A 72089-nucleotide genomic window follows, 5' to 3' on the forward strand; every position below is an offset into this window, starting at 1 on the left:
GGCTCAGTCTTTCGGAGGTACTTATAGGGGTAGGTGTGCGTGTGTGCGTTCATAGGGGTGAGTGTATGCGCGTGTATATTAGCGCTTGCGTCCGTATTACGTTAAAAAATATATATTCCAAATGTGACACGCTAGATAGCTCATCTCACATGAAATTTAACTGTTTCTGCTGTCAAACTTCCACCTGCCGCACTATAAAATTATTCGGAAAACTGATAATTTTCACCAGCCAATCACATCTGCTTTGTTCATATCATTAGTTTATGGATGGCCTACAATGACGAGCGGCAGACCGCGACGGGCAAGGCAGCCGGGAAGTTTCCGCCGCTACGCTCCGGCCTCGGACCCTCCCCATCTCCATCTACATTGCCCATACGGACCAAACTCCACCTCCATTAAACAAAACAATGGCGCATGCCCGAGGCCAAGGCGGCCAGCATATAGAACAAGTCCGCCTTGTTGTTTACACCGGCCATGTGGCACGCCTCCACGCCGCGCCGGCCGTCCTTGGCTCCTACATAACGCCCCTCCACTGCTCTCACTCCCTTTGATGTCTTCTTCCCCCACCACAAGCTCCACCAACAACTCGCCATTGCCGCTGCACTAGCCTGCTGCTAGCTGGTAGCTCTATCTACGGCAGCAAGCGAGGAGAGCGCGTGAAGGGGTCGAGATGGACCGGCTGGTGATCCCGGAGCCGACGAACGAGGTGGTGGTGCGGGTGGAGCCGGGGCGGCCGGCCAGGGGGGAGCTCACGCTGCGCAACGCCATGCACACCATGCCCGTCGCCTTCCGCCTGCAGCCGGCCGTCAGGGGCCGCTTCGCCGTGCGCCCGCACACTGGGATCCTGGCGCCGCTCGCCGCGGTCACCGTTGAGGTGCTCTACATGGCCTCCGAGGCGCCCGACGGGCCCGGCGGGGGAGGCAGCCGCGGGGAGGACGCCTTCCTGCTGCACAGCGTGGTGGCGCCCGGCGCCTCTGTCAGGGAGCCCGTCTCCGCGCTCGACTCGGTGAACCCTGAGTGGTTCTCCGCGAGGAAGAAGCAGGTGTTTGTCGACAGCGGCATCCGGGCGTCCTTCGTGGGCGCCGAGGTCGCGGCGCGCCTCGTCGCCACCGGGGCCGTGGAGGCGCTCAGGGAGGTGCTCGACCGCAGCGACCCCGCGTGGCGCGCCGCGGACGCCGCCGACGAGTCCGGGAGCACGCTGCTCGACCTCGCGGTGGGCCTCGGCCGCGCGGACATCGTGCAGGTGCTCCTCGAGTACGGCGCCGACGCCGACAAGCCCAGCCGCGGACGGACACCCCTCGAGATCGCAGCGGCGTCCGGCGAGTGCCTCATCGCGGAGCTCCTCCTCGCCAACGGAGCCAAGCACGCCGGCTCCGACGCGCTCCACGTGGCCGCCGCGGCGGGACACGACGATGTCTTGAAGCTGCTTCTTGGAAAGCCCGCGCCTGCTTCTCCCGGCTCCTCCTCCTCAGCTTCCTTCTCCGGTTCCTTCACGTCCATCGACGCGGCAGGGAGGGAGGGCAAGACCCCACTGCGGCTGGCGGCGGAGGGTGGCCGGCGGGAAGCGGTGAAGGCGCTCCTGGCGGCCGGCGCGAGGGCCGACGCGAGGTGCGGCACGGATGGCGGCACCGCCCTCCACGCCGCGGCGAGGCGGGGCGACGAGGCCGTGGCCCGCCTGATCCTGGCGCACGGCGTGGCCGGCACGGCCTCGGTGCGCGACGCGAAAGGGAAGACGGCCTACGAGACCGCGGCCGAGGAGGGCCACACCGGGCGGATCATGGACTTCCTAGGGCTCGGCGAGGCGATCCTGGCGGCCGCGCGCAAGGGCGAGGCCCGGGCCGTCCGTCGGGCCGCGGACGGCGGCGCGTCCGTGGAAGGGCGGGACGCGCACGGGTGGACGCCGCTGATGCGCGCCGCGTTCAAGGGGCGCGCCGACGCGGTTCGCGACCTCATCGAGCGGGGCGTCGACTTGGAGGCGTGCGACGCCGAGGGCTACACGGCGCTGCACTGCGCCGCCGAGGCGGGGCGCTCGGACGTGGTGGACATCCTCCTAAAGGCCGGGGCCAACGCCAGGGCAGCGACGACGAAGGGGAGGACGGCCGCAGCCTCCGCGGCGGTCACGGGCAAGGCCAAGGTGGTGCGGCTGCTGGAGAAGGCCGGCGGGGTCGGGCGGAAGGGCGCCGGTGAGAAGGCGGCGCCGGCGGTGGCCAAGGGCGGGAGCATGGACAGGCGACGGAGGGGGAGGAAGGGAAGCAGTGGCGCCATACGGTTCGGTGGCGGGAAGGAGGGGTACGAAGCCGCCACGGTCACCGTCGGGTGGTCCCACTAGCGGTTGGTAAACTTTGGGGGTTTTGGTTGAAAAAATGAAATGGCCCGTCGAGAGAAAATGCATGGGAGGTTTTTTAATTTGTTTTCAAGGCACCGATGTGTTTTTACCGTGGTACTCTAGTGTAATGTATACACTTTGTATAAATGGAATTGTTCAAAGGTTTCATTGCTCGCATGTTGCAATAAGATGATGCTTGTCTTTAGTTGTACTATGGATCATGTTTTGAACTCTGGTTTCTCTTTGGATCATGTTTTTCCTACTTTCTTCTCTGCTAATGGAGACAATTTGTACATACAACTTGGATAATATTTGATTCTCAAAATTGACAATTTACGAGATATGTAAGTGCATCTAGACCTCAAGATCGATTTAGGTACTCACGACGAACAATCAAGAAACTAATGTGATTGCTAACTGTCAATCAGGGCTCCTGGCCCATATAATACCCCCCACTGAATTATCAAGCTAGTTGGTAACATTGTCAAGCTTGACATTACACATGTATCTAATTGCTTCCATTCTGGAATTTTGATTGTTCATAGGTTGAACTATGGTGTGATAGCATTCTTACCTAATTTTTTTGGAGCTGATAAGATTCAACAATATGGACCCACTTTTTTTAGATGCATTTGTAAGTGGATTACTAAAACTCTGAACCTTAGACTTGATCCCTATGCTGACAAGCTTTTTACTATTGATGAAGTGTTTTTTAATCAAAAACATGAACATCATGGATGGTTTTTTGTCCTTGCATGAAAATTTGTACCACACACGTGTGAAAGAACAAGTTGAGACCATTTTGAAATTGGATTTTGAAAAAGCCCACGACAAAGTGAACTAGGATTTCCTCTTGAGTTGTCATAAAGCTAGATGTTTGTGTGACAAATGATGTGATTAGTTACCAGAGGTGGAGCGGCGGGGGCGGCAGCAGGGTGCAGAAGACGTGGTGTGCCATGTGCTCTGGGAAGAGTAGTTTCTTTTTAGCCGAGGGAAGGGCATTTTTTTACATCAAAGTACTCTTTATTGCAAGGTGGTCACCATATTATCTTTTACGAGAGTTTGTTTCATTATATTTTTTTCATTTTGATCATAGGACTGGGAATCCCAATTATCAGCCTCTCTCTTGCAATGACAAGCGAATAAACACCCATCATGAGAGTAACCCGCTTAGCATGGAAGATATTGACCGCCCCCTGTCGCTCCATGTGTGGTACGGGCACACAAAACAAATGATTATTTGAATGTTTAGAGGTGGCGCATGCAAATTTACTTGGAATGGCAGGGTAATACCACATTTTCTTGGACTGTCTTGCCTATGCATCTAAGAAAATGGCACGACAATGACAAAAAATGCGCCACCTCTCCATGAAACCTTCCGTATAGGACAGCACAATGTCTTGATCAGAATTCTTGCATTTGTCATATTAACTAACCACCCTCCAACCAAACGGACAAACAAATCGAAATGGCCTGCCGTTTACTTATCGCTCCGGACTAATTACCAAATAATTACTCGACACATTGCTAGCCTCACCGGCTTTTAATTAGTTTAAAATAACAGTCGGTCCTTGTGGAAATTATGATGATCCGGTGCTGTAAATTGCTTTGGTTGCATCCTCCCTCATTGCTGCATTTACAAGGCAGGTGGATTTGTTTTATGGGCCCTTCTTCAAGTGCCAACCAGGAGCTTGGATTTTACAATGGGGAGGAAGAAGTCATGTTTATCTGGCCATCCTTGCCCTGATCTTAATTTTTGCAAGGTAAGTAGAATGTTTTGTGCTTGTCACCGTTTAGACACATCACTTATCTTACTGGGATAGCACACTGTCTGGCATTCCGTTTGCTAGTAAGTAGTAATGGTTTTTGCTCTTCCTTCTGAGCCTAATCAGGGGCCAGAGTTACTGTACCAATGAATTGGTCCACACATCATTTTCAGGTCAGTAGTATCTTTCTTTCTTTGTGGAGAAAGTTATCTGATGGCTTAACCAATTGCAGAGGACTGGGTAAGCAGATAAGTTTGGCTTTGTCCATAAAGAGAACCATCCGAGTTTGGCCTCAATAGATTGAGCATTTGGGCGTTTGCAAAGGGAATGGGCATCTCAAGCAAGATACCAAGAGCTCAGTTTGTACGTTAGGAAGAATGATATATAGAACTAGTAGCCATCCATGACAAGTTGATTGTGTGTGGTGATAATAAACTCTATCACGCGATTCTCTTGCGAGGTTAAAGATTTCTCCATAGCAGATAAGAACTCGGCACGTCATCAGTGTTATCAGCATCGCATGATGCAGAGGCCGGGGTGTTCTCCCTTTCTTTTTTAAACAAACAAACAAACAAACCAGTGTTGCCAACATTCCTGATCAAGTGCAAGTTGCAGTGCAGCCAATGCTTGCTGCATTTACTGCTTTGCTTAACCTTAACTAAACACATCATCATCGCGCAACTGCTTGTTTGCTGTTGTACATACATATGCTAAATCAATCTCCAAGTGAACCTTCTAGAATGACAGCCAACATAACCCTCAAGTTCAACAACATGGCAAATTAACAAGAAGAACTAAAGGACTGTCAAGAGAAAGACTGAATCAGTGTTTGCGAGTGAATAAGAATCAGGCTACCATCTTGAAAGAATGACCGGTTAGTTAGACACGGGAAATGATGCCTAGAACAAACTGGTTATGCAAAACTAAACTATGCTTCATGCCTCCTGATTAAGCAGTTGCACACCATCAACACTGACTGAATCAGTCAGTGATGTTGATTGAGATCACCAACCAAGCTGCCCTGACATTCAGACATATGGAGCCAGCACTAGAGTTCCTTCTTCTTCTGCTCACCTTTCGCTGTCGCGATAGGCGACACTGTCATGTCCGTATATCCGTACTAGATGACTAGTGAGACGCATATACTCCTGTATGATATGATATATGGCTTTCATTCAGCTGTTAACCACCTGGTCGATGCTTAACTGGCTGCTAATGGCAGCTTGGTACAAGCTAGCCGTACCAGGCCATGCCGAGCAAGTCAAGTGAGCATCACAGCTAAGTGGGGGAAAGGCTGATTACTCAATCAGCGCATGGATGTACACGTCGCTATTGTGTAATCTTCGATCCCAATCATTGTAATGTCAGTTCATCAAGCTATAGCTGTGCGTGTGCTATAGAGCTCTTCTTGCTTTGCTAAGCTCGTATGTGTGCTTCCAGCTACCTTATTTGTGTCCTCGATTGGCTGCGTACCAGGCGCACTTTGAGTCAATCGAGACAACAGCGGTTTGGCCTGTTGTCTTTCTTCCAAGGGGGTTGAAACGATTTTCACCGGTTTGGTCTACGCCTTAGCCATTAATGGTCGCCCAAATTTCATTATAGTGTGAATACCACATTAATTTGGAGTGTCTGTTGCACATCTGCAGGTAAGTTGGAGGGAAACTCATCAGCATGTTTTTTAATTAAAACACCTCCCATATACTATTAATTTATTAAAATGACATTACAATTCCTAATAGCATTCGCCACGCACGGCAGAAAACTATTACAAACAATACCCTCTGACCTATTATCAAAACTAAACTTCACAGTCTGATGTGCCACCTCATCAGCATGGTCGTTCTCACACACAGACTCTTGTTTGTGCTTCCAAATGTAATGCATTCGTCAACGGCTATCGACTGTTGCACTAGAGCTTAGACAAGTAACAAGGAACGCATGATTTTGTTGCCTAGGCGTGACATGCATGATAAAGTGCTTTGTTTAGTATGCTTGGTGGATATTATTCAAGTATCACGTCGCTTTTTCTCTCGGGAAGTAGTCTGCCATACATCTAACTTGTGTTCAAATGTGATGTGTCGGAGTGTGAAATGTCTAGATCCGGCTGTGCGCAACAAAGGTCAACGTACCCGATGTGATGTGTAAGTTAGTCTATTAGTCCTATTTAACTTAGGGCAACATTGTAAACAGGGATATTTTAGGTCCCTACAGTTTGAGAATATGAAAAACATCTGCACATCTTTTTTACTATTATAAAGGGAAGTTTGTGCGTCGTCGTCATGGTTGATACATCATCCCTGCATATATATATATATATCTCTTTTCCTAAATAAAATGCACATCTCTTTTCTCAATGTTCTTCTCTCACAAACATCTTCTTCCTAAATAATCTCCTTTCTAAATCGCAAACATATCTCCTTCCCAAATCACAGACATGTAAAAACCAAAATCTCGTGAGCCGGATTAGGGACAAGATTTCCGATGAACTGGTCCGAGCATCCTTTTCAGATTAGTATCTTTCTTTGTCGAGGAAGATATCGGATGGTTTAACCAATTGCAGACGACTAGGTAAGCAGATAATGATGTCTAGGTCCAGAAACCATCGGGATATAGCTTTAGTTGGCTGAGTATTTGGGCATTTGGGTGTTTGCAGTGGGGATGTGTGTCCTAGGTAAGACAAAAAGAGTTCAGTTTGTACGTTCGGAAGAATGGTAAAGCTAGTAGCCATCCATGTGAAGCTCATTGTATAGTGGTAATAAACTTGATCACACGATTCCCTTGCGAGGCTAAAGATTTTGCCAACATTTTGATGAAGTGCATGTTGCTGTACAGATAATGCTTACTGCATTTCCATGTAAAATTCTATTCTACCTGATTATCAATGAAAAACCAAGCAATTGCTGGATCCTTAAAAGAACTGCTTACTGCATTTGCTGCTTTGCTTGAAATTAAAGTTAAACACATCATCATGCAACTGCTTGCTGTTCTACATATGCTCAACCTCCAAGTCAACCATTAAAAAGAGAACTCTCAAGTTCAACAACATGGCAAATTAAGAATACCTAAAGGACCGTCAAGAGAAAGAGTAAGTTGTAAGTCAATGCGAATCAGGGTACTATCTTTAACGGCTGACCAGTTAGACGCGGCAATTGATGTTCAGCACATTCACTAACCAACTGGTTATGCAAACTAAGCTATGCTTCATACCTCCTAATTAAGTAGCTGCACACCATCAACACAGAATCAGTCAGTGACGTTGAGATCACCAAGTAAGCTGCCCTGACATAAATACATATGGAGCTAGTCCGTCTTCGGCTGTCGCGATACGCTACTCCTATAGTCCAATATGATATGGCTTTCAGCTGTTAACCACATGGTGGATGCAGCTGCCTGCTTAATTCACTGCCAATGGCAGCATGGTACGAGCTAGCCGTACCAGGCCATGCTGAGCAAGTGAGCATCATAGCTAATAAGTACGGGAAAGGCTGCTTAAATCAATCTGCACATGGATGTACACGTCTCTATTGTGTAATCTTCCATCCTAATCATTGTAATGTCAGTTTAAACTATAGTTGTGCATGCTCTTCTTCGGGGGCGGAGCCAGGATTTTAGTATGAGGGGGACGAAGAAAATAATGAGACAAAAAAAATAGACCCGTTGGTGTAAATCACAGGGTGTCCCTATGTTCATGCAATGTCAGTATTCATGCTATGCATATGTAGGAAGTCAAAAGATGTGGAGCCGGTTGCGCCACAAGACCCTAACTAGTTATATGCACGTTCGTCCCGTATTGCCCCGTTACATAAAGTCTTAATCTAACATTGACATCAAAGCAAAATAATATATGTTTGCAAATATAAAAATGATACATTCTATTGGATGGAAATTAGCTCTATGGTTTACCAACAACTTAAACAAAGTTAAACAAGGGCATAGCTTAGTATGCATTGCACCTTATTTTATGCAAAATTAGACTAGCTCGTACATTTACATCTGTAGAAGAAGAGAAGTGCTGTAGGTTATAATCACAAAACCACATCAAACAAAATTAAAAGAAAGGCATCTGATGATTCCATTGTACATACTAGTATATTGCAGTCCATAGGAATTATATATATACTAGTAGGACATCATCCGTTAGAACACCATTGCCAGTATATACGGGTGTACCACTGTACCTTGAGACGTAGATGTGGGGATCGGCGGACTCCATGCCACAGCACGTCGCCATGATCAGCAGCCTGCTTAGCAGTTAATTAGCACGAAGACATAATACATAGTGGTATGGTGCCTTAGGCAAGCACGGCGGCGGCGGCCGCAAGCAAGAATCAATTAGATCGATTCTTGCGTGATGTGCAGACGGAAGCTATAGATCCTGGCGGCGCCATGGTTAGACTCTCCATGACGTAACTTCCAGACTTTGAGAACCCACGATGGCCTAATTGACCTTAACATGGGCTTGTTTACTGGGCTTCGTTATACAGTCAGATTTTGGCCTTGGCGATGCGATGATTAAGGAACTACGGCGATTATATACACTAGTCGTCTACCCGTGCATTCGCACGGGCTAGTAAGAAATAGAGAAAAAACTTCATAAATATGTCTTTGAGGTATGGAGTTATACTCTTTTATTTTGTACAGAATATTTCCAACAATAGTCACCTTGATTAAATGATATATGTGTGGACTGTAACTATGTTTTTTAATTCTCATCTCTCTGTTGTCTTGTAATTTTTTATGCATTACGCACTGTATGTTATTGCTTTATCTATGCCAATTGAATTGTTAGAATGTGTTTGTTATTCCAACATGTGCCATTGGAATGCATGTCTTCGAACATAGTTATTTGAGACATGCCCTATATTTGGCATCCATACATATAACAATTGAATGCATAATTTTTTAGGGCTGGTAATTTGCAACATTGAAAATAATAATTAATTGTATATTTAATGCATACATGTCATGTTGTAGCACATTGGTCTTCCATTTCAATGTACACTATAAAACAATTTGGTCTGAGCTCTCACTTGACTTATAATCTGCAGTTTTTGATCTTTCTATTAACTATTTTGATTATATGTCTAAAAAATAGAGAGCAAATATGAAAATTGCTTTATGTCGTACTTTTGTAAATGTGTATACACAGTGTGAATATTATGTCTCTAAAAGATGTTACTAAAAATAATTTTACGTATACATTAACATATTTATAATTGTGTTACAAATTCTGAATCAATCTTTGTTCTATCTCCCTTCAAAATAAAAATTAAGGCCACGGAGAATTTGGACAACTTTGTAAAAAAAGCTTTAATAGATAATACCCTACAGGAAACTTGTGTGTTAGCACATAATTAATAATGATATAATCTGGAGCATGTTGCCTCTTAGATTGAAATAAATCTGGTCTCAATGTCGTTGGTAACTCACGGACATAAGATATGGAAAATCCAATCACCTTGTTGCCATGTTGTTTACTTTCAAGGCATTTACCATGCGTACTCACGAACATCAGTTAGCCATGTTCGTCTGAGGACCATGCTCCACCAAGTAACCATGTGGCTATAATGCTCATTCTCGTTTTTTCTTCCACCCTACATTAGCCACTAAAAAAATCAGGAATGAAAAGCCCACTCATCCGTTTGCAATTATGAGAAAACGGAATTTTTAATACCTCATTTCCATGTCAATCCATGTCACATTCACATGTTTTCAATCGGCGGTAGACATCATTTAATCCCTAGTCCTTGTTGCCTCTTTCTCGGTAGACATCAAAACAGCATGTTGGAAGGATGTGAGGGTGTATCTTACTATGTTGTCCTGAGTCTTAATTATTCTACCAATATTAACACTAATAAAATTTAAAACGGATTCAGAAAACTTTTGCCTAACATGGTATGTCTGACTTCATTACAGCCGCCACTGCTACCGGTTTGGTCGATTTAGGCATGGTTTATATGGCTGACATCCTTGTTGATCTCGAACTCTTGCAGCCATTCGAAATTTGTCCAGTCTCCATGGGTATAAAGACCACCATTAGGATAATGAACATCTGCGTAATCAAGAACATGGGCGTCCTGTGAACGCTCATGTGTACACCACCCTAGATCAGTTGTATCATGTAAGTTCAGGCGGGTTGAAAGGCCCGTCTATTGGCTAAGTCTGAATTTATCGAAAATTAAATTGGCTGATTCTGAAGATCACAATTCAAGTCATGGCTGACACTACCCGTAAGTACGGCCGAGCGCACAATGCTGACCTGCTGCTGGTACTTGTTTGTTCAGTCCCGGGCACATGTTGAATCCGCGACTCGTTGTGCATGACACATGGTCCGGTGCTGATCAAACCTGCAGGTCACGTGGACACATCAAATCAATGTTTGTGTTTTGTGTGGCCTTGGCAGGTAGCCGAAACAGATATAAATTAATTGGTCTTCTAATCAAACTGGTTCGACCTACTTGTAGTTCCTCCATGCATATCAATCCGTCTTCTGCAGATGTATCTCACCCAAGTGAGAACGGGTAAAGAAACCAAGAGGACACATATCAAGATCCGAATTAGAAGGCAAAAGATGAGGAGAGACATTAACGTGCTCTCTAGACCTATCAGAAGAATAACAAACCAATCAGAAAAAGTTACATACATAAGAGATTCTGTAGCGCCTCTTGGATATATACGTCCATGAACCACCAATTTGCATGCAGGGAGTGTATCCCATAGGCCGGTGACATGATCCGCTAGAGGTGGCGGCTGCTGACTTGGGCTTGCCATCCAAACGGGAGATGTGCCTTTGATCTACCTGCGATGTGGCAGAGCCGTTCCCATGCGGATGGAAACTACGTAGTATATCAGGAGAACAATCTCCTGCCAGGGTCTGCAGCCGAGATTGTACCAGCGCATCAAGTCTGGAGGGAGCAAGTCATCGAGCGGGGTGAGGGAGGGCACTTTTGCGCTGGCTTCTACCTAGAATATATAGCAAAAGATCGAGCGGAGGTGGACGTCGTGGAAGAGAAGGAGGGGATTCGAAGACGGAGAAAAATATTGTGCGAGGCTTCTTTAGGGAAAGATCGATCCTGATTTTCTATATGAGCACGGTAGATTGTTTTTTATTTATTTGAGAGGTTGCCTAGATTGGTTTTCTACAACAGAGATATGTTGTTTTTTAGATGGATCTGATGTTCTATAGCAGCACGGTAGATTTTTCTTTTTGAGAGGTTGTTTAGATTGCTATGTTTTTTTTTCTTAGATGGATTATATTGATCGATCTGCATCGTTATAACTCGGCCCCATAAGATGGACGGCCAGTAATTACTAATTAACGTGGAAATTTTTAGGAAGTGACGAATTAGTATAGGTAGGTATATATATATATATATATATATATATATATATATATATATATATATATATATATATAGAGGTATAGATAGATAGATAGATAATTCTCTTTTGAACTGGCATGGTTTGAACGGGAAGGCTTCTTAGATCTGGTAGCCAGGGAATGGGCTAAGGATGTAGGAGGTAGAACTTCGGTTGAGCGCTGGCAGAACAAGATAAGGCATTTGAGAAGTTTCTTGCGTGGGTGGGCCAAGCATCTTAGTGGGATATATAAGGTCGAGAAGGAGAGGCTTCTTACATTTATTCAGTCCCTAGAATTAAAAGCCGAGTCCACAATTTTGCAAGCCACGGAGCTGCATGCTAAACTGGAAGCGGAGATGAGGTTGAAAGAGCTTCTCCGTGAAGAGGAATTAAAGTGGGCGCTGCGAGCTAAGGTTCGCAAAGTTGTCCAGGGGGACGCGAACACTCAATTCTTTCACTTGGTTGCTAATGGCAAGCACAGAAAGAAAAGAATTTTTCAGCTTGAACAAGATGAAGGCACGACTGTAGGACAGGATAACCTAAAATTATACATTACCGAGTATTACAAGCAGCTGTTTGGGCCTCCGGAGGATAATTGTGTGTCCCTGGATGAGTCCAGGATTGAGGATGTGCCTCAACTCACTGCTGATGGCAATGATATTTTGATAGCCCCGTTTTCTGAGAAAGAGGTGTTTGATGCCATTACACAGATGAAAAACAATAAGGCCCCAAGGCCGGATGGATTTCGGGCAGAATTCTATAAAAAGTGTTGGCATATTATTAAAGAGGATTTGTTACCGATGTTCCATGATCCTTTCTCTGGGCAGCTTCAATTATTTCACTTGAATTTTGGAACAATAACATTGCTTCCTAAGAAAACAGAGGCTGTGAGAATTGAGCAGTTCAGGCCGATCTGTCTTCTCAATGTTAGTTTCAAAATTTTCACCAAGGTGGGGACTGATAGGCTCACACAGATTGCGCATTCTGTGGTGCAGCATTCCCAAACTGCCTTCATGCCGGACAGAAACATCCTAGAAGGGGTTGTAGTCCTTCATGAAACGCTCCATGAAATTCATTCGAAAAAATTAGATGGAGTTGTTTTTAAGGTGGATTTCGAGAAAGCGTACGATAAAGTCAAATGGCCATTCCTTCAACAGGCCTTGCATATGAAAGGTTTCGAAGAAGCCTGGCGACGCCAGGTAGAATCTTTCACGCAAAAAAGGAGTGTTGGAATTAAAGTGAATGACGACATAGGTCACTACTTCCAGACACATAAGGGCCTGAGACAAGGGGATCCGATGTCTCCTATCTTGTTCAACATCGTAGTTGATATGTTGGCAATTCCGATAGGAAGGGCTAAGGAGGCTGGTCAGGTGGGTGGATTGGTGCCTCACCTAGTCGATGGAGGTGTGTCTATCCTACAGTACGCTGATGATACGATCATCTTTATGGAGCATGACTTGGCAAAAGCGAGAAATATGAAGCTGGTGTTGTGCTTATTTGGACAATTGACCGGGTTAAAGATTAACTTTCATAAAAGCGAATTGTTCTGTTTTGGTAGAGCCAATGAGGAACAAGAGGCTTATAGGCAATTGTTTGGATGCGAATTAGGGTCTTTACCTTTTACGTATTTAGGTATACCAATTCACCATCGTAAGCTGACAAACAGGAAATGGAAGTGTATCGAGGATCGCTTTGAAAAGAAACTGAGTTGCTAGAAGGGCAAGCTCATGTCTTATGGAGGCCGATTAATTATGATTAATTCGGTTCTCACGAGTATGCCTATGTTTCTTTTATCGTTCTTTGAGGTCCCAGTGGTAGTTAGGAAAAGACTGGACTTCTATCGATCCCGATTCCTCTGGCAGAGCGATGAACTAAAAATAAAGTACAGACTCGCCAAGTGGGATATTATCTGTCGACCGAAAGACCAAGGGGGTCTTGGCATTGAGAACCTCGAGGTCAAGAACAGATGTCTTCTCAGCAAGTGGCTGTCGAAGTTATCTATCGAGACTGATGCTACTTGGGCACAGATCCTTCGTAGCAAGTATCTTCAATCTAAAACTTTGTCCCAGGTAACAACGAGGCCGACTGACTCACCCTTCTGGAAAGGTCTTATGAGGGTCAAATTGGCCTTTTTTAATAGGACAAAGTTTATTATAGGTATTGGTGTTACCACACAATTTTGGGAGGATACTTGGCTCGGAGAGACTCCCCTTGCGCTTCAATATCCGTCTCTGTATCGCATTGTTCAACGACGTGATGCGGTTGTTGCAACGGTACTTCAATCCTCTCCCCTTAATATTCAGTTCAGGAGGATGCTGGCCGGTAATCGTTGGGAAGAGTGGCTCCATCTAGTGAGTAGGCTGATGGAGGTTCAGCTTTCTCAACAACCCGATAAGTTACGCTGGAAGCTTACTAGGTCTGGAGAGTTTACAGTCAAATCAATGTATCTTGATGTTATCAATTCAAGCTCCATTCCTAGTTCCAAATATGTTTGCGTTGTCAAAGTTCTTTTGAAAATTAAAGTGTTTATGTGGTTTGTACATAAACAAGTAATCTTGACCAAGGATAACTTGGTAAAGCGTAACTGGACAGGACCTACTAGGTGTAACTTCTGCGATCGGGATGAAACCATCAAACACCTTTTTCTTGAGTGCCCGTTGGCAAAAGTCTTATGGCGGACGGTCCATATTGCCTTTAATATTACTCCTCCGAGATCTGTCAACACGTTATTTGGAACGTGGCTTAATGGGATAGAGTCCGAAACAGCACGACACATCCGCGTAGGAGCATGTGCTTTATTATGGGCAGTATGGAACTGCAGAAATGATTTGGTTTTTAACAGAGCAACAAATATTCATTTTTTGCAGGTTATTTTCCGAGCCACTGCGTTGATCCGTACGTGGTCGCTACTCACTCCGATGGAGGCCAGGGAGCGTTTGGTTACTGGATCTATCCGGTGGGAGATGGTAGCACGGGATATCTTCAACCGGTTTGGATGGCGGTCATGTAATAGGATAGGCAATTAGTTTACCTATCTCTCTTATGCCAGCCGGTTGTGGCTTCTTTTGGCTAGTTTGTTATTGGCCTTTTGGCTCTTTATGAGCTTTTCTTTACTTTCGTTGGAGACTTTAAGATCTTGTTGAACCTGTTTGCTTATTTATAAAGTTGGCCGTATGCATCGTTCTGATGCAGAGGCCGGGGAGTCCCCCCTTTTCGAGAAAAAATACATATATAATTCGGTTATAATTACACGTAGTGTCTACTCGAGATTGGTTTTTGAACACAGTACAGACGCAAACGCTTATATATATATATATACGCGCATACACTCACCTCGATGAACGCACACACGCACACCCTACTCCTATGAGCGCCTCCGAGAGAATGAGCCGTATATCGTCTTGAGATTTACGAAGTCACCGTAGGCGCCTCGTAGTCGACGAGAACGTCTCCTCCCACTAAAAGCGTATCGCCGGAAATCCTGAAATAAATCCAGGAATAAATGCAAGCATCGGAACTTAAACTCTGGTAGGCTGGGGATACCACTATCCTCCTAAACATCCAATTACAGGTTGGTTCGCATGTACTCGAGATTGTTGGGGGGGGGGGGGGGGGGGTGCGAACGATTGGATAACTACTACTACTACCTTAATTGTGTCCTCAACCGCGGGCGTCTCTGCTCTTCTTGCTAAGATTGTACATATATATGTGTGTCCAGGCCAGGGCCAACTACTACCTTAATTGTGTCCTCAACTGCGTACGTATCAAGCACCCACACTTCTTGCAATGCATCATTCTTGTCTTTTCTGCCGTTCTTCTGAAGAGAGAAATGATTTTCAACAGTTTGATCTACATTTTAGCTACTACCTCTGTTTCAAAATATTAGAAAGACATCGGTTTGTCCTAAGTCAAACATCTTTAAGGTCGACCAAATATATCATCTTATGCAACATCAACCATACATAGTATGAAAACATGCTTTATGATGAATGTAAGGAGACTAATTTGATGTTGTAGATATTAGTACAATTTTCTATAGACTTAGTCAAACTTAAAAATATTTGACTTTGGACAAAACCAAAACTTCACATTTCGAGACAGAGGGAGTGTGGATTGATTACATAACAAGAGTAAATTGTGTCCCTGGTCGCGTAAATCGCACCAGGTTGGAGTATCTGTTGCGCATCTCTAATAGCAAATACAATACAGATTATAAGAGTTAAAATATTATTTTTTCTGTTGTCATTGAGGGGAGAGTAGATGAGCCGGCTACAAAATAAGAGTCAGCTGCAGCACGTGCTCCTAGGCACTATGTGAGAGCGGGCGGTGGACCATGTATTAATAAAGTAGCACATCTTTATATCTAATTATTGTAACATAAGTGTGGTAGCATGCAAAGCTTCATTTATTAGGTTATAGACTCATAGTGCATTGGGACATGTGATGTTACGGTAACTAGCCAAGTTACTCAAACTACCTCTCTCCTCATTAACTCATTGCCACATAAGCAAATTTGCTTAGTTGGATTTGATGTTACTGCTGAAGTTACTCCCACTGTGGCTAGTCTAACTGTACTATCAACCATGCTCTAAGTCATAGTGGAAGTAACTTAGCTACTATAACCCATCCCGAGAAAAGTTTGCTCATGTGGCAACTAGTTAATAAGGAGAGAGGTGTTTAGAGTAATATATTATGTTACCATCACATAAGGTTTCCCAATAAAAGTTGAGTCTACAAACTAACTAATAAATGTAACCATATACTCGCTACGTTCCATAATGTAGTGCGTATAGATTTTTTGAAAATTCAAACCTCACAAACTTTGATAAAATTTATGGAAAAAACGTTTACATCTAGAATGCCAAACATATATCACTAGATTCACCATAAGATGTAGTTTTATATTTAAAATATTTGATATTGTTCATATAAATAGTATTCTTTATAAACTTGGTCAAAGTTTGCTAAATTTGACTTTACAAAAAATTTATGCGCACTACATTATGGAATGGAGGATTATGATATTACTTCTTTGACACTTTGCACTACAAACTAATATATGCATGTTACTAGTCTAAGTTACTCCCCATAATAACAAGCCTAAGGACTTTTTAAGATTGACGTGGGGATAGCTGTAGACTCTTGTTTGTGGTTCCAAATGTAATGCATTCATGAATCGCTACTGATTGTTGCACCAGAGATTTTCGATAATGGGCATTTTTAGTGACTCAAACTGTAGCATCAAGCGGATACAAAATATGATGAGTATCATCCGACCTCTGCATAATTAAGATGCACATAGCCAAACAAAAACAAACTGAAAAAAGATAAAAAAAGAAAGGTGAAATATCAGCAATAGTAGGATCATATAGGACCGACAGTATGCCTATGTCGAAGGGTGCGCCGATCCGGAGATTATGCTGCCACCTATGCTGGCTAAAGACCTCCCTGGCTACTCGCTCCAACCGCGTACACATCGCCTTGAATAGCGGTTGATACTCCGTTCGGTGTAGCTTAGACCACGTACGAAGTGAGTGCTTACAACAGAAAATAACCTGCAAAGGAGAGGTGTTTTTGCCCTCGAAAATCAAATCATTTCTACATTGCCAGAGCGCCCATAATAAGGCATATGCTTGATGGAAATATGCCCTAGAGGCAATAATAAAATGGTTATTATTATATTTTCTTAATCATGATAAAGGTCTATTATTCATGCTAGAATTGTATCGACCGGAAACTTAAATACATGTGTGGATACATAAACAAATACCGTGTCCCTAGTGAGCCTCTACTAGACTAGCTCGTTGATCAAAGATGGTTAAGGTTTCCTAACCATAGACATGTGTTGTCATTTGATAACGGGATCACATCATTAGGAGAATGATGTGATGGACAAGACCCATCCGTTAGCTTAGCATATGATCGTTCAGTTTATTGCTATTGCTTTCTTAATGTCAAATACATATTCCTTCGACTATGAGATCATGCAACTCCCGGATACCGGAGGAATACCTTGTGTGCTATTAAACATCACAACGTAACTGGGTGATCATAAAGATGCTCTACAGGTATCTTCGAAGGTGTCTGTTGAGTTGGCATGGATCGAGATTAGGATTTGTCACTTCGTGTATCGGAGAGGTATCTCTGGGCCCTCTCGGTAATACACATCACAATAAGCTTGCAAGCAAAGTGACTAAGGAGTTAGTTACGAGATGATGTATTACGGAACGAGTAAAGAGACTTGTCGGTAACGAGATTGAACTAGGTATGGAGATACCGACGATCGAATCTCGGGCAAGTAACATATCGACAGACAAAGGGAATTACGTATGTTGTCATAAGGTTCGACCGATAAAGATCTTCGTAGAATATGTAGGAGCCAATATGGGCATACAGGTTCCGCTATTGGTTATTGACCGGAGAGGTGTCTCGGTCATGTCTACATAGTTCTCGAACCCGTAGGGTCCACACGCTCAACGTTCGTTGATGATATAGTGTTATATGAGTCATATGATTTGGTGACCGAATGTTGTTTGGAGTCCCGGATGAGATCATGGACATGACAAAGAGCTCCGTAATGGTCCGAAGGTAAAGATTGATATATAGGACGATGATATTTGGACACCGGAAGAGTTTCGGGATGTACCGGGTAGAAATCGGGTCACCGGAAGGGGTTTCGGACACCCCGGGAGGTTAATGGGCCATATGGGCCAAAGGGGGGAACACACCAGCCCACAAGGGGCTGGCGCACCCCTCCTAGGCCACAGCCCTTGGGGAGAGAAGGAAAGGGGGGAGTCAGCCTCCCCCTTCCTTCCATCTCCCCCCTTTCCTCCCCCCCTCCGGCAAATATGGTAAGGGGGCGCGGCTAGGGAAAGACCCCAAGTAGCATTTGGCCCTACTTGGGGTGCCCCTTGGCCTCTCCCCTCCCCCACCTTATATATGTGGGAGGGGCACCACACATAACCACGACAATCTCTTAGCCGTGTGCGGCGCCCCCTCCACCGTTTACACCATCGGTCATATTTTCGTAGTGCTTAGGCGAAGCCCTGCGGATCACCATCATCGTCACCACGCCGTCGTGCTGCCGGAACTCATCCACTACCTCGCCGTCTTGCTGGATCAAGAAGGTGTGGACGTCACCAAGCTAAACGTGTGCTGAAGAGGTGTCGTACGTTCGGTACTCGATTGGTTGGATCGCGAAGAAGTTCGACTACATCAACCGCGTTACTAAACGCTTCCACTTATGGTCTACGAGGGTACGTAGACACACTCTCCCCTCTCATTGCTATGCATCTCCATGGATAGATCTTGCGTGTGCGTAATTTTTTTTGTTTTCCATGCAACGTTTCCCAACGATGGCATCCGAGCCAGGTCTATGCGTAGATGATATGCGCGAGTAGAACACAAAGAGTTGTGGGCGGTGATGGTCATACTGCTTACCGCCAAAGTATTATTTTGATTCGGTGGTATTGTAAGATGAAGTGGCCCGGACCAACCTTACATGTCCATGTACATGAGACCAGTTCCACCGACAGACATGCAACTTGTTTTGCATAAAGGTGGCTGGCGGGTGTCTGTTTCTCCTACTTTAGTTGAATCGAATTTGACCGCGGGCGATCCTTAAAGAAGGTTAAAACATCAAACTTGTTAAATCATCATTGTGGTTTTTGCCGTAGGTAAGAACGGTTCTTGCTAGAAGCCCGTAGCAGCCATGTAAAACTTGCAACAACAAAGTAGAGGACGTCTGACTTGTTTTTGCAGGGCATGTTGTGATGTGATAGGGTCAAGACGTGATGTGATATACGTTGTCGTATGAGATGCTCATGTTTTGTAATATCGACAACCGGCAGGAGCCTTTGGGTTGTCTCTTTATTGTATGAAATGCAAGCGCCATGTAATTGCTTTACTTTATCGCTATGCGTTAGCAATAGTTGTAGAAGCAATAGTTGGCGAGTCGACCCCGACGCAACGATGGAGATCAAGGTGTTGAGCCGGTGACGATGGAGATCATGATGATACTTTAGAGATGGAGATCAAAAGCACAAGATGATGATGGCCATATAGTGTCACATATTTAGATTGCATGTGATGCTTATCCTTTATGCATCTTATTTTTCTTAGAATGGCGTAGCATTATAAGATGATCCCTTCACTAAATTTTAAGATAAAAGTCTTCTCCCTGAGTATGCACTGTTGCTAAAGTTCGTGGTTTCGAAGCATCTCATGATGATCGGGTATGATAGACTCTACGTTCACATACAACGGGTGTAAGACAGTTTTGCACATGCAGAATGCTTGGTTCAAACTTGACGAGCCTAGCATGTACACACATGGTCTTGGAACACTGGAGACCGAAAGGTCGAACGTGAGTCATATAGTAGATATGATCAACATAGAGATGTTCAACATTGATGACCACCCCATCTCACGTGATGATCGGACATGGGTTAGTTGATTTGGATCATGTATCACTTAGATAACTTGAGGGATGTTAATTTAAGTGGGAGTTCATAAGTAATTTGATTAATTGAACTTAAATTTATCATGAACTTAGTCTTAATAGTTTCGCATATCTATTTTGTAGATCAATAGCTCACGATATAGCTCCCCTATTTTTGATATGTTCCTAGAGAAAACTAAGTTGAAAGATGATGGTAGCAATAATACGGACTGGGTCCGTGATATGAGGATTATCCTCATTGCTGCATAGAAGAATTATGTCCTTGATGCACCGCTAGGTATAGACCTATTGTAGGAGCAGATTCGGACGTTATGAACGTTTGGAAAGCTCGATATGATGACTGCTTAATAGTTTAGTGCACCATGTTTTACGGCTTAGAACCGGGACTTCAAAATGTTTTGAACGCCACTAAGCATATGAGATGTTCCAAGAGCTGAAATTGGTATTTCAGACTCATACCCATGTCGAGAGGTATGAGACCTCTGACAAGTATTTTGCCTACAATATGGAGGAGAATATCTCAGCCAGTGAGCATGTGCTCATAATGTATGGGTACTACAATCGCTTGAATCAAGTGGGAGTTAATCTTCCAGATAAGATAGTGATTGGCAGAGTTCTCTAGTCACTATCACCAAGCTACTAGAACTTCATGATGAACTATAATATGCAAGGGATGACGAAAACGATTCCCGAGCTCTTCGTGATGCTGAAAGCGGCAAAGGTAGAAATCGAGAAAGAGCATCAAGTGTTGATGGTTAACAAGACCACTAGTTTCAAGAAAAAGGGCAAGGGAAAGAAAAGGAACTTCAAGAAGAATGGCAAGCAAGTTGCCACTCCCGTTAAGAAGCCCAAAGCTGGACCTAAGCCTGAAACTAAGTGCTTCTATTGCAAAGGGAATGGTCACTAGAAGCGGAACTGCCCCAAATACTTGGCGGATAAGAAGGATGGCAAAGTGAACAAAGGTATATTTGATATATATGTTATTTATGTGTACTTTACTAGTGTTCGTAGCAAACTCTGGGTATTTGATACCGGTTCAGTTGCTAAGATTAGTAACTCGAAATAGGAGTTGCGGAATAAACAGAGACTAGTTAAGGACGAGGTGACGATGTGTGTTGGAAGTGATTCCAAGGTTGATATGATCACCATCGCACACTCCCTCTACCTTCGGATTAGTGTTGAACCTAAATAAATGTTATTTGGTGTTTGCGTTGAGCATGAATATGACTGGATCATGTTTATTGCAATACGGCTATTCATTTAAGTCAGAGAATAATTGTTATTCTGTTTACATGAATAAAACCTTCTATGGTCATACACCCAATAAGATGCCAAAAGATGTAAAGTTGATAATGATAGTGCAACATTTTTGTGGCACTGCCGTTTAGGTCATATTGGTGTAAAGCGCATGAAGAAAGTCCATGCAGATGGACTTTTGGAGTCACTTGATTATGAATCATTTGATACTTGCAAACCATGCCTCATGGGCAAGATGACTAAAACTCCTTCCTCCAGAACAAGGGAGCGAGCTAATGACTTATTGGAAATAATACATACTGATGTATGCGGTCCTATGAGTACTGAGCACATGGCGGGTATTGTTATTTTATGATCTTCACAGATGATTTGAGTAGTCACTACTTCAGGATGCTGCTAACGCGACACTATGATCAGAGACCCTTTGACGAAATTGTGTGCGATGCATTAATCGCAAACGGGGATGTGTAAAACCGTCAAAAAAGATGCAAAACGTTTGGGATGGCGGAGACATCAAACACGGTTCAGATTTTAGTTACGTGTGCGATGCGGGGCATACGGTTGATCCATACGAACTGTTTGCGATTAGACAGAACAACAGAAATGGGCAGCCATATCAATGTGTGTGCGATATACGACATACAGTTCGCTCAGATGAACTGTTTGCTATTAGAGAATGCAATAGAAACGGTCAGCCAGATCAAGGTGTGTGTGATATACGACATACGGTTCACTCGGGCGAACTGTTTTCGATTAGGGAACACAACAGAAACGGTTCAACTTAACAAGATGTGTGTGATATGCGGCAGACAGTTCACATAGATGAGCTGTTTGCGATGAGCCAAAAATCACAAACGATTCGTGAAAACAAGATGTGTGTACGCGGCAAACAACCCACTCAGATGAACTATTTGCGATTAGAAAATATAACACACACGGTTACTAGAGTTAATTCGTGTGCGATTATGTGTGTACTAAAAACTTTAAAAATGCATACTAGTTGCGTGTGCGAGTACTCGTGTGCGATGATTAGTAATTACACATACGTTTCCTTATGTCAACACGTGTCCGATAACACTTGACACCGCATATGGTTGTAGGGTTGTGTGCTCAAGTCTTCCCGCGCTCCAGTGAAGGCTTCCCGCGCTCCAGCGAAGGCTTCCTGCGCTCCACAGGGGTGAATTGTAAAATCCCCAATCCCCTAGCCAGCTGCTAGCTATAAATAACCACAGCAATGGCCGCCGGTGGTGACTCGCTACTGGTCCAGTTGCTAGCTCACTTCTAGGGAAAAGCTTATAGGCAGACGCTTACTAGTAGCGCGAGTTTATACCACTCGCTAATGCTACGTACTAGTAGCGCGGGTTTTTACCCCTCGCCACTACTAAGTTGATAGTAGTAGCGTGGGTTTTTACTCCTTGCTACTACTAAGCGGTCTCTACCATGCCCCCCGGGACATGCCATAGTAGTAGCGAGGGGTATAAATCCGCGCTATTACTAAGTTGATAGTAGTAGCGAGGGCTATAAACCCACGCTGCTACTAACTACATGGTTTTTGAAGAGCCCTGAAACCCCAATCTCCTCTCCCAAATCCTTCCTCTCCCCCGTCACTCCCCCTCTCTCCATAGGCTCTCACATGGACCTCCTATGCATGCCGCCTCCTCCTCCATGGAGCCAAAAGAGGCCGCCGCCTCACGCCACCGGCGTCCCGGAGCTCGCCGGTCTTCCCCGCATCTCCATGCCACCAGGACGGAGCACCTCACCACTGGCGACCAACCCCGTTGCTACCTCCATCTCCTTCCTCTCTCCCTCGTTTTTCTTTTTCTCTCTCTCCCTCTAGTTTGACTCACCCTCCCATGTCCTTGCCCACGCAGGTCGTCGCCATGGAGTAGGAGCTCTCTGCCTTGGCCGCGAAGAGGAGCCCCACACCGCCGCCTTGCTCGGCCATGGACCCGGGCCCTCTGCAGCAGCCGGTGCTGGATCTGGTCTGCCGCTGCCGTTCCGCAGCTCCGGCGACCCGTGCCGTCACTGGATCGAACCATTGCTGCCATTGACAGCACGCACGGGATTGAGATTTTTTTTTGTTTTTGAAATTAATAGTAGTAGTGCGGGTGGCACCCACGCTACAACTAACACTACAAAAAAAAATACACTTCCGTGATGATACATGTTTGTCACAGTAGGTCACGTTTTCTGTCATGCATGTACATCCATGACAAATTTATGACAGAATCAAGATAGTCATACCTGTGCTGTCGTAGAAGTGTTCCATGACATTACCAAAATTATCATCACGGAACTGTCCACTTCCATGACGATAAATCGCGCGCCATAGAAGTGCTTTCGTCAAGGGTGACCGACACATGGCATCCACCGTAACGGAACGCCGTTAAGCTATCGGGTCCGGTTTTGGATCCGATAACCCGTTAACAGCCCCGACCAATGGGGATTTTCCACGTGTAAAATCATCATTGGCTGGAGGAAACACGTGTCAGCTCACCGTTGGGACAGACGTCATCCACTCATTGGACCCAAAGCGCCTATGATACGTCAACACATGGCACGGCCCAACAGAGGCCCATTCCTGTGAAAAGGCCGGCCCGTTTGACTTGGTCAAAAGGTGGCGGGCCGGTCCACTTCAAGCGTGTTAACGGCCTGTTCGCATATAGCCCATTTACAGCCCGCTAACCCAGGGCCCGTTTATGCCCTATCCGAATTAGGCCCAGTAGCGTCATCTGGGCCGTCCAATATAATTCCAGCCCGTTTTAACTTCCAGCCCATGTATGGCCCATGACGTCTTTTGGCCCATATGAGGCCCTTAGTAACCCTCGGCCCATTAACGACCCGTGGTCAAACTAGCCCGTAATGCATAGTGTATCACATTATACCCATTAACGACCCATTATTCCGTTGGGCCGTTTACAGCCCATGTTATCTTTCGGCCTTCTTAGGGCCCATTTATTCTTGGGCTCATTTCCAGCATTCGTTTACTTTTGGCCCGTTACTGTCATTTTCTGCTTGTGGGCCAAATACAGCCCGTGGTTACAGTCGGCCCGTTTGTGGCCCATTAATACGTTGGGCCATTTTCATAGCGTCATCAAATACGGCCTATTAATGAGGGCCCATTATGGCCGGCCCATGAATGGACGATTTCAACTCTAGCCCATTTACGGCCATAATGTGGTCTGTTATTGGCCCATGTTTGGCCAACCGATCATTCGGCCCGTAGAAGGCCCATTGATGATACGGCCCGTAGAAGGGCCATTGTGTCTACGCCCCGTAGAAGGCCCATTGTTTCTACGGCCCTTAGAAGGCCCATTGTTTCTACGGCCCGTAGGAGGCCCATGTTAACTACAGTAAATATGTAGCCCATTGTTAATGTGGCCTAGTTTTAAAAAATAGTTTATTCCGGCCACTAGCAAACCGCGGAAAAAGAACTGCACTGACTACAAGAAAACAAATAAACAAGACAACGGAAATAAATAAGCAAGCAACTTACGCTAGGCTATCACGGCTATTACACATATTACATCCACTAGGCATCAAAGTTCGCCACAAGTGCAAATATAGGGAACAAAGTAGCATATAAACGCCGCAGCAACACAAGTCCAGAACTGAAACCACTTCAGGAGAGCTCAAGAAACAATATCCTGGGTACCCATAATGCTGGCAAGATGCTTAGCAAGCTTATTAACTTTCTCTTGTTTGGCGCTTAAATCCTCCAGCACTTGCTGTTGCACCAGAAAGTATGCATCTGAATTCTGCAGGGACTTCCTCAGTCCTTCGGCTTCCTGTCGCATAACATCTGATCGATGTCTTTCAACTTGAAGTTGAGACTCAAGAAGCCGAACTGATTCAGGCAGCGAGTACGAAGAGCTGGTGCCAGCAGTAGTAGCCAGTAACTCGAACACTACATCAAGACAGGACTTTGGGGTTGTCTCAGTGTCTTCAATATAGTTTTTATCAGCTTTCTTGGAGAACAATAGGGATGTCTCACTATCTTGAACCTGATCTGCATTACTTCCTTTACCATTGCATAACGGGGTACTCTTCTCCAATATTTTATCCGCGTTCTAAAGGAGAAACAAACAAACACATCACAGGTTTACCATGTAGTATATGAAACTCATCTTGGTAAACCAGTTCAGTAGTAAGGTGGACAGGATAACAGCATGAAACAAACATATATCTATGTAGTATGGTCACTGTATATATGGTCTATATCATTCTAGTTTATGTTGCCAAATCAAGATAGATACAGTTCGAATCATATCTATTTAAGACAAAGCAGCATAGACAGAATATAAGTGTGGGAAACTACACAACAATAACAACACTTGTAATGTGCATGGCATGAGAACATAACTGTTTATTCAATTGAAACTGAAATCAATATAGAGCAAGTTACAACAGCAAACACATTAAAGAAACAGGTTTAAAACATACCTGTTGCGCCATTGGAGTTTCAATTGCATCCTTCAAATTTGAAATTAGTTGGTATGAGTAAATACAGTGATGCAAGAGCAAAGTAGTATGAACCATAGCTACGGAACTTGACCTGAGAACAATTCTTCTTCTGCTTTAAGCGTTGACTTGGGGTTCGGAGTGGTGGTCCTCGTGCTTTGGGCACTGCAGTTGCCTTACTAACTGCTCGTGTTTGGATGCTCTGTGGTGGAGACGGTGATGTGTCAACGGGAACTGGGTTACTATCTGCTGGGGTTGGGGTTAGAAGGGGTGTAGCTGGTTCTTTGTCCAACTGGGTAGGGGTACAATCTGCATGAGTCTGGGTTATGTGTGGTGGGGCTGGTTCTTGGGCAAGTACAACTGTGGTTCTATCTCCATCGACAGGTAGCACGATCTTTTCTGAAGACCGTGTTTTTACTCCCACAGATACTGCCATCACCCCCTCCAATTGAAATGGCTGATAAACAAGAAAAGTAATTGAATGTACAGACATTGTAAGATAGACAGGTGCAATGGATAGTAGGGAAGAAAACAGGGCATGAAATAATTCACATTTATGTTGTCTAACCAAACAGAATAGCAGGACATAATTTCAAATATATGATGGCTAATTAAACAGGATAGCAGGGCACAATTTCACATGTATGATGGCTAACTAAACAGGATAGAATGACATACTTCAAAATATGATGACTATGTAAACAGGATGACATGATAGAACTATACGATGTGTCTATTAAAGTGGTTGGCATGCCATAAATCACAAACATGCCGTCGATGGAAACATGATGGCATGATATAATTCACGGATAGAATGACATAATTCAAAATATGATGACTATGTGAACAGGATGAGATGATATAACTATATTATGTCTTTAGAAAATGGGTTGGCATGCCATAATTCAGATACATGCTATCTATGTAAACATCATGGCATGATATAATTCAAATATATGATTTATATACTAAGGAAGTGAGTAGAGGGCAATCACATATATGATGTGTCAACTAAGGAGATGGCATTCAATATCGTGTATATGATGTAAAAAATAAGCATTGCAATACAACATATGCATGATATGAGTAATATAACCCTGCCAAGTTTGAGCATACACCTCAGGGGGATAATAGGAATGGTCATCTGCCTCTGAATCCTCCTCTGAAGAGCTTAACCATCAACATATCTGCTTCACCAGGTAGCATTGTCTGCTCTGAAGACCTTGTTCTCACTCCAGATTTCTCTATCACCAATTCAAATGGCTGATGCATAGGAAGAGCAGTTGAATATACAAACATTGTCGACAAAAGCAATGAGAAATACAAAAAAAGGACGGCATGATATAATTCACATATATGACGCTTGGCTAAATAGCATGGCATTGCATAATTCACATATATAATGCCTTGCAACAAGATAGCATTGCATAATTCACATATATAATGTCTTGCAAAAAGATGGCATTGCATAATTCACATATATGGTAATTAGACACTAAACAGGTGGCATTCACACAAATCATGTCTAAACTAAGCAAATGACATAGCAATGCAAGATACCATACGCACGATATGAGCAACATAACCCTACCAAGTTAGAGCATGCACCTCGGGGGGGGGGGGATGTTGGGAATCGTAGCATAATTTAAAATTTTCCTACGCTCACCAAGATGCATCTATGGAGTCTACTAGCAACGAGGGGAAAGGAGTGGATCTACATACCCTTGTAGATCGCGAGCGGAAGCGTTCCAATGAACGTGGATGACGGAGTCGTACTCGCCGTGATCCAAATCACCGATGACCGAGTGCCGAACGGACGGCACCTCCGCGTTCAACACACGTACGGTGCAGCGACGTCTCCTCCTTCTTGATCCAGCAAGGGGGAAGGAGAGGTTGATGGAGATCCAACAGCACGACGGCGTGGTGATGGATGTAGCGGGTCTCCGGCAGGGCTTCGCCGAGCTTCTGCGAGAGAGAGAGAGAGGTGTTGCAGGGGAGGAGGGAGGCGCCCAAGGCTTAGATGTTGCTGCCCTCCCTTCCCCCCACTATATATAGGGCCAAGGGAGAGGGGGGGGGGCGCAGCCTTGCCCCTTCCTTCAAGGAAGGGTGCGGCCAGGGGGGAGGCCTTCCCCCCCAAGGCACCTCGGAGGTGCCTTCCCCCTTTAGGACTCTCCCTTCTTTCTTATCTCTTGCGCATGGGCCTCTTGGGGCTGGTGCCCTTGGCCCATATAGGCCAAGGCGCACCCCTTACAGCCCATGTGGCCCCCCGGGGCTGGTGGACCCCCTTGGTGGACCCCCGGACCCCTTTCGGCACTCCCGGTACAATACCGATAAAGCGCGAAACTTTTCCGGCGACCAAAATAAGACTTCCCATATATAAATCTTTACCTCCGGACCATTCCGGAACCTCTCGTGACGTCCGGGATCTCATCCGGGACTCCGAACAACTTTCAGGTTTCCGCATACATATATCTCTACAACCCTAGCGTCACCGGACCTTAAGTGTGTAGACCCTACGGGTTCGGGAGACATGCAGACATGACCGAGACGCCTCTCCGGTCAATAACCAACAGCGGGATCTGGATACCCATGTTGGCTCCCACATGTTCCACGATGATATCATCGGATGAACCACAGTGTCGAGGATTCAATCAATCCGTATGCAATTCCCTTTGTCAATCGGTATGTTACTTGCTCGAGATTCGATCGTCGGTATCCCAATACCTTGTTCAATCTCGTTACCGGCAAGTCTCTTTACTCGTACCGCAATGCATGATCCCGTGACTAACGCCTTAGTCATATTGAGCTCATTATGATGATGCATTACCGAGTGGGCCCAGAGATACCTCTCCGTCACACGGAGTGACAAATCCCAGTCTCGATCCGTGCCAACCCAACAGACACTTTCGGAGATACCCGTAATGCACCTTTATAGTCACCCAGTTACGTTGTGACGTTTGGCACACCCAAAGCACTCCTACGGTATCCGGGAGTTGCACGATCTCATGGTCCAAGGAAAAGATACTTGACATTGGAAAAGCTCTAGCAAACGAAACTACACGATCTTTTATGCTATGCTTAGGATTGGGTCTTGTCCATCACATCATTCTCCTAATGATGTGATCCCGTTATCAATGACATCCAATGTCCATAGTCAGGAAACCATGACTATCTGTTGATCAACGAGCTAGTCAACTAGAGGCTTACTAGGGACAGGTTGTGGTCTATGTATTCACACATGTATCACGATTTCCGGACAATACAATTATAGCATGAATAATAGACAATTACCATGAACAAAGAAATATAATAATAACCATTTATTATTGCCTCTAGGGCATATTTCCAACAGGGGATAGGACTGGTCATCTATCTCTGAATCCTCCTCTGAGGAGCTATCCGTAACCAGCGAGATATGCGCTTCGTCAGATAGCATAGTTTGCTCTGAAGACCTTGTTTTCACTCCAGAATTTTCCATCACCGCGTCAAATGGCTGATGCACACGAAGAGTATTTGAATGTACTAACATTGTTGACAAATGTAATACGTAACAAAAAAAAGGATGGCCTGATATAATTCACATATAAGATGACTGGCTAAGCAGGATGGCATTGCAAAATTCACATATATGATGCCTGGCTAAACAGATGGCATTGCATCATTCACATAAACGATGAATAAACTAAACAGATGGCATTCACACAAAGCATGTCTAAACTAAGCAGTTGACATATTTGATGTATAAAGTAAGCAATGCAAGGCACCATATGCATGATATAACCAACATCAACATGCCAAGTTAGAGCGAAGACCTCATGGGGTAAATAGGAGTGGTCTTCTGCTTCTGAATCCCCCTCGGAACAGTTATCTTCCTCTTGATTACGATCCGAAATGGGTGGAGGGCGGCTGCCTTTGCGCCCACCATGGAGCGACGTCTGCATGAAATTTTATTGCCACGCAAGGCTCGTCTCTTTTGCTCTACATGTTCAGTTCCATTGTGTACAATAACTGACATGCATAGGAATAAAACATAATGAGATTATGTAAGGAGTGCATGCACAAATCCAGAGTGATGGTAGCAAACTGTGGATAGACCCAAAACCAATGATAGCAGGCAGATAATAGCTTTAGTTAAAAAATACAGATAATGGCTCCTTTAATGTTTGTTTGCACCCAACATGAAACTCATAGTAGACACCCGAGATTAACCAGATAGTAGACAGATAGTACTGATTGCCGCTCCAATATGTACCCACAACCATTTAAAAACTCAAGTTTCAGCATAAGTTTGGACCTGAGTCGGAGTCTAATAGGTGAAGACGACGATAAAGTAGCATGTCATCATATTGAGCGATGCATAACGTAAGAAGACACGGAAGAGTGCGACCTCTCTTGCGGACCCGTGTAGTCCTCAAGGTCATCTGCTCAGTTGATGATGGTAATACAGTTGTTGTGGCTGCCGGCGGCGGGGAAGAAGATCTGAGGCGGCGAAAGACAGTCTAGAGAGCGGATCCCTGCTGTGGTGAACCCTTCCGTCGTTGGAGCAGCTGAGCTGGGGTGGAACACAGCACCGCAGGAGCAGGACAAACCACACAAGGTTTTCTTTGACACATCTGTAACAGAAGTAATTGTGTAAGGGCTTGTTTGAATTTGAGGATTCTAACAATGCAGGGATAGGAAATAGACAGGAATAGGATAGGAATGCACGTGCAAAACAGAGAATTTAAAAACACATGATTTCTGCCAATCTGGGTGTTTGGTTCACAAGAATTGGAAGATCACAGGATGCAAAGAAGCATGGTGAGATTAAGTCAAACCACAAGAAGTGTACAACCTCTTTGGCGAAGCCATGTCGATCTCAACGTGATTGGGTTGGCCGGTGAGGATGCTCCGGCTGACTTGGCTGTTGGAGGAGGGGAAGAAGATCTTAGGCGTCTGGAGATCGAGCCCGAGGTACTGCTCCACTGTGATGGAGGGTTTCGTCGTTGGAGCAGCTCCGGTGAGTTGTACGACGCTGAGGTTGAAGCAGGACAAGAGAGACAACGTTAACCTGAGTGGAATTCTAATAGCATCTCCAATAGATGACGTAAAATACATAACCACAAAGTGCTAGATGTATACATTAGCCGCTCATCTCTGAACTTAACTGTCGAAACTGAATTTAACTGTCGAAACTGAACTTAACTGTCGAAACTGAATTTTGCTGTCGAAACTGAATTTTACTGTCGAAACTGAGCGCACTAGAGGTGAGTCTACATGTCAGTCGACTGACTTTTTCATCTCTGGTCAGTCGATTTTGCAGCCGTTGGATACGAAATCAAGGGCATGCAGTTCATCTTCAACCTCCACCCCCCTGAGCCGCCAGCCACCACCGGCCAAACAGCCGTCCCCGCCGTCCGCGGCCGGCGGTGCGCCGCCCCGCCCGCCCCGAAAACACTCCCCACCGCCGGTCCGCCGCCGCCCCGGCCATCCCTCTAGCCCCCCCCCCCGTGCCGAGATTTTTCTCCGGCGATCCCCACGCCACCGCCCCACCACCGCCGGCGACCATCGCCCCCACCCTGAACCCTAAGATAGATAGTGGGGTACTTCTCCAGCGAGCCCCCCTCCCCGCCGCGGCTGGTTCTTCCTTAACTCCGGCGAGCCCCCCCACCCCCTGAAAATTGACTGACCCAAAAGTCGATTTAGTCGACTGAAGTGTAGCTAAATCGGAGCAGCATCGCAAGCAAGAGCAAGAGCAGACCAGGCAGGGGACCAAGAGCAAGAGCAGAGCAGCAACGCGAGTGAGAGCTAAAGCAGCAGCAGCTCCTACTGATGTGGACGTCGCCGCCGAGGGAGCGACACCGTGGAGGAAGTGGCCGGCGACGCCGCGGTGGATGGAGTCGCGCCGTGTCGGCTCGGGACTGAGCGCCGGCAGCACCGTGAGATCGAATCAAGAAGAAAATGCAGCGATTAGTGTACAACCTATTTGGTGGCGCCGATTAGGCCGCAGCTTCATCCGAGGAAACGGTGATGCTGATGCTCTTCCGGTGGTGCAGGTGAAGACGGCGGTGTGGGAATGGAGGTGGCGCGAAAGATGAGGGGAACGTCGGGGCAGCTCCTTGGAGGTGGAGGACGGGGTGGCTGAACCGGCGGGACGACCAGATCGACGACGGATCCTCATCTGGTACGGTGGATGAGGGACATCGAGGTGTTGCTGTGGATGACGTCGTCGGGGAAGAGGCTCCGGCTGGGTGGCGGATGGAGGAGAGTGTGGGGCTTCGCGGGTTTTCCCGGCCTCGGTGTACGAATGGGTGGGCGGATGGGATGGGAGTGGGGAACCATGGCTTCGGGACGCACTTGTCCGAAATGTGGGGTAAGTTACGAAAGTACCCCCACTGATTTGAGGCGGTTCTTTCGGTTCAGGGGTATCACGGGCATTTCTCATGTCGGGATTTCACAGGAGGTGGGAGTTTTCGCGCGCGTTGTAATTTTGGAATAGCAAGGCGCGGGTTGAGATGGAGGGAGTTGTCGGAGCACAACGAGACAAAGATATATCTTAAATATTTCGGGCTAACAAGGCACGGGTTGAAATTTCCGGACAAGCCTAACGTGTACTGTACCAAATAAATTCGCACTACAAATGTCATTCAAAACTTTGAATTCATGTTATGTTCAATTAAAATATTTCGCTACGTGTATAATGCATGCAACCTAGTGTTGGGAATCGTAGCATAATTTAAAATTTTCCTACGCTCACCAAGATGCATCTATGGAGTCTACTAGCAACGAGGGGAAAGGAGTGGATCTACATACCCTTGTAGATCGCGAGCGGAAGCGTTCCAATGAACGTGGATGACGGAGTCGTACTCGCCGTGATCCAAATCACCGATGACCGAGTGCCGAACGGACGGCACCTCCGCGTTCAACACACGTACGGTGCAGCGACGTCTCCTCCTTCTTGATCCAGCAAGGGGGAAGGAGAGGTTGATGGAGATCCAACAGCACGACGGCGTGGTGATGGATGTAGCGGGTCTCCGGCAGGGCTTCGCCGAGCTTCTGCGAGAGAGAGAGAGGTGTTGCAGGGGAGGAGGGAGGCGCCCAAGGCTTAGATGTTGCTGCCCTCCCTTCCCCCCACTATATATAGGGCCAAGGGAGAGGGGGGGGCGCAGCCTTGCCCCTTCCTTCAAGGAAGGGTGCGGCCAGGGGGGAGTCCTTCCCCCCCAAGGCACCTCGGAGGTGCCTTCCCCCTTTAGGACTCTCCCTTGTTTCTTATCTCTTGAGCATGGGCCTCTTGGGGCTGGTGCCCTTGGCCCATATAGGCCAAGGCGCACCCCTTACAGCCCATGTGGCCCCCCGGGGCTGGTGGACCCCCTTGGTGGACCCCCGGACCCCTTTCGGCACTCCCGGTACAATACCGATAAAGCGCGAAACTTTTCCGGCGACCAAAATAAGACTTCCCATATATAAATCTTTACCTCCGGACCATTCCGGAACCTCTCGTGACGTCCGGGATCTCATCCGGGACTCCGAACAACTTTCGGGTTTCCGCATACATATATCTCTACAACCCTAGCGTCACCGGACCTTAAGTGTGTAGACCCTACGGGTTCGGGAGACATGCAGACATGACCGAGACGCCTCTCCGGTCAATAACCAACAGCGGGATCTGGATACCCATGTTGGCTCCCACATGTTCCACGATGATATCATCGGATGAACCACGGTGTCGAGGATTCAATCAATCCGTATGCAATTCCCTTTGTCAATCGGTATGTTACTTGCCCGAGATTCGATCGTCGGTATCCCAATACCTTGTTCAATCTCGTTACCGGCAAGTCTCTTTACTCGTACCGCAATGCATGATCCCGTGACTAACGCCTTAGTCACATTGAGCTCATTATGATGATGCATTACCGAGTGGGCCCAGAGATACCTCTCCGTTTACACGGAGTGACAAATCCCAGTCTCGATCCGTGCCAACCCAACAAACACTTTCGGAGATACCCGTAATGCACCTTTATAGTCACCCAGTTACGTTGTGACGTTTGGCACACCCAAAGCACTCATACGGTATCCGGGAGTTGCACGATCTCATGGTCTAAGGAAAAGATACTTGACATTGGAAAAGCTCTAGCAAACGAAACTACACGATCTTTTATGCTATGCTTAAGTTGGGTCTTGTCCATCACATCATTCTCCTAATGATGTGATCCCGTTATCAATGACATCCTATGTCCATAGTCAGGAAACCATGACTATCTGTTGATCAACGAGCTAGTCAACTAGAGGCTTACTAGGGACAGGTTGTGGTCTATGTATTCACACATGTATTACGATTTCCGGACAATACAATTATAGCATGAATAAAAGACTATTATCATGAACACAGAAATATAATAATAACCATTTATTATTGCCTCTAGGGCATATTTCCAACAGTCTCCCACTTGCACTAGAGTCAATAATCTAGTTACATTGTGATGAATCGAACACCCATTGCGTCCTGGTGTTGATCATGTTTTGCCCTAGGGAGAGGTTTAGTCAACGGATCTGCTACATTCAGGTCCGTGTGTACTTTACAAATATCTATGTCTCCATTTTGAACACTTTCACGAATGGAGTTGAAGCGACGCTTGATATGCCTGGTCTTCCTATGAAACCTGGGCTCCTTTGCAAGGGCAATAGCTCCAGTGTTGTCACATAAGAGAGTCATTGGGCCCGACGCATTGGGAATCACCCCTAGGTCGGTAATGAACTCCTTCATCCAGACTGCTTCCTGTGCTGCCTCCGAGGCTGCCATGTATTCCGCTTCACATGTAGATCCCGCCACGACGCTTTGCTTGCAACTGCACCAGCTTACTGCTCCTCTATTCAAAATATACACGTATCCGGTCTGTGACTTCGAGTCATCCGGATCTGTGTCGAAGCTAGCGTCGACGCAACCCTTTACGACGAGCTCTTCGTCACCTCCATAGACGAGAAACATATCCTTAGTCCTCTTCAGGTACTTCAGGATATTCTTGACCGCTGTCCAGTGTTCCTTGCCGGGATTACTTTGGTACCTTCCTACCAAACTTACGGCAAGGTTTACATCAGGTCTGGTACACAGCATGGCATACATAATAGACCCTATGGCCGAGGCATAGGGGATGACACTCATCTCTTCTATATCTTCTGCCGTGGTCGGGCATTGAGCCGTGCTCAATTGCACACCTTGCAATACAGGCAAGAACCCCTTCTTGGACTGATCCATACTGAACTTCTTCAATATCTTGTCAAGGTATGTACTCTGTGAAAGACCAATGAGGCGTCTTGATCTATCTCTATAGATCTTGATGCCTAATATATAAGCAGCTTCTCCAAGGTCCTTCATTGAAAAACACTTATTCAAATAGGCCTTTATACTTTCCAAGAATTCTATATCATTTCCCATCAATAGTATGTCATCCACATATAATATGAGAAATGCTACAGAGCTCCCACTCACTTTCTTGTAAACACAGGCTTCTCCATAAGTCTGTGTAAACCCAAACGCTTTGATCATCTCATCAAAGCGAATGTTCCAACTCCGAGATGCTTGCACCAGCCCATAGATTGAGCGTTGGAGCTTGCATACTTTGTTAGCATTCTTAGGATCGACAAAACCTTCCGGCTGCATCATATACAACTCTTCCTTAAGGAAGCCGTTAAGGAATGCCGTTTTGACGTCCATCTGCCATATCTCATAATCATAGTATGCGGCAATTGCTAACATGATTCGGACGGACTTCAGCTTCGCTACGGGTGAGAAAGTCTCATCGTAGTCAACCCCTTGAACTTGTCGATAACCCTTAGCGACAAGTCGAGCTTTGTAGATGGTCACATTACCATCTGCGTCCGTCTTCTTCTTAAAGATCCATTTGTTTTCTATGGCTCGCCGCTCATCGGGCAAGTCAGTCAAAGTCCATACTTTGTTTTCATACATGGATTCTATCTCGGATTTCATGGCTTCTAGCCATTTGTCGGAATCCGGGCCCGCCATCGCTTCTTCATAGTTCGAAGGTTCACCGTTGTCTAACAACATGATTTCCAGGACAGGGTTGCCGTACCACTCTGGTGCGGAACGTGTCCTTGTGGACCTACGAAGTTCAGTAACTTGATCATGATCATCATCATTAACTTCCTCCCCAGTCGGTGTAGGCACCACAGGAACATTTTCCCGCGCTGCGCTACTTTCCGGTTCGGAAGGGGTGACTATCACCTCATCAAGTTCCACTTTCCTCCCACTCAATTCTTTCGAGAGAAACTCCTTCTCTAGAAAGGACCCGTTCTTGGCAACGAAGATCTTGCCTTCGGATCTGAGGTAGAAGGTGTACCCAATAGTTTCCTTAGGGTATCCTATGAAGACGCATTTTTCCGATTTGGGTTCGAGCTTTTCAGGTTGAAGTTTCTTGACATAAGCATCGCATCCCCAAACTTTTAGAAACGACAGCTTAGGTTTCTTCCCAAACCATAATTCATACGGTGTCGCCTCAACGGATTTAGACGGTGCCCTATTTAAAGTGAATGCGGCAGTCTCTAAAGCATAACCCCAAAATGAGAGCGGTAAATCGGTAAGAGACATCATAGATCGCACCATATCCAATAGAGTGCGATTACGACGTTCGGACACACCATTTCTCTGAGGTGTTCCAGGCGGCGTGAGTTGTGAAACTATTCCACATTTCCCTAAGTGTGTACCAAATTCGTGACTTAAATATTCTCCACCACGATCTGATCGTAAGAATTTTATTTTCCTGTCACGTTGATTCTCAACCTCACTCTGAAATTCCTTGAACTTTTCAAAGGTTTCAGACTTGTGTTTCATTAGGTAGACATACCCATATCTACTTAAATCATCAGTGAGAGTGAGAACATAACGATATCCTCCGCGAGCCTCAACACTCATTGGACCGCACACATCGGTATGTATGATTTCCAATAAGTTGGTTGCTCGCTCCATTGTTCCGGAGAACGGAGTCTTGGTCATCTTACCCATGAGGCATGGTTCGCACGTGTCAAATGATTCGTAATCAAGAGACTCCAAAAGTCCATCTGCATGGAGCTTCTTCATGCGCTTGACACCAATGTGACCAAGGCGGCAGTGCCACAAGTATGTGGGACTATCGTTATCAACTTTACATCTTTTGGTATTCACACTATGAACATGTGTAGCATCACGTTCGAGATTCATCAAGAATAAACCATTGACCAGCGGGGCATGACCATAAAACATATCTCTCAAATAAATAGAACAACCATTATTCTCAGATTTAAATGAGTAGCCATCTCGAATTAAACGAGATCCAGATACAATGTTCATGCTCAAAGCTGGCACTAAATAACAATTATTGAGGTTTATAACTAATCCCGTGGGTAGATGCAGATGTAGCGTGCCGACGGCGATCACATCGACCTTGGAACCATTCCCGACGCGCATCGTCACCTCGTCTTTTGCCAGTCTCCGTTTATTCCGTAGTTCCTGATTTGAGTTACAAATATGAGCAACCGCACCGGTATCAAATACCCAGGAGCTACTACGAGTACTGGTAAGGTACACATCAATTACTTGTATATCACATATACCTTGGGTGTTGCCGGCCTTCTTCTTGTCCGCTAAATATTTGGGGCAGTTCCGCTTCCAGTGACCACTTCCCTTGCAATAAAAGCACTCAGTCTCGGGCTTGGGTCCATTCTTTGACTTCTTCCCGGTAACTGGCTTACCGGGCGCGGCAACTCCCTTGCCGTCCTTCTTGAAGTTCTTCTTACCCTTGCCCTTCTTGAACTTAGTGGTTTTATTCACCATCAACACTTGATGTTCTTTTCTGATCTCTACCTCAGCTGATTTCAGCATTGAATACACCTCGGGAATGGTCTTTTCCATCCCCTGCATATTGTAGTTCATCACAAAGCTCTTGTAGCTTGGTGGAAGCGACTGGAGGATTCTGTCAATGACCGCGTCATCCGGGAGATTAACTCCCAGCTGAGACAAGCGGTTGTGCAACCCAGACATTCTGAGTATGTGCTCACTAACAGAAACGTTCTCCTCCATTTTACAGCTGAAGAACTTGTCGGAGACATCATATCTCTCGACCCGGGCATGAGCTTGAAAAACCAGTTTCAGCTCCTCGAACATCTCATATGCTCCATGTTTCTCAAAACGCTTTTGGAGACCCGGTTCTAAGCTGTAAAGCATGCCGCACTGAACGAGGGAGTAATCATCAGCACGCTGCTGCCAAGCGTTCATAACGTCTTGGTTCTCAGGGATTGGTGCTTCACCTAGCGGTGCTTCTAAGACATAATCTTTCTTGGCTGCTATGAGGATGATCCTCAGGTTCCGGACCCAGTCCGTATAGTTGCTGCCATCATCTTTCAGCTTGGTTTTCTCTAGGAACGCGTTGAAATTGAGGACAACGTGGGCCATTTGATCTACAATACATAGTGTAAAGATTTAGACTAAGTTCATGATAATTAAGTTCATATAATCAAATTATTTAATGAACTCCCACTCAGATAGACATCCCTCTAGTTATCTAAGTGAAACATGATCCGAACTCAACTAGGCCGTGTCCGATCATCACGTGAGACGGACTAGTCAAGATCGGTGAACATCTCCATGTTGATCGTATCTTCTATACGACTCATGCTCGACCTTTCGGTCCTCCGTGTTCCGAGGCCATGTCTGTACATGCTAGGCTCGTCAAGTAAACCTAAGTGTATTGCGTGTGTTCCGAGGCCATGTCTGTACATGCTAGGCTCGTCAACACCCGTTGTATGCGAACGTAAGAATCTATCACACCCGATCATCACGTGGTGCTTCGAAACGACGAACCTTCGCAACGGTGCACAGTTAGGGTGAACACTTTCTTGAAATTATTATAAGGGATCATCCTACTTGCTACCGTCGTTCTAAGCAAATAAGATGCAAAAACATGATAAACATCGCATGCAATCAAATAGTGACATGATATGGCCAATATCATCATGCTCCTTTGATCTCCATCTTCGGGGCACCATGATCATCTTCGTCACCGGCATGACACCATGATCTCCATCATCATGATCTCCATCATTGTGTCTTCATGAAGTTGTCACGCCAACGATTACTTCTACTTCTATGGCTAACCGTTTAGCAACAAAGTAAAGTAAATTACATGGCGTTATTCAATGACACGCAGGTCATGCAAAATAATAAAGACAACTCCTATGGCTCCTGCCGGTTGTCATACTCATCGACATGCAAGTCGTGATTCCTATTACAAGAATATGTTCAATCTCATACATCACATATATCATTCATCACATCTTCTGGCCATATCATATCACATATATCACTTGCTGCAAAAACAAGTTAGACGTCCTCTAATTGTTGTTGCAAGTTTTTACGTGGTTTGTAGGTTTCTAGCAAGAATGATTTCTTACCTACGTATGACCACAACGTGATTTGCCAATTTCTATTTACCCTTCATAAGGACCCTTTTCATCGAATCCGTTCCGACTAAAGTAGGAGAGACAGACACCCGCTAGCCACCTTATGCAACTAGTGCATGTCAGTCGGTGGAACCTGTCTCACGTAAGCGTACGTGTAAGGTCGGTCCGGGCCGCTTCATCCTACAATGCCGCCGAAACAAGAAACGACTAGTGGCGGCAAGAAGAATTGGCAACATCAACGCCCACAACTTCTTTGTGTTCTACTCGTGCATAGTAACTACGCATAGGCCTGGCTCATGATGCCACTGTTGGGAATCGTAGCATAATTTAAAATTTTCCTACGCTCACCAAGATGCATCTATGGAGTCTACTAGCAACGAGGGGAAAGGAGTGGATCTACATACCCTTGTAGATCGCGAGCGGAAGCGTTCCAATGAACGTGGATGACGGAGTCGTACTCGCCGTGATCCAAATCACCGATGACCGAGTGCCGAACGGACGGCACCTCCGCGTTCAACACACGTACGGTGCAGCAACGTCTCCTCCTTCTTGATCCAGCAAGGGGGAAGGAGAGGTTGATGGAGATCCAACAGCACGACGGCGTGGTGGTGGATGTAGCGGGTCTCCGGCAGGGCTTCGCCGAGCTTCTGCGAGAGAGAGAGAGGTGTTGCAGGGGAGGAGGGAGGCGCCCAAGGCTTAGATGTTGCTGCCCTCCCTTCCCCCCACTATATATAGGGCCAAGGGAGAGGGGGGGGCGCGGCGCAGCCTTGCCCCTTCCTTCAAGGAAGGGTGCGGCCAGGGGGGAGTCCTTCCCCCCCAAGGCACCTCGGAGGTGCCTTCCCCCTTTAGGACTCTCCCTTGTTTCTTATCTCTTGCGCATGGGCCTCTTGGGGCTGGTGCCCTTGGCCCATATAGGCCAAGGCGCACCCCTTACAGCCCATGTGGCCCCCCGGGGCTGGTGGACCCCCTTGGTGGACCCCCGGACCCCTTTCGGCACTCCCGGTACAATACCGATAAAGCGCGAAACTTTTCCGGCGACCAAAATAAGACTTCCCATATATAAATCTTTACCTCCGGACCATTCCGGAACCTCTCGTGACGTCCGGGATCTCATCCGGGACTCCGAACAACTTTTGGGTTTCCGCATACATATATCTCTACAACCCTAGCGTCACCGGACCTTAAGTGTGTAGACCCTACGGGTTCGGGAGACATGCAGACATGACCGAGACGCCTCTCCGGTCAATAACCAACAGCGGGATCTGGATACCCATGTTGGCTCCCACATGTTCCACGATGATATCATCGGGTGAACCACGGTGTCGAGGATTCAATCAATCCGTATGCAATTCCCTTTGTCAATCGGTATGTTACTTGCCCGAGATTCGATCATCGGTATCCCAATACCTTGTTCAATCTCGTTACCGGCAAGTCTCTTTACTCGTACCGCAATGCATGATCCCGTGACTAACGCCTTAGTCACATTGAGCTCATTATGATGATGCATTACCGAGTGGGCCCAGAGATACCTCTCCGTTTACACGGAGTGACAAATCCCAGTCTCGATCCGTGCCAACCCAACAAACACTTTCGGAGATACCCGTAATGCACCTTTATAGTCACCCAGTTACGTTGTGACGTTTGGCACACCCAAAGCACTCATACGGTATCCGGGAGTTGCACGATCTCATGGTCTAAGGAAAAGATACTTGACATTGGAAAAGCTCTAGCAAACGAAACTACACGATCTTTTATGCTATGCTTAAGTTGGGTCTTGTCCATCACATCATTCTCCTAATGATGTGATCCCGTTATCAATGACATCCTATGTCCATAGTCAGGAAACCATGACTATCTGTTGATCAACGAGCTAGTCAACTAGAGGCTTACTAGGGACAGGTTGTGGTCTATGTATTCACACATGTATTACGATTTCCGGACAATACAATTATAGCATGAATAAAAGACTATTATCATGAACACAGAAATATAATAATAACCATTTATTATTGCCTCTAGGGCATATTTCCAACACCTAGTACTCAAATGAACGTGTAGTGCATTCCAAATGTATATACTAGCGCTTCAATATGAACTAAATTTGAATTCGTTTCTCTATTTGAATAAGATCTACAATAATGATTGTTGTGAAGTCAAAGCGTTTGAATTCGTTTCTCTGTTTTAATAAGATCTACAATCGTCATTATTGTCAAGTTAAACCATCGTTTGTGTATTATCTTCACAGCATACCACATGATTAGTCTCGAGTTACATATGAACTATGTGTACTATATGAACTCGAACTCAATTTTTTGAATCCACTTTATGTTGATTTCAAATCATAGTACATTTCAAGCTCTAGCTAGATCTTCACACACTAAACCATGTCTCATATGTATAATGTGTTTATCACATTATGTATGGTGCCCCGCCCCCTACGCCTACAAGTATTTAGATGTGAGTTGCAAACACCACACATTACCACAAATTCAAATAAAATATGAGAATGTTCGATATATAGTATTGTTTAGATTGTTCGATATTTAGTTGTAAGCTGCAAATGCCACACATTGTCACAAATTCAAATAAAATGTGAGATTGTTCGATGTATAGTATGGTTTAGATTGTTCGACATTTAGCTGTGAGTTGCAAACGCCATGCATTATCACATTATGGTATAACATGTGCAAAACCACAACACGCGTATCACCGCTATATTCATGCATGCATATGTTTAAAACACTATGTCTCCTATTCAAATATATGAATCCACTTTCATATCAAATTATGATCGTTGTTAGTCTCTTACACCCACACATTCCTCTAACCTTTGTAGCTACCACTAACTTTCTCTCGTGCATGCACACGCCCTCCTCGCCCTCCCCCTCCCTCAGCATTCTATCCATCGTGCACATTCATTTTTTTTCTTTAGGTCGTTCTCCCACAGTCTCCACAACTCCTTTCCGACACACACCGATCGATAAACCTCTCCAGCGATGTCTGCCTACAACATACACACGCACCTTCAATCTCCTCCTTTATGTGTCCTTGCCTCGTGTCTCTCATACGGTCCCACACACGTGTAAACTCTCGCCCCTCTTTTCATCGATCTCACAACCGCACACTCCTCCCCTATCTAGCTAGTAGCTGGGCCTCTCGCACCACCTCCTAGCTCCATTCTCTCTGTCTATCCGTCTCGCCGGGCCTTATTTGCCTCTAACAAATGGACGTACACCGACCGATCTCCCGCTATACATATAGCTAGCTAGGTCCTTATAACTCGTTTTTTCCCACGCGTCGATCGATCTACCTCATTAGTTATGTCTCTCCCTTCATCCGACAAACAACAACTGATCTACCGATCTAGTTAGGTTTGCTAACCAAACACATGGTTCCCCTTCATCATCCATGGATGTGTCCCGACAGATCTATCACGCACAGGTACACACAGAAACACATCCCCACTCTTATTGATAATATTGCAGTTCACCCTCAGTTTGTCTAGTAGGCCTCTCCCACCATCTTCGAGAAGCAACTCCATCACCCATCCATCACTCTACCCCTCTCCCCCCTCTCTCTCTCCTCTCTCTCTCTGTCCCATCCTATTTCCCGTCCTTCAGTTATGCATGGATGTCGACCGATCTCCCTCAAGACATAGTTGGGTCTCTCCTTCTCAACACATATACGAGTCGTTCTACCTCTATAGTTAGGCCTCTGCCTACCCCTCCCCCACCCCCTCGCGCGCGCGCACACACACACACACACACACACACACACCCCGATACATCGAGCGCTCTAGTCATGTCTCCCTGCCACACACAAACTTGACCTGTGCCCTCTGACATTCCGGTAGGTAGGTCAGTCGCCCTATATCTTTGACTTGCACACACACACAATTTCGATGGCTCTCTTCATCGATCTCGCACCCACCCACTTGATCCTCTCTTCGACTCTATCGATATCTATGACCCCTCCCTCTCTTCTCGTGGATCGCCCGACCCTCTATATATGATATAGATAGGCCTCCATTTCACACACATTGCATGCAAAATTTTGTTTGAGATGTCATCGACACATATTCCCACAAATACATTCACGAAATCAACCTCTCCCCCAAAACAAAAAACACTCACGAACGCACAAGCCATTTGTCTAGGTTTGTATCTCTCACACACACCCACATAGGTGGGGGACGTGCACGAAGAGAAGAGGTGCACGCACGACGCACGTACTCCCGTCTCTTTCCCAACCACAACCGCGCGGGTACATGGTGGAGCTCATTTCTGTACGAAAAGGCAGCCCACGTGGTAACTTGACATGTGTACTGGTTGTCCACTGGATGGAGGGAGGATCGTCTACCACAGGTGAACAAACAAATTGCGACTTGACGCGTTATGTTAAAAAAGAGGCAAACCATGTGGGGCCTACCTTAGAGGCAAGGCTCTATCCACTGGAGCACTTTTGATGTGTCCCGTCAACTCGCAGAACGAGGAGAAGCTTGCTTAGTACACCGTCTCCCCCGCCCACGGGCGCGGTGGCTCGCAGGATGAGGTGAAGCTTGCTTACTACGCCTTACGCCCGCTCCCTCGCCCACGCGCGCGGTGGCTCGCAGGACGAGGAGAAAATTTTACTAGTACTCCCTCCGTTTACTCCTCGTCCCTACCTTGGTTAGAGAGATTATCATAGTGTTTGGAATATATGTCCTTTAGTAGATTTCAATATGAACTACTAGTACATACTCCAAACACTGATGTATATAGACGTATTTTAGAGTGTAGATTCACTCATTTTGCTCCGTATGTAGTCCATATTGAAACGGACATAATAGTACGCACTCTCCCTCGCCCCTCGACCCTCACCACGTGGTGGATGTGCAGCAATTCATTCGGTCTCATATAGCCAGAACGACATATACCGCAGTACCATTATTGCTCGACTTCCCGAAGAGGCGAAGAGCCAATCGCAAGGTTAATAGTTTGGAGATGCCAAGCACAAGGTTTATAGGAGAACGAGTAGTAGGTGCCGCGTCATTTATAAATAAAGTTTTTTTTCTTCAGTGGCACATACGCAATATAAATAGGTTCATATGGAGAGAAAAGGAAACCGCTCCACTATATACATAGGCAGGACGAGCCTACACGGTTGCTTGCTGGGGTTGCTCTCTTCAATTTTCACACTCTCTCGCACAAAACCACTGTGGCCACATCTCTAACATCCCGGTGGATCACGTCCGCCGGGGGAAGGGGTGGATGCTTAGTGTAGATGCGGTCGCCGTCGCCGACGGCGAAAACCCACTATCGGCACGTCCCGATCAGGGGTCCCCGCCATTCTCTCTCACAAAGCCGGTGAGGTTGCCTTCGTCCATTGCTCACTGCCGCGACGTGGGTAGTTGCCTCCTCCCGCCGCCCTCCTCTAGGTTGAGCTACGTCCCGACATCCTCAGGTACAACTCCCTTTACAGTCGGCTTGCACCACTGCTCCAGCTGCCCACATCACTCCATGTGGATATTTCTCTACTTCTTTGCCCCGCACATACCTCTACTGGCTTCTACGTACTGTATTTGTGATGAGTTTATGTCTCACAAACTAGTCCCAGTAATCTTATTCTAATCACGCTTCTTCAATTTCTTTGCCACAGGGATGCTCATCTCGATTTTGGTGAAACTGCACAAAATGATCCGATGGTCGAAGGGTTGCAAACTTCATTTCCTAGGAAGCGCCGACGTTGCCAGCAAATTAAAGCCTGGTTAGGGTTTATGGTTCAAGGGCTAGGGACTGCATGGATCGTTTTTTTCTTTAGCTGTCTCTGCTTCAATGGCTAGGGACTGCATGAGTAGTAGTAGTAGTACTGTACGCCTTACGCCCGCTCCCTTGTCCACGCGCGCGGTGGCTCGCAGGACGAGGAGAAAATTTTACTACTCCCTCCATTTACTCCTCGTCCCTACTACCTTGGTTAGAGAGATTATCATATTGTTTGGAATATATATGTCCTTTAGTAGATTTCAATATGAACTACTAGTACATACTCCTAACACTGATGTATATAGACGTATTTTAGAGTGTAGATTCACTCATTTTGCTCCGTATGTAGCATAAAGTTGAGACACTTATTTTGGAACGGAGGGAGTACATATTTGCTATGATCTATCAACCATTGAGATGCAATAGCATGCATGTTAGTCTCCTTTGTATTTGATGAAATGTTGCAACGGGCAACCTTGGATGCAAGATACATGTAACAGAAGCTGGAAGCTTCATAGCATTGTACTATCTCGCTGATAAATTACAGTACGTACTATACAAGTACTTCCTCCGTTCCTAAATATAAGTCTTTGTAGAGATTTCACCATGAACCACATACGGATGTATATAGATACATTTTAAGTGTAGATTTATTCATTTTGTTCCGTATGTAGTCCACCTAGTGGAATCTCTACAAAGACTTATATTTAGGAACGAAGGGAGTACTATGTAAAGAGTTAGGTGTCACACGGTGTCCAAAAATTATGGTGATAGTGTGAGGTGGGCCATGTAATCACTGAGCCTGCGTGTTTTCATTGCTCTTTCACTCCTCCGCCGTAATAATGGAGAAAATTGTAATCTAGTAGTACCTCCTTTCGCCGAAAGCGTGGGACATCCAGCAGTCCTACCACCTCAGTAATAATGACCAATGAGCCGTCAAATCACATAGACCTAGCAGTAAGTTGGACGGACGAAGCAACCATCACTCTTGAATCCGCTTCTCCCTTCAACGCAGGCGCCAGTGAGAGGTCGCGTCTGCTCTGCCCGGGCATGAATGCGGCACCGATTCTTTGGAGCGGCGCTGACCGTTTCGGGCGGGAAGCGCGCGCGGGCGATGGAGGGGCTTTGGGTGGGCCAGGTTGGTCAGGAGCGGGCGTGGCAGCTATCTGCCTGTCCCTACCGGACGCCCGGAAACGAGAGGATGCACGGACTCTCGCGGCTAAAATCGTACACTACACACCATCTCTCTGTAGGAGTAGGTCGATCTGTCGCTCTCTCTAACACACACATGCTGTTAAACCCACACACGCACACGCACACGCACACACACACACACACACACACACACACACACAGGTTCATAGAATAGGAAAATCGTGCGAGTGCGAAGCCACAGGAAGTGAGATACAAATGGAGTACGTACAAGGAGAGAAGAGGTGACGAATATTCCATCAAACCCGGACTGAGGAGTAGTACTCCCTCCGTCTAGGTGTTAAGTCATCCTACGGAAATCAGATATTCCCAAAAAATTTAGGCGTCGTCCATTAACTTCGCATCTCAATCCCCTCCTGGCCTCGTTGCTAGCGAGCGTTGTTACTTAGGGAGCGTTTGGATCCTTAGCAAGAACGGCTTATAGCATAGCCGGGCAAGGTTAGGCGTTTGGAACTGTTAAAATATGTTAGCTTTTGTGTGCCAGCTAGCTTGGGTGGGCTAGAAAAACCATGCTAGCTCAGGAGAGCCAGATCGGCTCGCTTCTGATGGCAAACTTCGCGTAGTAGTAACATAGACTAGTAGCATATGCATGTTGTACTAGTCCAAGTTACTCACCACTATGACCAGCCTAAGCAATGTAACCAAACGCTCCTTAATTACTCTCCCTTGTTATCTCCCCCGGAAACCCAATGCATGGAGCGCAACTACGCGTTGATCAGTCAAGAAATCAAAGTCGGCTTGCATTCGAGTTAATACGTGGCCCTGCATGGTAGCTAAAACGACATCTCTTAGTTGTTTGCATTAATTGTTGCGTTTAGAGACAGAAATCAGGGGTTTGATTGGAGGAATGACCGGTCAAGTTTCTCCTTCTCCTCCAATCTGCTTGCACCTTGGTCCCGCTGCACCTTCTAACGTGACTTATTACACCTAGATAGAGGGAGTCGTACGAGATACGGTGGCACACTAACTTAGGTCGAATACAAGTGCCCAAAATTGTGTGCATGTTATAATAAGGATTCACTTAAAATAGTACGTGAGCGAACAGAGGGATCAATTGGGCAGTGTTCCTGAGCAGTAGCGAGATGTGTGAGGTAAGATACACCGCTGGCGCTTTTAATTTTTCTTATTAATTTGTTTGTTTCACCCTCTGACTGGTGGGACCCAACGTACTACGTGGAGAGAGGTAAGGTGACTAAGGCTGCATTATTTCTGCACCACTATGGATAGTCTTACCACCAAAGCCACATGACACGATTATGATTTAAATCCCAATGACTCCCACACACATAAAAAACATGGCATGCTTGTCACACGAATGCAGGAATGTATAAAAAGGTTATTTTCCTCTCGTTGAACATAACGGGAGGGTTGTGTAGCTGGTTAGCCTGTTCGCTCATCAAACTTGAGGTCTCGGGTTCGATAACTACACTTGAGGATAATTCGTGCCAGGAGGATTCTTTGACTGGTCAAAATGGATGGATACGGAGCTATACGATCTCGTAGTGACCGTATAATCACCTCATCACGTATAAGCTGCAGCCTCGGTGCTTGTTTTCTAGGGTTTGCACTCTTCACACTCTCTCCAGTATATATATACACGCTGGAGCCTCAGCGCTTGTAGTTGCTCTCTTCACACTCTCCAGATCTAAACAAGACTTCGTTGGCCTCTCTCTCTCTCCCCTCACTGCTGGTCTGCTTGTAGTTGCTCTCTTCACACTCTCTCACCCTCTCCAGATCTAAACAAGACTTCGCTGGCCTCTCTCTCTCCCCTCACTGCTGGTCAAAGAGCCGGCAGGATCCGTCCGCCGGGAAGGGAAGGAGGCTTAACGCTGTCGCCGTCGGCGAGGGAGGGAATCCACTACCGGCGCAGCTGTTCACTTTCACCCAACGGCGGCGCGGGAGGGCCTCCGACCCCTTCTTCTTCGCCGTCGTACATAGTGTGGGTCGAACGGCCTTCGGTCGCCCACCGAACCACACCCCAAGAACCTTAAGGTATAATTTACTTATTCCACATGCATTGCTCTAGCTGTGGGTTTTTTCCGCTTCTGCACTCGAATCTAGGTGTTGGATCAAACAGGAAAGTAGTGGGGAAAGTTGTATACCATGAATCTAGGACGTGGTTCAAAGAGGAAAGGAATGGGGGAAAGTAGTGGGAAAAGTTGTATAGCATGAATCTAGGACGTGGTTCAAAAAGGAAAGGAAGGGGGAAAGTAGTGGGGAAAGTTGTATCGCATGAATCTAAGACGTGGTTCAAAGAGGACAGGAATGGGGGAAAGTAGTGGGGAAAGTTGTATAGCATAAATCTAGGACGTGGTTCACAGAGGAAAGGAAGTGGGGAAAGTACTAGTACAGACTGGCTATCCAGCACCTACGTTGGTCAAAAAGGGAAAACAATGACAAACGCAGTACGCACATCTGTAACAAACTGATCTTTTGTTTTGGGGGACAAGGCTGTAGAGTTTGAGCAGGACTAGATTTGCTGCCCTCACATAGGGAAAGGTGTCTAAAGATAACAAAACTGGGACCAACACAAATATGCTCCTTGGTTGTTTGTTCTTTGTTGCAACAGACTGTACATCACCCCAGTACATCAGTAGATGCACATGGTGCTGGTGCGTCCACTGTCCCGTGCAACTCTTTAGCTGTTGTTAATCTAAGGCCCTGTTTGGTTAAAAACTCCCTAGTCCCTACCTGCTTGGTTCCAGGGACTAAACATGGACTAGAGGTTATTAAATGACATGCTAAAATACCATGTTACCCCTAGTAGTGAACTAATAGAGACAAGGTGCGATGCGTGGCAGGGGCAACTGTTGGAAAAAGTCCGAAAAAGACTCTCCCTCGGGGTCTTCTTTCTTTAGTCCAAAATGCCCACTTTTAGTCCCTAAAAGTCCCTCCTGTTTGGTTTGGATGGGACTGACATGGAGTTTTTTTAGTCCCTCCACCTAAATGTCCCTGTAAACAAACACCCTCTAATAATGCCGCTGGAAAATTGATGCAATGCCACAGTTAAAAGCAAATTACATGTTTAACAAATTTTATTGTTAATATAATCTCTCTGTTAATATAAATCAATGCCACCGTTTGAGAAATGCTACTGTCTTGCTTTCTTTCCCATTTAGATAAGGTAGATGGTTCTTTTTGTTGGCTTCTGTGTCATTGCTACCTCTTGAGCACTGCGTTGGTTTTCCCTTGAAGAGGAAAGGGTGATGCAGTAAAGCAGCGTAAGTATTTCCCTCGGTTTTTTAGAACCAAGGTATCAATCCAGTAGGGGGCCATAGGTTTCGATGGCTTTTATTTTACTTTGCATCTTTATCACAAAAATACCAAAAATATTATCCTATCATATCTATCAGATCTCACTCTCGTAAGTGACCGTGTAGGGATTGACAACCCCTTATCACGTTGGTTGCGAGGATTTATTTGTTTTGTGTAGGTACGAGGGACTCGCACGTAGCCTCCTACTGGATTGATACCTTGGTTCTCAAAAACTGAGGGAAATACTTACGCTACTTTGCTGCATCACCCTTTCCTCTTCAAGGGAAAACCAACGCAGTGCTCAAGAGGTAGCAAGAAGGATTTCTGGCGCCGTTGCCGGGGAGGTCTACGCAAAAGTCAACATACCAAGTACCCATCTCAAACCCTTATCTCCCGCATTACATTATTTGCCATTTGCCTCTCGTTTTCCTCTCCCCCACTTCACCCTTGCCGTTTCATTCGGCCTCTCTTTTCCGTTTGCTTGTCGTTATGGCTAGCCCCTTATCTACTCCTTTGTCCCCTGAGTTTGAAGTCTTTCACTTCAAACAAAGACAAGGAGAAAACTTAAAAGATGCTTCGGTGAGAATAATGGAGTCTTACCGTAATTGTACCTTTGAAGTGAACCTGAGAATTTTGCTTCGCAATTTTTATGTTGGATTAAATATGTCTCATAGACAACTCTTGGATTGCGTTGCCAAAGGCAATTTTATTGAAATTGATCCCCATATTGCACATGAAGTTATAGAAGGTATAGTGGTAACACTACCTCAACAAAAGGGGCCTCATCATACCCAGGAAGAGACTCAAGTTTTTGAAAAAAATTGTGAAGTAACTAAGATTTTACAGAAGTCTCTTGAACCTCTTAAGAACATTAGCGGAAATATTCACCGCATGAATATGTTGATTACTCTTTGCAATAAGCGGTTGGATTCTTTAGATCTAAAAATTTCAGAATATGAAGGGAAACATAAAGAAGCTCCCGAGCTTGATTCCGCTAAAAAGTTGAAAACCAAAGATGGCAATACCTAGATCTATCCTTGCTTTTACGCCTAGCTAGGGGCGTTAAACGATAGCGCTTGTTGGGAGGCAACCCAATTTTATTTTATTAGTTTTTTTTGCCTTTTGCTTCTGTTTAGAAATAAATGTTTGATCTAGCCTCTGGTTAGATGTGTTTTTATGTTTTAGTTAGTGTTTGTGCCAAGTTAAACCTATAGGATCTTCTTGGATGATAGTTATTTGATCTTGCAGAAATTTCCAGAAACTTTCTGTTCACGAAAATAATTGTTAAAAATCACCAGAACGTGGTAAAATATTGATTCCAATTGCTGATGATCAATAAACAAATTGTCTAGGTCTTCCTATTTTGGCTGATTTTTTTGGAGTTCGAGAAGTTTGCGTTAGTTATAGATTACTACAGACTGTTCTGTTTTTGACAGATTCTGTTTTTCGTGTGTTGTTTGCTTATTTTGATGAATCCATGGCTAGGAATATAGTTTATAAACCATAGAGAAGTTGGAATACAGTAGGTTTAACACCAATATAAATAAAGAATGAGTTCATTACAGTACCATGAAGTGGTCTTTTGTTTTCTTTCGCTAACGGAGCTCACGAGATTTTCTGCTGAGTTTTGTGTTGTGAAGTTTTCAAGTTTTGGGTGAAAGATTTGATCGATTATGGAACAAGGAGTGGCAAGAGCCTAAGCTTGGGGATGCCCATGGCACCCCCAAGATAATATAAGGACACCAAAAAGCCAAAGCTTGGGGATGCCCCGGAGGCATCCCCTCTTTCGTCTACTTCCATCGGTAACTTTACTTGGAGCTATATTTTTATTCACCACATGATATGGGTTTTGCTTGGAGAGTCTTGTATGATTTGAGTCTTTGCTTTTTAGTTTACCACAATCATCCTTGCTGTACACACCTTTTGAGAGAGACACACATGATTCGTAAATTATTAGAATACTCTATGTGCTTCACTTATATCTTTTGAGTTATATAGTTTTTGCTCTAGTACTTCACTTATATCTTTTAGAGCACGGTGGTGGATTTGTTGTATAGAAACTATTGATCTCTCATTCTTCACTTAGATTATTTTGAGAGTCTTAAATAGCATGGTAATTTGCTTAATTAATCCTAATATGCTAGGTATTCAAGATTAGTAAAAACTTCCTTATGAGTGTTTTGAATACTAAGAGAAGTTTGATGCTTGATGATTGTTTTGAGACATGGAGGTAGTGATATTAAAGTCGTGCTAGTTGAGTAGTTGTGAATTTGAGAAATACTTGTGTTGAAGTTTGCAAGTCCCGTAGCATGCACGTATGGTAAACGTTATGTAACAAATTTGAAACATGAGGTGTTCTTTGATTGTCTTCCTTATGAGTGGCGGTCGGGGACGAGCGATGGTCTTTTCCTACCAATCTATCCCCCTAGGAGCATGCGCGTAGTGCTTGGTTTTTGATGACTTGTAGATTTTTGCAATAAGTATGCGAGTTCTTTATGACTAATGTTGAGTCCATGGATTATACGCACTCTCACCTTTCCACCATTGCTAGCCTCTTCGGTACCGTGCATTGCCCTTTCTCACATTGAGAGTTGGTGCAAACTTCGCCGGTGCATCCAAACCCCGTGATATGATACGCTCTTTCACACATAAACCTCCTTATATCTTCCTCAAAACAGCCACCATACCTACCTATTATGGCATTTCCATAGCCATTCCGAGATATATTGCCATGCAACTTTCCACCATCCAGTTTATCATGACACGTCCACCATTGTCATATTGCTTCGCATGATCATGTAGTTGACATAGTATTTGTGGCAAAGCCACCGTTCATAATTCTTTCATACATGTCATTCTTGGTTCATTGCATATTCCGGTACACCGCCGGAGGCATTCATATAGAGTCATACTTTGTTCTAGTATCGAGTTGTAATCATTGAGTTGTAAATAAATAGAAGTGTGATGATCATCATTTTCTAGAGCATTGTCCCAAGTGAGGATTATAAAAAAAGAGAGAGAAAGGCCATAAAAAAGAGAAGGCCCAAAAAATGAGAGAAAAAGAGAGAAGGCACAATGTTACTATCCTTTTACCACACTTGTGCTTCAAAGTAGCACCATAATCTTCATGATAGAGAGTCTCTTGTTTTGTCACTTTCATATACTAGTGGGAAATTTTCATTATAGAACTTGGCTTGTATATTCCAACAATAGGCCTCCTCAAGTGCCCTAGGTCTTCGTGAGCAAGCAAGTTGGATGCACACCCACTTAGTTTCTTTTGTTGAGCTTTCATATATTTATAGCTCTAGTGCATCCGTTGCATGGCAATCCCTACTCCTTGCATTAACATCAATCGATGGGCATCTCCATAGCTCATTGATTAGCCTCGTTGATATGAGACTTTCTCCTTTTTTGTCTTCTCCACATAACCCCCATAGTCATATTCTATTCCACCCATAGTGCTATGTCCATGGCTCGCGCTCATGTATTGCGTGAAGGTTGAAAAAGTTTGAGATTACTAAAGTATGAAACAATTGCTTGGTTTGTCATCGGGGTTGTGCATGATGAGAGCATTCTTGTGTGACGAAGATGGATCATGACTAAACTATATGATTTTGTAGGGATGAACTTTCTTTGGCCATGTTATTTTGAGAGGACATAATTGCTTAGTTAGTATGCTTGAAGTATTATTATTTTATGTCAATATGAACTTTTATCTTGAATCTTTCGGATCTGAATATTCATACCACAATTAAGGAGAATTACATTGAAATTATGCCAAGTAGCACTCCGCATCAAAAATTTTGTTTTTATCATTTACCTACTCGAGGACGAGCATGAATTAAGCTTGGGGATGCTTGATACGTCTCCAACGTATCTATAATTTTTGATTGCTCCATGCTATATTATCTTCTGTTTTGGACATTATTGGGCTTTATTATTCACTTTTATATTATTTTTGGGACTAACCTATTAACCGGAGGCCCAGCCCAGAATTGTTGTTTTTTGCCTATTTCAGAGTTTCGCAGAAAAAGAATATCAAACAGAGTCCAGACGGAATGAAACCTTCGGGAACATGATTTTCGGAACGAACATGATCCAGGAGACTTGGACCCTACGTCAAGAAACAAAGCAGGAAGCCACGAGGTAGGGGGGCGCGCCCTCCACCCTCGTGGGCCCCATGTTGCTCCACCGACGTACTCCTTCCTCCTATATATACCTATGTACCCCCAAACGATCAGATACGGAGCCAAAAACCTAATTCCACCGCCGCAACCTTCTGTACCCACGAGATCCCATCTTGGGGCCTGTTCCAGAGCTCCGCCGGAGGGGGCATCCATCACGGAGGGCTTCTACATCAACACCATAGCCTCTCCGATGAAGTGTGAGTAGTTTACCTCAGACCTTCGGGTCCATAGTTAGTAGCTAGATGGCTTTCTCTCTCTTTTTGGATCTCAATACAATGTTCTCCCCCTCTCTCATGGAGATCTATTCGATGTAATCTTCTTTTGCGGTGTCTTTGTTGAGACCGATGAATTGTGGGTTTATGATCAAGTTTATCTATGAACAATATTTGAATCTTCTGAATTCTTTTATGTATGATTGGTTATCTTTGCAAGTCTCTTCGAATTATCAGTTTGGTTTGGCCTACTAGATCGATCTTTCTTGCAATGGGAGAAGTGCTTAGCTCTGGGTTCAATCTTGCGGTGTCCTTTCCCAGTGACAGTAGGGGCAGCAAGGCACGTATAGTATTGTTGCCATCGAGGATAACAAGATGGGGTTTTTATCATATTGCATGAATTTATCCCTCTACATCATGTCATCTTGCTTAAGGCGTTACTCTGCTCTTATGAACTTAATACTCTAGATGCATCCTGGATAGCGGTCGATGTGTGGAGTAATAGTAGTAGATACAGGCAGGAGTCGGTCTACTTGTCTCGGACGTGATACCTATATACATGATCATACCTAGATATTATCATAACTATGCTCAATTCTGTCAATTGCTCAACAGTAATTTGTTCACCCACCATAAAATACTTATGCTCTTGAGAGAAGCCACTAGTGAAACCTATGGCCCCCGGGTCTATCTTCATCATATTAATCTTCTAACACTTAGTTATTTCCATTGCCTTTTACTTTGCTTTTATTTTACTTTGCATCTTTATCACAAAAATACCAAAAATATTATCCTATCATATCTATCAGATCTCACTCTCGTAAGTGACCGTGTAGGGATTGACAACCCCTTATCGCGTTGGTTGCGAGGATTTATTTGTTTTGTGGAGGTACGAGGGACTTGCGCGTAGCCTCCTACTGGATTGGTACCTTGGTTCTCAAAAACTGAGGGAAATACTTACGCTACTTTGCTGCATCACCCTTTCCTCTTCAAGGGACAACCAACGCAGTGCTCAAGAGGTAGCAGGCGCGCCCAGGGGGGTAGGCGCGCCCCCTACCTCGTGGCTTCCTGGTTGATGTCTTGACGTAGGGTCCAAGTCCTCTGGATCATGTTCGTTTCGAAAATCACGTTCCCGAAGGTTTCATTTCGTTTGGACTCCGTTTGATATTCTTTTTCTGCAAGATACTGAAATAGGCAAAAAAAACAGCAATTCCGGGCTGGGCCTCCGGTTAATAGGTTAGTCCCAAAAATAATATAAAAGTGTATAATAAAGCCCAATAATGTCCAAAACAGAATATAATATAGCATGAGCAATCAAAAATTATAGATACGTTGGAGACGTATCAGTCATCCACCGTTATTGACCACTAGTTGTTTCCTTTGCACCTCTGTGTAAACAGGGTTATCTACTTCACCTCGTTGCTATTGTGACCTTTTGTTGCACTGCTGAAAACACTTTTGTTTTAAGAGTGTTTTGTGCAGTTCAACCAAAATGTCACACCGACAACGTTGCTTGATTGCTTGATCTTAGTGGAACTCCACAAGAGGTGATCTTACTTCCTATCCGTGTTGGAAAATTTGGTTCAGATCTTCTTATTGTGAGTTGTTTGAATTTCGCGCCATGAGAGGTTAGTACTAGCCTTCTTTCACATGATTCTGCATTGTGCTTTCATATGTTGTGCTACTTGTACGGTAATGTTGCTTGATTTTAGTGAACTGCACAAATGGAGACAAGACTTCCAATCTGTATGTGCACCGTAATATCCCATTGAGGTAAGATAAGGGTATTTCACAACTGTTGGCCTGTATTTTGCCACTTTCATCAGGAAATTAATGTCATTGCTTTGTGCTATACTTGTGCAACCTAATTGACATGCCAAATCTTACATTGAAGGCGAAGCTTGTTTGTTATTGAACCAAGTGATGAAGGGGAAGAACAAGCGAAAGAAAAACAAAAATCAACTCCTGGTGCTGTAATGAAGCACTGGAACTGTGATGACACAAGTAATGATATAGTTTTGCATCTTAATTTATTGCTATGGCTGGAACGAGCAATTGTTTTGCCACTGATTTGATGCCACTCTTAATGTAATACGTAATTATCTCTACTTGTGCAAACAGGGACCTTCTTTGAAGATAACATATATTTTAGTGGAACTGCGCAAGAAGATGTTGGAAACATTAATCTAATCGAGGAGTATATAGTAAGAATGGCCACCACAGTAGATAGCAACAGATGGTTCTGGAGAAGTGCTTCATCTGTATGCTCTACACAATAAGCCTCTTGACAAAGGTTGGTACTCGCCCACTGATTTCATCCATATGATTGAGCTTTGTCATCTCTATTGGTGTTGTGCTACTGTTTAGATACTGTCATCAAAAAGTGGTATTGTCCTTGAGAAGTGCTTCATCTGTGCTATTTTAAATATTTCCTTTCCTTTTTTTCGAGCAAACAGGGATGCTAGCATTTAGTTATCCTCTTGTCTTTGCACAACAGGATCATCCTCCTCTGAAGAAGAATATGGAGTACGTGAAGTGACTAGTTCCGATTATGCCAGGATGAAGAAGCCCTGTCTATCTTCTCATCAGAAGGAGCAGTTGAAGGATGGTTACATTACCCCCCACAAGACCAAACTAACTTCAGTTCAGAAGGACTGACAAATCTGCATTTTCTTGCTGTGATGCGCGAGTACAATGTTGTTCTAGGATTCTTTCTGGTGAGTTCCATTTTTGTAAAAGTGTGCTCTACATGGACCATGTAGGTGCCTATTTAAACTGTCAATTCATAGTACAGTTTGCTTTATACTAATCACTTTTTTTGTATTTGTGCAAACAGGGGTGCTTAGCTTGATTTCAATGGGAACTGCACAAAATGTTCATGAATACATCGAATCATTCATTTCCACCACAAGAAAGGAGGTGCCGATAAGTTCAAGGCGTTGCAACATATAAGGGCGAAATCATACAAGCTACGCGCGAATTTGGTTGATTTTGGTGGAACTGCACAAAAAGAACAACTGGTTTATTTAGCACGAGGTGCCATGTCAATGTCCGAACTGATTGGAAACCCTGCCCATTCCACAATCGTAGGCATTTGATATTTTGGAATGGGAAAAGCTTGTCAAATTTTGCTCATTGATTTTAGCAAGAAGACATGCGTTTGATATTTTTGATTGGGACGCCCTTTGCTGTTAGCAGCGTCGACCCATTTTCCTATTCTTTAGTTGTGAAGTAAATATTGGCTCTGACATGTGAATAGCTGAGATGCATAATCATCTATTGTTTTGAATGTTCTCTATGACATGTGAATCGTTGTGATTGCAATGTCAACTGAAGTGCTCAAGTTCTCTAGCAAATGATTGTATCTCATGAGCTTGCTCAACCACGGAGCGCTCTTCAATCATCCTGTAATCATAGAATTGCTCCATGATGTACAGCTCAGTGCCAGCAATCGGAGGGTAGCAGTGGTGGCCTTACTTGGACCCGAGTGGCGGCGACCTACCGTGTTCTACTCTTCCTCGTTTTCTGTGTGGCGCGGCCTCGTTGGCAGTGGGGCGGGGCCTCGGCGGAGCCGGCGACGTCCTCTGTCTCGTTGTCGGCGGGCGGCGCCTCGGCGGAGCGAGGGAAAATCCTCCCCCTCGTTGCCGGCAGGGTGGGGCCTCGGTGGAGCCGGCCGTGTCCACTGCCTCATTGTTGGCGCTACGGGGCCTCGGCGGAGCAGGGCCTCGTCGACGCCAGCGGAGCAGGGACTCGTCGGAGCCGACATTGTCCTCTGCCTCGTCCTCGGTCTCGCCAAACAGTGCCTCGGCCGCTTCATCGCCCTCTTTGTAGGCGGCCGCAGCCTCCGCCACCCGCATGCGGTACCGCCAGCGCTCGAGGCGGCCCTCGCGAGCGGAGCGGTACGAGTCGTGCAGCGCCTCCTACTCCGCCCGCTCCGCGGCGATCTGCTCCTCCGCTTGCAGGTGCTCCCGCAGGAGATGGTGGTTGTAGGCGGCGTCGGCCTACGCCTCCAGGAACTGCTCCTCACGCTTTTGCCTCACCGTGTCCATATATTGGGCACGGGCCTCGCCGATGGTCATGGTGCAATGCACCGGCGAGGATGGCGCGGAGGAGGGGGTTGGCGCCGGATCATCGACTACCATGTTCTCCATTGGGACGTCGTCGTCCTCCGGCTGCTTGCCGGCCAGCCAGTCGGCAGCAATGGCTGCCATCTCCTTGTGGTCTGTCGTCCGCCCGTCCCGAAGAGTGCTGGAGCGCGAGGAAGCCATGGTGGGCAGTAGTGGTGTGGAGAGGAGAATAGGAACGGATGCGGATGACTGCGGCTATGGTCGGCGCAGCAGTTTATATAACAATGGTGGGTGGTGGCGGGACGGACGTGTGGCGCCGGAGTAGCCGCCTTGGCAACCGCATATCATTAATGTGGGCGGCAGAAGGACGACGGACGGCACTTGTGTCGTTTGAAGGCGGAGCAATCGCATGCACCGGGAAGCGGGGCGGGCGGCGCTGACCGTTTCAGGCGGAAAGCCTGCGCGTGCGCGGGAGGTGGTCTGGGTGGGCCAGGGCAGTCAGACTCGTGCTTGGCAGCGGGTCGGTCCAGCAGCCGGACATGCTGGCTCGCCAGCTACCTCGCCAAGCTGAGCGTTGATTATATGGGACCGTTTCCTGCCTCTAATGGATATACACATATTTTAGTTACTGTTGATTACGTTACTAAGTTGGTAGAAGCTATTCCAACTAGTAGTGCTGACCATAACACCTCTATTAAGATGCTTAAAGAAGTTATTTTCCCGTAGTTTGGAGTCCCTAGATATTTAATGACTGATGGTGGTTCACATTTTATTCATGGTGCTTTCCGTAAAATGCTTGCTAAGTATGATGTTAACCATAGAATTGCATCCCCTTATCACCCACAGTCTAGTGGTCAAGTAGAATTGAGTAATAGAGAACTCAAATTAATTTTGCAAAAGACTGTTAATAGATCTAGAAAGAATTGGTCCAAGAAACTTGATGATGCATTATGGGCCTATAGAACTGCATATAAAAATCCTATGGGTATGTCTCCGTATAAAATGGTTTATGGAAAAGCATGTCACTTACCTCTCGAAATTGAACATAAGGCTTATTGGGCTATTAAAGAGCTCAACTATGATTTCAAACTTGCCGGTGAGAAGAGGTTATTTGACATTAGCTCACTTGATGAATGGAGAACCCAAGCCTATGAAAATGCCAAATTGTTCAAAGAAAAAGTTAAAAGATGGCATGACAAAAGAATACAAAAGCGTGAGTTTAATGTAGGTGATTATGTATTGCTATACAACTCTCGCTTAAGATTTTTTGCAGGAAAACTTCTCTCTAAATGGGAAGATCCTTACATTATCGAAGAGGTCTATCGTTCCGGTGCCATAAAGATCAACAACTTCGAAGGCACGAATCCGAAGGTGGTGAACGGTCAAAGAATCAAACATTATATCTCAGGTAATCCCATAAATGTTGAAACCATTGTTACTGAAACCGTGACCCCGGAGGAATACACAAGGGACACTTTCCGGAACATTTCAGACTCTGAAAGGGAATAGGTATGTGGTACGGTAAGTAAACCGACTCCAAAACAGTTCTAATGGCAATTTTTCTCCGTTTTGGAATATTTAGAAAAATAGAAAAATAAGAAGCAGTCCGGGAAGGACACGAGGCCTCCACGAGGGTGGAGGGCGCGCCCCCTGCCTCGTGGGCACCTCGTGCACTCTCCGGACTCCGTTTTCTTGCACGATATGTATTTTGGTCGGTAAAAGTTCATTATATAATCTCCCGAAGGTTTTGACTCCTGTATCACGCAATTGTCCTCTGTTCTTGTCTCGAGCTGTTTTTCTGACAGATCTAAATCATCATGACGTCTCCAAATGCCCCCAAGGACAAGTTCTTTGAGAAGGTCATCAATCCTTACCTCGTGGAGGTGCTGCGACACCCTCAAGCCATTGAGATGCGTGATGGGTTGCTGCACATCCGCGATGTTGAGGGACCAAAGGGGACCGGAAGCGTGGAGATGAGGCTCGAAGCAATGGAGCAACAGGTTTTCAAGTGCCAGGGGATGGTGGAACATGGACTCAACGCCAACCACATGATGATTGCGGAGTTCACCAACAACCACAAGCCGAATGCCAAGAACATTGAGGAGGCCATCTTCAAGCTTCACGAGAAGATCGAGCACCTCCAAGCCCAAATCTATCACTTGCAAAACCAAAACTGTGAGTATGAATATAGATTCAAAAGGATGAGTTTGGCTGCAGATTTGAGGATCCCGGAGACTTGGTCATCCTTCTATGATGGTGAGCCTATGCCTTGGAAGACGGACGACAAGCCCACATCATCATCATCACCACCATCTTCTTCACCGACAAGGGAGGTATAATCACATGGGTATGGGCACTCCCCTTGGCAAGTGCCAAGCTTGGGGGAGGTGCCCCGGTATCGTATCACCATCACACTCCTATCTTTACCTTTTTCTTAGTTTGATCCTTTTAGTAATATTTTGATCTAATAGATTAAAGTTTTAGTATGATCTAGTTTTGAGTTTTGCTTTATGATCCCTTTATGTAATCGAGTCCGTGAGCTATATATAATAAAGATTAGTGTTGAGTCAAGGGCTTGATTATCTTGCTATGAGCTTGAGTGAATAAAACAAAAGAGAAAGAATAAAAAGAAACATAGAGATCATATTGATCTTATGGAGAGTAATGACTTCACATAGAAAGAGTATGATGATTAAAAATTGTTGAGAGTTGACAAATTTAGTTTTGGTCATCGTTGCAATTAATAGGAAGTAATAAAGAAAGAGAGGTTTCACATATAAATATACTATCTTGGACATCTTCTATGATTGGGAGCACTCATTAAAATATGACATGCTAAAGAGTTGATATTGGACAAGGAAGACAACGTAATGGGTTATGTTTTCTTATATCTGAAATAAAGTATATTGTCATGGATCATCCAACATGTTGAGCTTGCCTTTCCCCCTCATGCTAGCCAAATTCTTCGCACCAAGTAGAGATACTACTTGTGCTTCCAAATACCCTTAAACCCAGTTTTGCCATGAGAGTCCACCATATCTACCTATGGATTGAGTAAGATCCTTCAAGTAAGTTGTCATCGGTGCAAGCAATAAAAATTGCTCTCTAAATATGTATGATTGATTGGTGTGGAGGAAATAAGCTTTATACGATCTTGTGATGTGGAAGAAATAAAAGCGACGGACTGCATAATAAAGGTCTATATCACAAGTGGCAATATAAAGTGACGTTCTTTCGCATTAAGATTTTGTGCATCCAACCCTGAAAGCGCATGACAATCTCTGCTTCCCTCTGCGAAAGGCCTATCTTTATTATTATCTTCTACCTTATGCAAGAGTCATGGTGATCTTCACCTTTCCTTTTTATATTTTATCCTTTGGCAAGCACGATGTGTTGGAAAGATCCTGATATATATATCTAATTGGATGTAAGCTAGCATGAGTTATTATTGTTGACATTACCCTTGAGGTAAAAGGTTGGGAGGCGAAACTATAGGCCCCTATCTTTCTCTGTGTCCGATTAAAACTCTGTAACCACAAGTATTGCTTGAGTGTTAGCAATTATGAAAGACTAAATGATAGTTGAGTATGTGGACTTGCTAGAAAGCTCTGACATAGATTCTTTCTGATGTTATGATAAATTGCAATTGCTTCAATGACTTAGATTATAGTTTGTTAGTTTTCAATAAAGTTTCTGATTCATACTTTGCATAGTGAATGGATTATTACTTGAGCATAAGAAATCATATGACAATATCCATATATGTTGCTGTTATTAGAATGATCATGATGCCCTCATGTCCGTATTTTATTTTATCGACACCTCTACCTCTAAACATGTGGGCATATTTATCGTTATCGGCTTCTGCTTGAGGACAAGCGAGGTCTAAGCTTGGGGGAGTTGATACGTCCATTTTGCATCATGCTTTTATATCGATATTTATTGCATTATGGGCTGTTATTACACATTATGTCACAATACTTATGCCTATTCTCTCTTATTTTACAAGGTTTACATGAAGAGGAGAATGCCGGCAGCTGGAATTCTGGGCTGGAAAAGGAGCAAATATTAGAGACCTACTCTACACAACTCCAAAAGTCCTAAAACTCCACGGAAGTTATTTTCAGAATATATAAAAAATACTGAGCGGAAGAAATACAAGAGGGGGCCCACACCCTGGCCACGAGGGTGGGGGCGCGCCCTACCCCCCTCGGCACGCCCCCTGCCTCATGGGCCACCTGTTGGCCCTCCGATGCCCATCTTCTGCTATATGAAGTCTTTCGTCCAAAGAAAAATCATAAGCAAGCTTTCGGGACAAGACTCCGCCGCCACGAGGCGGAATCAATCTAGGGCTCTGGCGGAGCTGTTCTGCCGGGGACACTTCCCTCCGGGAGGGGGAAATCATCACCATACATCACCAACGCTCCTCTCATCGGGAGAGGGCAATCTCCATCAACATCTTCACCAGCACCATCTCCTCTCAAACCCTAGTTCATCTCTTGTATCCAATTCTTGTCTCCAAGTCTGGGATTGGTACCTGTAGGTTGATAGTGTTGATTACTCCTTGTAGTTGATGCTAGTTGGTTTATTTGGTGGAAGATCATATGTTCAGATCCTATATGCATATTAATACTCCTCTGATTATGAACATGAATATGCTTTGTGAGTAGTTACGTTTGTTCCTAAGGACATGGGAGAAGTCTTGCTATTAGTAGTCATGTGAATTTGGTATTCGTTCGATATTTTGATGAGATGTATGTTGTCTCTCCTCTAGTGGTGTTATGTGAACGTCGACTAGATGACACTTCACCATTATTTGGGCCTAGAGGAAGGCATTGGGAAGTAATAAGTAGATGATGGGTTGCTAGAGTGACAGAAGCTTAAACCCTAGTTTATGCGTTGCTTCGTAAGGGGCTGATTTGGATCCATATGTTTCGTGCTATGGTTAGGTTTACCTTAATACTTCTCTTGTAGTTGCGGATGCTTGCAATAGGGGTTAATCATAAGTGGGATGCTTGTCCAAGTAAGGGCAGCACCAAAGCACCGGTCCACCCACATATCAAATTATCAAAGTACCGAACGTGAATCATATGAACGTGATGAAAACTAGCTTGACGATAATTCCCATGTGTCCTCGGGAGCGCTTTTCCTTATATAAGAGTTTGTCCAGGCTTGTCCTTTGCTAAAAAAAGGATTGGGCCACCTTGCTGCACTTTGTTTACTTTTGTTACTTGTTGCTCGTTACCAATTATCTTATCACAAAACTATCCGTTACCTATTATTTCAGTACTTGCAAAGAATACCTTGCTGAAAACCGCTTATCATTTCCTTCTGCTCCTCGTTGGGTTCGACACTCTTACTTATCGAAAGGACTACGATAGATCCCCTATACTTGTGGGTCATCAGCATGACATTACATCAAGCAAGGTTTCATGTTTTTCTGATCATCTTTTAATTTTTTGGAATTAAAATGCCATGGCACTCCATGCATACATATGCATGTGTCCATGTCGTGAGACCAATATGTTTGAAAATTCCTTCTAATTTACTGCACATGGAATTAACTCACACACAAGTACACAAATATCATTTTTCAAATCGTTATGGTTAGCCGTTGGATGTAGATGTAGTTCAAATTTGCATTACGGTCATTAAATGGCTCTTAAATGTCTCTAAAAGGTCAAATGACCCTTAGAATTTTCCAAATTTTCACTTTATAGTTGTATTAGTGCACGTTAAACGTAGAAAAAATTGAAGGCTGTAAGAGGAAGCTATCTCCTGTTCGTCATCAAGCATGCATTGTTCCCTCTCGGAACCACGAGCCTTCTAGTGAGTTGCTCCGGTTTGTGAGGGGTGTGTGTCCAAACTTTCGTCAAACATACCAATTTTTTACCACATCATCTTGGTGGCATGACATTACATCAAGCAAGGTTTCATATGTTTTTGGTCATTTTTTAATTTTTTGGATTTAAAATGCCATGGCACTCCATTCATACATATGCATGTGTCCATGTCGTGAGAACAATATGTTTGAAAATTCCTTCTAATTTACTGCACATGGAATTAACTCGCACACAAGTACACAAATATGATTTTTCAAATCGTTATGGTTAGCCGTTGCATCTAGATGTAGTTCAAATTTGAATTACGGTCATTAAATGGCTAGAAATCACTTAAATGTCTTTAAAAGGTCAAATGACCCCTGAAATTTTCAAAATTTTCACATGACAGTTGTATTAGTGCACGTTACACGTAGAAAAAATTTGAAGGCTATAAGAGGAAGCTATCTCCCGTTCGTCATCAAACATGCATTGTTCCCTCTCGGAACCACGAGCCTTCTAGTGAGTTGCTCCGGTTTGTGAGGGGGTGTGTTGTCAGGACCCCGATCCTAAATCATGCCGATCTAGCATGTAACACATCATATCACTTTGCGGCCTCACGCACGGTATTCCCACGGGTGCCACCTTACCTGGCCCGGGATCGTTTGCGCCTTTTGGCTCACGTATATGATAGTATCGCTAGCATCCATATGACAGAGAACCCGTGCCGACATGACTAGTCGTAAACCCAAAGTGGCACTAACTTATAGGGACAGGCATACATGACCCAGCAACGAACGTGTCGGTCATCAGCGAGTGAATTCGGGCTGTAGCAACTGGGCTAGCAGGACTCCGGGAATCCGGGCTATAGCAGGCTAACAGGACTCCGAAAGACACCGCGTGACATTTCCCCGAAGGGACAGACACAGGATCGAAGAAGGACACATGCCGGCCAGTCTAAGTGTTCCAGAGCAGTAGCAACTGGGCTAACAGGACTCCGGTAAACCGGGCTATAGCAGACTACCATGGCTCAGTGGAAGCACCAGACTACATTTCCCCATAAGAGAGGCTACCAATGATAGACAACTAGGTTGTCGGATCCCACACATGCCAAGCATTTCAATCATACACACAATATGCTCAATATGTGTAAATACAACATGGCATCACAACATGACTCTATGACTCAAAGTATTTATTCAATAGGCTCCGAGGAGCGAGATATTACAAACATGGGTCTCATGACCCAAAATTCAGAGCATACCAGTCAAAGCACACGCGGAAGCTTAACATGTCTGAGTACAAACATCTACAAATGAAAAAGGCTAAGAAGCCTGACTATCTACCAGATCCTGCCGAGGGCACAAGATCGTAGCTGAGGTATCAAGCTAAGCGTCGAAGTCCACACGGAACTACTAGTGAGACTGAAGTCTCTCTGCAAAAACATAAATTAAGCAAACGTGAGTACAAATGTACCCAGCAAGACTTACATCAGAACTATCTACATATGCATCGATATCAACAAAGGGGGTGGTGGATTTTAACTGCAGCAAGCCAGCTTTGAATCAGTGGCTATCCTATACTACGACTGCAAGTAACTCTTTTGGGGTGGCGCACACGAGTCCACATATTCACCATATCAATACACCACTATGGATCCGCTCCCGTCTCCCTACGAGAACACCATCCATAGCACTCACGCTTATCTTATTTTAGAGAATCCACTTTCACTTGTCTATGAACTGTTCTGGGCAACCCAGAAGTCCTTTATCGTGGACGCGGCTATTTGAATAGATCATTTATAACCCTGCAGGGGTGTACTTCTTCACACATGTTTCCACCACTTAGCGTCTGCACACAACATGTGCTCGGCAGTCTTCAAGCGAAAGCCGACGTGGGTGTAGACCATGACCTACCTAAACACTCAAGTCTCTAATCCAGGTTTATCGCCTATTCAGGTTCCATCTCCAGGGAGTCCGGCCGAGGTTTCCACATACGGCCCCGAACGATGTGTATAGGGTTCCGCGACACCAAACGGGCACCCGGCATACCCGACTATGTGCCTACCGCATCATAGCGCACCCCTCGAGTCAGCGCTGCGCACGGCCTCCAGCATACTACAAACACCAGAAACTACTTGCAACTCCTGGACAGAGGACTAGGGTGGTTAAGAAGTCGAGCGGGGTCATATTTCAGAGCCCAATGCATGGTAGCAGCTGTTTCATGGATCACAAACACAGAACTCAGTTCCTGAGGACGGCTTCAATGAGACAACCCACCATGTACTCCTACATGGCCTCTCACCGCTACCTTTACCAAATCGTGTTCACACACAGTAGGACATGTTCATCACCATTCCAATTCATCCTCGATGAATCAGACCTAACTCAACTCTAAGCAGTAGCAGGCATGACAAACAAGCATGAATGAGTAGGCACATCAGGGCTCAAACAACTCCTACTCATGCTAGTGGGTTTCATCTATTTACTGTGGCAATGACAGCTCATGCAGAGGAAAGGGGTTCAACTACCGCATCATGTAACCGTTGAATCGTTGTTGTCCTAATGCAGTAAAAGAGAGCAGGAGCGAGAGAGTGGGATTGTATCAGAATGAACAAGGGGGTTTTGCTTGCCTGGCACTTCTGAAGATAGTATAGTTCTTCATCTGTGTCATCGATCACATGGTCGGAACAACGTCCACTGAGAGGGGACAAATAACGACAAATAGAGAAGAACACAATCAATGCAATGCTCAATATGATGCATGATCAGGACATGGCAAAATGAGTGTGTTGGGCTAATGCAACTACAACCAGATGGGTTTGAGCCATTTTGAACCAAAGGTTCAACCCCAAACTCATCTTAAGAATTTAAATAGTGCTTTATCATGTTTTGATATAAACAGCAGGGTTAAGTTGCTTTAACATGCATGAAACCAGCATAGATGGATAGATTGGATTTTTCTGATCATTTTTCATATATAAATCTTTGCATTTGGAGTTACAGATTAATTTCTATGATTTTTAGAAGTTAGCACTATTTTCTGAAATTTTCTGAATTAAATTAAACCCAGAAAACTGTTAATTGCGTCAGCACTGCATCATGCTTGCGTCAGCAAGTCAACAGCGCTGACTGGAGTCAAACCTGATGTGTGGGGTCCACACGTCAGTGCCACAGGGTCAAACGGAGGGGTTAAATTTAGCCTAACTAAAAGATTAGGGAGCTGGGGCCCATCTGTCATTGACCCAGAGGGTCATTAGGTTAGTATTAATGGGGGGTTTGACCGGCGTTAAGCCGCCGGCGAGGCCCGGGACGACGGCACGGCTTGGAAACGCAGCACCCGCGACGAAACGAGCGGCGGTTTGGCTAAGCGTGAAGCTGGTGCTCGTCCGCATCCAACGGAGCCATCTGCTCGCGCCGGAGTGGACCGTAACGACGGCGGCGATGGCAAGCGCGGCGGTCAGAGCTCGGATGAACTCGGCAACGACTCTACGGTGCACGAGGGGACTAGGTGATGGTGGTGTTGGGTTTCTGGGAACATGCTGAGCACGGAGCGGTGCTCGTACGCGACGGTTGCTAGCCTATTCGCCGGTGACGATGAGCGCGGCGGCGGTGAGCTCTCGGGTCCGGTGGCTAGCACGGCTAGAGCACGCAAATAAATGCGGGAGAAGGGGGGAAGATGTCGGGGCTCACGGCGAGTCTTCTGGTGCGGTCGTTGAGCTCGGGGAGGCACGGACGGTGACGTAATGACGATGGTGATCTGGCGGCCGTGCGCGGAGAAGACGGGTCGATGGCGAGGCGACAGGGCGTCCGGCGATGCTCGCGTTGAGGGGGAGCTTCAAGGCGTCGGGGCGGACGTAGGGGACAGCACGGGGAGGCGATGGGATGGCTGTGGCTGCGGCAACGGCGAGCGGTGACGATGGTGGCGTTCGGTCGCGGGAGAGAGAGGGCAGCAGAGGAGGGGATGGGGACGAGCAAGCGGTCGAGGGAGGCGAGGGAAAGTGCGTGGCACCCTTGGGTGTGTCGAGTGGCGAGCAGGTAAGCAGGAGGTGGCCGGGCATGCGCCGGTGTGCGTCGGCCATGCGCTCGTCCTCCTGGCAAGGAGGAAGACGACAGGGGAGGGGGCTAGGCGGCTGGGCCGCACAGTGTTGGGCCGTCTGGGGGTGCCTGGTAAGCCAGATAAGTTTCTCTCTCTCCTTTATTTTTGTTTTTTTCTATTTCTTCTGTAACTTTGTGGCTTTAATTAAAATACTAAAACTAACTCAAAAATCATGAAACTTCTCATGCCACTGTATGGAATATTTCTAACAGTAAACATTTTAGTTTATGATTATTTGGACATTTAAAATAATTTATACCATTTAAATGTCCAAATGAAATTAACCTATGATTTAATCCAGTGACCTTGTGATGTCCTAGAAAAGTGTGCACCATTTTTGTCAGAGGTTCTAGACCAAGGCAAAGATGATGAACATTTTAGAAGGGCATTTCAGGTTCATTGGAAAAGATTTTAGTAAACCCTAGTTGTATTAAGGGGGGTGCTGGGGGTTTTGTCATCCCCATTTTCAAATTTCTGAGCAACATAAACATGATGCAACACCAGAGGCTAGCACTAGGCATTACCAGATCTAGGGATGTGACATGTGTGTCCAAACTTTCGTCACACATGCGAAATTTTTTACCACATCATCTTGGTGGCATGACATTACATCAACCAAGGTTTCATGTGTTTCTGACATTTTTTTAATTTTTTGAAATTTAAATGCCATGGCACTCCATGCTTAATTGTGTCATAGCCGTTAGACCAATATGTTTGAAAATTCCTTCCAGTTTACTACACATCGAATTAAATCGCACACGAGTACAAAAAATATGACTTTTCAAACCGTTATGGTTAGCTATTGCATGTACATGTAGTTCAAATTTCAATTACGATCATTAAATGGCTAGAAAATCACTTAAATGTCTTAAAAGGTCAAATGACCCCTGAAATTTTACAAAATTTGACATGACAGTTGTATTAGTACTACAAATTTTCTCGTACATTTAAAACACCATTCGTTGCCACTTTACTCCAAATTCATCTTTCACAGCTAATAAAAAATATCTACAACATCACACACAGTTGTTTTCTAGGAACCGTTTGCGATGAAAATATCTGGGTCTATTTAAGTCTTCCTCCTTAAGCTTCACCGGCTCGTCTGCTCCAGCGCCGGCAACCCCCGAATCGACGAATCCCGACCCCCATTCCTGCACCCCCTTCTTGCAAAGATGACGCCGTGGAAACGCTTCGTGAAGGCCCGTACGATGGTCGCGTCCCCCCCGAGCGCCGCCGCCTGCACCGAGAGCGCGGCTGCTGATACGTCTCCAACGTATCTATAATTTTTTATTGTTCCATGCTATTATATTATCCATCTAGGATGTTTTATGTGCATTTATATGCTATTTTATATGATTTTTGGGACTAACCTATTAACCCAGAGCCCAGTGCCAGTTTCTGTTTTTCCTTGTTTTTGAGTATCGCATAAAAGGAAAATCAAACAGAGTCCAATTGACCTGAAATTTCATGGAGCTTATTTTTGGACCAGAAGAAGGCCACAGAGTAAAAGAGTTGGGCGAGAAGAGTCCCGGGCTGCCAACGAGGGTGGGGGGCGCGCCCACCCCCTGGGCGCGCCCCCCTATCTCGTGGACAGCCCGGAGACCCCCTGACTTGTTTCCGACGCCAACACCTCTTATATATACCCAAACTTCCAAAACATAACCTAGATCGGGAGTTCCGCTGCCGCAAGCCTCTGTAGCCACCAAAAACCAATCATGGCCCTGTTCCGGCACCCTGCCGGAGGGGGGATCCCTCACTGGTGGCCATCTTCATCATCCCGGCACTCTCCATGACGAGGAGGGAGTAGTTCACCCTCAGGGCTGAGGGTATGTACCAGTAGCTATGTGTTTGATCTCTCTCTCTCTCTCTCTCGTGTTCTTGATTTCGCACGATCTTGATGTATCGCGAGCTTTGCTATTATAGTTGGATCTTATGATGTTTCTCCTCCTCTACTCTCTTGTAATGGATTGAGTTTTCCCTTTGAAGTTATCTTATCGGATTGAGTCTTTAAGGATTTGAGAACACTTGATGTATGTCTTGCATGTGCTTATCTGTGGTGACAATGGGATATTCACGTGATCTACTTGATGTATGTTTTGGTGATCAACTTGCGGGTTCAGTGACCTTGTGAACTTATGCATAGGGGCTGGCACACGTTTTCGTCTTGACTCTCCGGTAGAAACTTTTGTTGGGGATCGTTGCAGAAATTAAAAAATTTCTACGCATCACCAAGATCAATCTATGGAGTTTACTAGCAACGAGAGGGGAGTGCATCTTCATACCTTTGAAGACCGCGATGCGGAAGCGTTGCAAGAACGCGGTTGGAGGACTCATACACGTAGCGATTCAGATCGCGGCAGAATCCGATCCAAGCACCGAACAACGATGCCTCCGCGTTCAACACACGTGCAGCCCGGTGACGTCTCCCGCGCCTTGATCCAGCAAGGAGGAGGGAGAGGTTGAGGAAGAAGGGCTCCAACAGCAGCACGACGGCGTGGTGGTGATGGAGTGGCAGTTCTCCGGCAGGGCTTCGCCAAGCTCACGCGAGGAGGAGAGGTGTTGGGGAGGGGAGGGGCTGCGCCTTGGATGTGGTGTTGTTGCCCTCCCACCCCCCTCTATTTATATGGGGCAAGGGAGAGGGGAGCCGGCCCCCTCCAGATGGATCTAAAGGGGGGCGGCGGCCAAGGGGGGAGGCTTGCCCCCCAAGCCAAGGGGGGCGCCCCCTCCAGGGTTTCCCCCAAACCCTAGGCGCATGGGCCCTAGGGGGGGTTTGGCGCCCAGCCCACCTAGGGGCTGGTTCCCCTCTATATTCAGCCCATAGATCCCTCCGGGGCAGGTGGACCCTCCCGGTGGACCCCGGAACACTTTCGGTGGTCCCGGTACAATACCAATATACCCCCGAACACTGCCGGCGGCCGAATAAGGACTTCCCATAAATAAATCTTCGTCTCCGGATCATTCCAGAACTCCTCGTGACGTCCGGGATCTCATCTGGGACTCCGAACAACATTCGGTAATCACATACAAACCTTCCTTATAACCTTAGCGTCATCAAACCTTAAGTGTGTAGACCCTACGGGTTCGGGAATCATGCAGACATGACCGAGACACCTCTCTAGCCAATAACCAACAGCGGGATCTGGTACCCATGTTGGCTCCCACACGTTCCACGATGATCTCACCGGATGAACCACGATGTCGAGGATTCAAGCAATCCCGTATACAATTCCCTTTGTCAATCGGTACGTTACTTGCCCGAGATTCGATCGTCGGTATCCCAATACCTCGTTCAATCTCGTTACCGGCAAGTCACTTTACTCGTTCCGTAATGCATGATCCCGTGACCAACTACTTGGTCACATTGAGCTCATTATGATGATGCATTACCGAGTGGGCCCAGAGATACCTCTCCGTCATACGGAGTGACAAATCCCAGTCTCGATCCGTGCCAACCCAACAGACACTTTCGGAGATACCTGTAGTGCACCTTTATAGCCACCCAGTTACGTTGTGACGTTTGGTACACCCAAAGCATTCCTACGGCATCCGGGATTTGCACGATCTCATGGTCTAAGGAAATGATACTTGACATTAGAAAAGCTTTAGCAAACGAACTACACGATCTAGTGCTATGCTTAGGATTGGGTCTTGTCCATCACATCATTCTCCTAATGATGTGATCCCATTATCAATGACATCCAATGTCCATGGTCAGGAAACCGTAACCATCTATTGCTCAACGAGCTAGTCAACTAGAGGCTCACTAGGGTCATGTTGTGGTCTATGTATTCACACATGTATTACGATTTCCGGATAACACAATTATAGCATGAACAATAGACAATTATCATGAACAAGGAAATATAATAATAACCATTTTATTATTGCCTCTAGGGCATATTTCCAACAGTCTCCCACTTGCACTAGAGTCAATAATCTAGTTACATTGTGATGAATCGAACACCCATAGAGTTCTGGTGTTGATCATGTTTTGCTCGTGGAAGAGGTTTAGTCAACGGATCTGCGACATTCAGGTCCGTATGCACTTTACAAATATCTATGTCTCCATCTTGAACATTTTCACGAATGGAGTTGAAGTGACGCTTGACATGCCTGGTCTTCTTGTGAAACCTGGGCTCCTTGGCTAGGGCAATAGCTCCAGTATTGTCATAGAAGAGAGTCATCGGGCCCGACGCATTGGGAATAACTCCTAGGTCGGTAATGAACTCCTTCATCCAGATTGCTTCATGCGCTGCCTCCGAGGCTGCCATGTACTTCACTTCACATGTAGATCCCGCCACGACGCTTTGCTTGCAACTGCACCAGCTGACTGCCCCACCATTCAAAATATACACGTATCCGGTTTGTGACTTAGAGTCATCCAGATCTGTGTCGAAGCTAGCGTCGACGTAATCCTTTACGACGAGCTCTTCGTCA

The 72089-nt window shown here is 45.4% G+C and overlaps 1 protein-coding gene and 1 long non-coding RNA gene across 2 annotated transcripts; one reads left to right on the forward strand and one right to left on the reverse strand.

Annotated features, from left to right (window-relative positions):
* The first annotated feature begins 322 nt into the window (after nucleotides 1-322).
* Nucleotides 323-2540, forward strand: LOC123095610 (protein VAPYRIN). The gene has a single exon (XM_044517136.1). The coding sequence runs from the start codon at nucleotides 671-673 to the stop codon at nucleotides 2327-2329; it is 1659 nt and encodes a 552-aa protein (XP_044373071.1). The 5' UTR covers nucleotides 323-670; the 3' UTR covers nucleotides 2330-2540.
* Nucleotides 2541-8079: 5539 nt separating this feature from the next.
* On the reverse strand, nucleotides 8080-11272 carry LOC123099340 (uncharacterized). Its single transcript, XR_006448147.1, has 5 exons — nucleotides 10736-11272; nucleotides 10551-10582; nucleotides 10352-10439; nucleotides 9767-10169; nucleotides 8080-9686 (listed from the first exon to the last, which is right to left on the reverse strand). It is a non-coding gene; the product is annotated as an uncharacterized lncRNA (long non-coding RNA).
* Between the last annotated feature and the right edge of the window lie 60817 nt (nucleotides 11273-72089).

This window comes from Triticum aestivum, chromosome 4D, assembly GCF_018294505.1.
Source record: "Triticum aestivum cultivar Chinese Spring chromosome 4D, IWGSC CS RefSeq v2.1, whole genome shotgun sequence".
NCBI classification, from domain to species: domain Eukaryota; kingdom Viridiplantae; phylum Streptophyta; class Magnoliopsida; order Poales; family Poaceae; genus Triticum; species Triticum aestivum.

Excerpts from the sequence above, each read along its gene's own strand:
- LOC123095610 (XM_044517136.1), top strand. The coding sequence starts at position 671 with ATGGACCGGCTGGTGATCCCGGAGCCGACGAACGAGGTGGTGGTGCGG.